Source organism: Triticum aestivum, chromosome 4B (genome assembly GCF_018294505.1).
Source record: "Triticum aestivum cultivar Chinese Spring chromosome 4B, IWGSC CS RefSeq v2.1, whole genome shotgun sequence".
In the NCBI taxonomy this organism is placed as follows: Eukaryota; Viridiplantae; Streptophyta; class Magnoliopsida; order Poales; family Poaceae; genus Triticum; species Triticum aestivum.
Window position 1 is genome coordinate 48,659,146 of NC_057804.1, and position 71,720 is coordinate 48,730,865.

The following is a 71,720-nucleotide window of genomic DNA, read 5'->3' on the forward strand; positions in this document are numbered from 1 at the left end:
GAATTGCTATTGAATAATATGTTGGCTATTAAAATAATTGGACACTTCGTGAGCCTACTCCTGAGCCAGTTCCTGAGCCAACTCCTAAACCAATTCCGAAGAAAAGGGGAGTTCTATTTGTCAATCCAGAAGATATGCAAGAGGCAAAGAAATCTATGAAAGAAAAAGGTATTATAGCTGAAGATGTTAAGAATTTACCTCCTGTTGAAGAAATGCATGGTCTTAATATACCACCTATTGAAGAAACACATGGTCTTGATAACCCGACACGGGTAGTAAAGGTAAATTCTCTCTATAGATATGATAAAGTTGAAATCCCCTCTACTAAGTTTCCTAGCCAATGTTTAGATGAATTTGATGACTTTATGGCTAGACAAGAAAATTTCAATGCTTATGTTGGTAGAGAATTAAAGAGTAATTCTTACATGATTGGATGCTTGAGTGATTGTATGGCTAAAGTTAAAGGTGAACTTAAACTCATTAGTAAATATGCCTCTATGGTTACCACTCAAGCAGAACAAGTACTTAAAGCTCAAAGTGATTTGTTCGATGAATTAAATAATAAACATGATTTTGTTGTTAGAGTGGCTACTAGAACTAGTAAAATGACTCAGGAACCTTTGTATCCTGAAGGCCACCCTAAGAGAATTGAGCAAGATTCTCAGAGAAATAATTTAGATGCACCTAGTCCTTCTAAAAAGAAGAAAAAGAAAAATGATAGGACTTTGCATGCTTCTAGTGAACCTATTGTAGAAACACCTGAGAATCCTAATGATATTTCTATTTCTGATGCTGAAACACAATCAGGTGATGAACATGAACCTAGTGATAATGTTAATGATAATGTTCATGTTGATGCTCAACCTAGCAATAATAATGATGTAGAGATTGAACATGTTGTTGATCTTGATAACCCACAATCAAAGAATCAACGTTATGATAAGAGAGACTTTGTTGCTAGGAAGCACCGTAAAGAAAGAGAACCATGGGTTCAAAAACCCATGCCTTTTCCTCCTAAGCCATCCAAGAAAAAGGATGATGAGGATTTTGAGCGCTTTGCTAAAATGATTACACCTATTTTCTTACGTATGCGCTTAAATGATATGCTTAAAGTAAATCCTTATGCTAAATATATGAAGGATATCATTACAAACAAAAGAAAGATACCAGAAGCTGAAATTTCCAACATGCTTGCTAATTACACTTTTAAAGGTGGAATACCAAAGAAACTTGGAGATCCGGGGGTACCAACTATACCATGCTCCATTAAAAGAAATTATGTTAAAACTGCTTTATGTGATCTTGGAGCCGGTGTTAGTGTTATGCCTCTCTCTTTATATCGTAGACTTGAATTGAATAAGTTGACACCTACTGAAATATCTTTGCAAATGGCTGATAAATCAACTGCTATACCTGTCGGTATTTGTTAGGATGTGCCTGTCGTGGTTGCAAACGTTACTATCTTCACGGACTTTGTAATTCTTGATATTCCCGAGGACGATAGTATGTCGATTATCCTTGGTAGACACTTTTTGAATACTGCAGGGGTTGTTATTGATTGCAATAAAGGCAATGTCACTTTTCATGTTAATGGTAATGAGCATACGGTGCACTTTCCGAGGAAACAACCTCAAGTTCACAGCATCAATTCTATTGGAAAAATTCCAACTATCATTATTGGAGGTTTTGAATTTCCTCTTCCTACTATCAAGAAGAAATATGATATTCTTATTATTGGGGATGTTCATATACCCGTTGAGGTATCCTAGTGTTATACGAAATTTCTCCGGTTCCATGTTATTCGGAATGAGTTTCTTAACAAGACCTGATCAACCTTGTTAGTGGATTCCTTTTTGATGAGCATGAGATGGATGAAACTAGAAGGCACAACCTTCTGTACCCTATTTTTACTTTCTGTTATTTAGATTAAATAAAGCAAAAATAGTATTTTCTATCTGTTTTCTCAATTATCCATGCGATAAAAATACCCCGAAAATAAAAGTTCTCCAAATGCCCTGCCAATTTAATATGATATTTTCTGGAATATTTGAGAATATTTGGCACTGAGAACACAGCAGGGGGAGCTAGCACCTGGCCACGAGGGTCCAGGGCACGCCCACCCCTACAGGGCGCGCCCCCTGCCTCGTGGGCCCACGGTGGCCCCCCTCCACTTATTTCCGCACCCACACACTTCTTCTTCCTCCCAAAAATCACCATCCAGCTCAAGCACGAGTTCTAGCTCACTTTGCTACCATTTTCGATCTCCTTGCTCAAAGCCCCATTCACAAAACTGCTTTGGAGGATTGTTCTTTGGTATGTGACTCCTCCAATGGTCCAATTAGTTTTTGTTCTAGTGCTTTATTCATTACAAATTTTTGCTGCCTAGGTGACCCTGTTCTTGAGCTTGCATGTCAAATTTATATGGTCCCAAGCAATTCTAATGCATGATATAGGCTCTAGGCACTTGTGGGAGTAGTTGCTATCAATCTTGTTAAGTTTGATTCACTTTTATTTCGAGTTACTAAAAATTTCAGAAATTTTTCAGAGGAAGAAATATGTCCAGGAAAATGTACCAAGGTGGTTCTTCAAGAAAGAAAGGACCCATGCTCGCAATGCGTGAGCAGGACGATGAACCACCGAGGGAAGCTGATATGCGGCCTTGTGAATGGTCGTCAGAGGAGTTTGTGGTTAAAGCGAGCATGAAGGATGAATTTGATGCGTATGTGCGTAATGCCGATCTTGAGGACTTCATGCAAGATAAGTGTCCTCAGTACTACTATTTGACTGATTCATTCGTGAGAAGGTTTAAATTTACATCTTCGCGTAATTCTCCAAGTGTCATGTTTGGTATTTATGATAAATCGTATACCATGGACCTAGAAGATTTCACTACTGCTTGTAAACTCCAGCAGTGGGGCAATGTTAATGAACCCCGTAAATCTGAATATAAAGACTTTCTTGCTAGTATCACTGTGGGAGAATCTAGAGAAATAGCACAAGCTACCATAGGGAGCATTCACTTTCCTGCTATACATTATTTTGCTCTCTTTATTGGTAGATGCATTAACGGTAAAGATGAAGCATGTCACATGTGTGTTCCTGATCTTTGTGTTCTCAAGAGTGTTGTGTTAGGTGATAAACAATACAACTTGGGGGCAATTGTTGCACGTAGGTTGCATAATAATGGTTTAGTTGGAGATTTGTTTAGAGGGATTTATGCGACCCGTGTGGCTAATTATCTTGGTATACCTGTACATGAAGATGATAGGGAGTTGCCTCTCGCTTATTTAGATTATAATGCCATGGTTAATCATCATTTTCTTGAGAGGAACGAACAGTTCCTCCAGTATTGACTAATCTTTGACAGACATCGCGCTGTCCATATTACTCTCCCTGCTCCTGATCTCTTTGACTATCAGGCAAAAGGAAGATATGTTATAACCAGGGAGGAGGCGCACGAGTATGAGAGGAGGACGGAGGCAGCTCGCCGCCAGGCTGCAGCTCAGGAGGCAATGGCTGCTGCATCTCAGTACGACCCCAGTTACAACTTCGGATATCAGCCAGGCTACCCATGGCCATAGACCAACTTAGTCCAAAAGCCTAAGCTTGGAGGAGTACGTATTTCTCACCGACATTACATTCATGTTCACATGCCCATTCTAGTTGTCGGTACTCATACTTTTTCATTGTACTATCCATGCTAGTTTAATTTCTTTTTCTAGTTTTCTTCTTGTGTGTCTGATAAACCTTAAGAAACCAAAAAAATTAGTTAGTTTACTTTCCATGCTGTAGTAGTAGTTATTAAAAGAAAACCCAAAAAGATTTCTTGTTCTTCTTTTGCTTGTTGGGAGCTTTCCCGTGTAAATAGTTTTATTTTATTTTCTTTCCTTTGGGGGTCGAGAGGAGAAGACCATAATGAAAATGTCTAAGTGGCTCTCATATGCATTATTGTTGATTTAACCAAGAGCCCATATTACCTTGTCTTCTCCCTTGAATTGAATGCTTGCAGATTCCAGCTTAGTCCAATGCACGTGCACTATTATTATTATCCACACCGTTCGGTCGTGCAAGTGAAAGGCAATAATGACGATATATGATGGACTGATTGAGATGAGAGAAGCTGGTATGAACTGGACCTCTCTTGTTTTTATAAATATGATTAGTTCATCATTCCTGATTTAACCTATTATGAATAAACATGTTTGCAATGACAATTAGAGATTATAGTTGCTTATGCCATGCTTAATTAGCTAGGAGCTTATAATGGTTTACCTTGTGTGCCAACATGCTATTAAAATGGTTGTGATGTGGTATGATAGGGTGGTATCCTCCTTTGAATGAATTGAGTGACTCGACTTGGCACATGTTCACGCCTGTAGTTGAAACAAATCAACATAGCCTTCACGATATTTATGTTCATGGTGGATTATATCCTACTCATGCTTGCACTCAGTGTTGATTAATTTTAATGCATGTTCATGACTGTTGTCGCTCTCTCAGTTGGTCGCTTCCCAGTCTCTTGCTAGCCTTCACCTGTACTAAGCGGTAATACTGCTTGTGCATCCAAACTCCATAAACCCCAAAGTTATTCCATATGAGTCCATCATACCTTCCTATATGCGGTATCTACCTGCCATTCCAAGTAAATTTGTATGTTCCAAACTCCAAACCTTCAAATGAAATCTGTTTTGTATGCTCGAGCAGCTCATGTATCAACTAGGGTTGTCTGCATCTTCCATGTTAGGCGGGTTATTCTCAAGAGGAGTGGACTTCGCTCCTCATTCACGAGAAAATGGCTGGTCTACGGGATGCCCAGTCCCATGCTTAAATCAAATCAAAATAATTATAAACAAAACTCCCCCATGATTGTTGTTAGTTGGAGGCACCCGTTGTTTCGGGCAAGCCATGGATTAATGCTTGTTGGTGGTCGGGGAGTATAAACTTTACCATTCTGTTTGGGAACCGCCTATAATGTGTGTAGCATGGAAGATATCGAGATCTCATCGTTGTTGTGTTGATAGTGAAAGTATACCGCTCAAAATGTTATTTATCTCTATTTCAAAATCGAGCTCTGGCACCTCTACAAATCCCTGCTTCCCTCTGCGAAGGGCCTATCTATTTACTTTTATGTTGATTCATCACCCTCTTATTAAAAAGCACCCCGCTGGAGAGCACCGCTGTCATTTGCATGCATTACTATTAGTTTATATTGGGTATGACTATGACTGGATCTCTTTTACCATGAATTACAATGTTTAGTCAGTCCTTGATCTTTAAAGGTGCTCTGCATTTACGTTTTGCAGTCTCAGAAAGGGCTAGCGAGATACCATGCATCTTGTTATATCATATTATGGTTGTTTTGAGAAAGTGTTGTCATCCGAGTTTTATTATTATTGCTCGCTAGTTGATTATGCCATTGATATGAGTAAACATGATACCTAAGTGTTATTGTGAATATGGTTAGTCATAATCTTTGATGAAAACTTGAATGTTGGCTTTACATATTTACAACAACAAGAGCAAACAGAGTTTGTAAAAGTTTTTCTTTATCACTTTCAGTTTATCAACTGAATTGCTTGAGGACAAGCAAGGTTTAAGCTTGGGGGAGTTGATACGTCTCCGTCGTATCTACTTTTCCAAACACTTTTGCCCTTGTTTTGGACTCTAACTTGCATGATTTGAATGAAACTAACTCGGACTGACGATGTTTTCAGCAGAACTGCCATGGTGTTATTTTTGTGCAGAAATAAAAGTTCTCGGAACGACCTGAAAATCCACGGAGCAACTTTTCAGAATTAATAAAAAATACTGGCGAAAGAATTAGCGTTAGGGGGCCCACACCCTGTCCACGAGGGTGGGGGCGCGCCCCCTGGCTCATGGGCCCCCTAGACGTCCACCGACCTCAAATCCAACTCCATATATTTGCTTTCACGGAGAAAAAAACTAGAGAGAAAGTTTTATTGTGTTTTACAATACGGAGCCGCCGCCAAGCCCTAGTCTCTCTCGGGAGTGCTGATCTGGAGTCCGTTCGGGGCTCTGGAGAGGGAGATTCATCGCCGTCGTCATCATCAACCATCCTCCATCACCAATTTCATGATACTCACCATCGTGTGTGAGTAATTCCATCGTAGGCTTGTTGGACGATGATGGGTTGGATGAGATTTACCATGTAATCAAGTTAGTTTTGTTAGGGTTTGATCCCTAGTATCCACTATGTTCTGAGATTGATGTTGCTATGACTTTGCTATGCTTGATGCTTGTCACTAGGGCCCAAGTGCCATAATTTCATATCTGAACCTATTATGTTTTCATGAATATATGTGAGTTCTTGATCCTATCTTGCAAGTCTATAGTCACCTATTATGTGTTATGATCCGACAACCCCGAAGTGACAATAATCGGGATACTTCTCGGTGATGACCGTAGTTTGAGGAGTTCATGTATTCACTATGTGTTAATGCTTTGGTCCAGTACTCTATTAAAAGGAGGCCTTAATATCCCTTAGTTTCCATTAGGACCCCGCTGCCACGGGAGGGTAGGACAAAAGATTTCATGCAAGTTCTTTTCCATAAGCACGTATGACTATATTCGGAATACATGCCTATATTACATTGATGAATTGGAGCTAGTTCTGTGTCACCCTATGTTATAACTATTACATGAGGAATCGCATCCGACATAATTATCCATCACTGATCCAATGCCTACGAGCTTTTCACATATTGCTCTTTGCTTATTTACTTTACCATTACTGCTGTTACAATTACTACAAAATTGCTACTATTACTTTTGCCGCTATTACCGTTACTTCCAAACTACTTTGCTACTAAATACTTTGCTGCAGATACTAAGTTATCTAGGTGTGGTTGAATTGACAACTCAACTGCTAATACTTGAGAATATTCTTTGGCTCCCCTTGTGTCGAATCAACCAATTTGGGTTGAATACTCGGTCGGCGTTCTGGGAACGGGGGTCCCCAGACTTGCCTGCCTGCGGCCTGCGGCGTGGCTCAAGGGGCGGCCCAGCACGACCCATCTTCATCAGCATGAGCTCAAGAACCTCGCGAGGGGCCAAGCCTCGTGGGGTGGACGACAGGGAGCTTCCTCAGGCACGGCCTCGTCAGGCTGGCTCGCGAGGAGGCCGAGAGATCAAGGCGGGGTACCTCACGAGGTGCCCATGATGCAAGCCATGACGACCAAGGGCGCCAGGCGGGCGCCAGCCCGCGCAGTGTCCTTCTTTCCTCTTTGGTGCAAAGGGAGCAAGCGCAGGCGAGAGCATCAAGCAAAGGCATCCGTTTCGGTGCAACAAGACCAAGACCGATGCAACGGCAGGAAAGAAGTCATTGTGGAGCCCAAGCCGGCGTCACCACCAGAGCCTTTGACAGGCGAGGACCAACTTTAGTCAGGATAAGTGTACTGGATGTTCCCCTTCAAAATGGCCAATTGTTGGCGCCCTTCCCGCTCAATATTTGGGAAGAGGCCCAGGGCCTTTGCCTATAAATAGGACTAGCCACCCACAAGGTAGAGCATCATCGCCATCCAATCGGAAATCAGTAGAAAGGGCGACTGAACTCCCCCTAGCAGTTCATCGCACCAGCCAAGAATAGACCCTCGCGAGGCTGTTCTTCCTTGTATTGTTCATCATCAGCCCAAGAGGCAATCCACCACACCACAAACTAGAGTAGGGTATTACACCACAATGGTGGCCCAAACTAGTATAAACCCTGTGTCTCTTGTGTTGTCCCTTTCATAGCTTAGATCCTAGCGAGGCGGTGAGGTGCAGGTAGGTAGAGGGCGAGATCTCCGTGCGCACCCCAGTGTTCGAACCTAGAGGGTTTGCCGGAACCCGAAATCCGACATTTGGCGCGCTAGGTAGGGATGCGCCGGAATTCGTCTTCCGCCGCCCTGTTCTTCACCGACCACCGCATCCATGTCAGACGCTCGTCGGGCCCGCGCCGAGCGTCGAGCCGCTCTCGCTTCCCGCGTCGCCCAGACGGCCCCCGTCGGCGGCCGCCCCCGCCGTTCCCCGTCGCCTGCCGTCAACGCTGCCACCGGCCCGGCGGGGAACGAGCAACAAGCATCATCCCGGCATCCGTCCGTGAGGCGAGACGGCTGCGCTGCTACTCCCTCACTCACCCCAGCTGGTTCTTCGTCCCGCACACTCCGCGCGCCCATGGAGGCTTGAGTTGCGCTCATCGCGGCAAACGAGCTTCTGCGCTACCGCCCAGTCGACGACGTCTACGAAGAGTGGCTCGACCGCGTCGCCGAGCTCGTCCGCGCCGCAGGGGGCTCCCCCGCACCGTCCATCTCGCTGCACCGCGCCCCACCCTGCGCGGGCAATGTAGCTCCGGGGGCGCCTCAGCTACCTCCCCCTCAAGAAGGCGCCCTGGCCCCAAGGCGCGTGGCCCCTAGGCGGAACCCACTCCGTCCGGCGCCAGCGCGGCAAGAGCAGAGTTGCAAGAGGTCCCTCGTCCCCAAGAAGCTGCCCGAGTGCTCCCTGCACCGGCCCGTCGCGACCACGCTCCTATTCCAGCACACTAAGACCCCGCGCTGCTCCCAGCTGCAGCGCATGGGGACCCACAAGACCAAGCTCTTCGTCACCAAAGGCCTCCCATGGCCACAGCAGGCTGCCGCACCTTCACCACTGAGCTGCGCAGCGTCGCATGGCCCGGCAAGTTCAAGCCAGACCTGCCTCCTCGCTACGACGGCATGGCCGACCCTGCGGAGTTCCTCCAGCTCTACGAGCTGGGCATCGAAGCCGCCAACGGAGACGAGAAGTTCATGGCGAACTGGTTTCCCATGGCACTCAAGGACGGGGCCCGCACCTGGCTCCTGAACTTGCCTCCTGGCACGATCTCCTCCTGGGACGAGATGCGCACCCGCTTCATCGCCACCTTCCAAGGTACTCGCGACCGGCCGCCTGCTGTGAGCGACATGCGCCGCATCAAGCAGCAACCAAGGGAGACCCTGCAGAAGTACATCCAGCACTTCAACAACGCACGCCTCAAGATTCCCAAGGTGACCGAGGAGGCCATCATCTCAGCCTTCTCCGACGGTGTGCGTGACGTCAAGATGAAGGAGGAGTTGGCGATGCATGAAGATCCATGCACTTCCTTGGATCTGTTCAACTTGGCGACCAAGTGCGCCAGGGCTGAGGAAGGGCGCCTTTCCCTCCTCGAGCTGCCAGCCGCAGACCCAGAAGAGAAGAAATCCAAGGCCAAGGATGTGAAGCGCAAGGGGGGTGCCGTGCTCGCGGCAGACCCAGACACCAAGAGGGGCAGAGATCAGCCCGAGTCTTTCAAGGGCAGCCGGTACTATGTGTACCACGACCTCCACCCCCACAACACCAATGAATGTCAAGAGCTCTGAGCCGTGCGAGAAGGGAGGATCGGCCGACGCCCTGACCGCAATGATCGAGGCTACGGCCGAGGAGGAGGAAGGAACACAGGACGCTGGGAAGATCGCGGCCCTCGCCAAGGGTGGCGCGACCGACCTCGCGAGGATCGCTGGCAGGATCAGCCTCGCGAGGGAGACTGGAGGGATCAGCCTCGCGAGGATCGTCCGCAAGGAAATGCAGGCCTCCCTCCACTGCCGCCGCAGCCAAGGAGAAACGAGGACCGTCATCAGGACGAGGGGGCTGGGGGCTTCCAGGAGCCGCGCGCGATCACCTGCATCCTGGGCGGAGCTCAAGCCCCAGCCTCTCAACGCATCTTCAAGCAGTTCGCCCGCGAAGTGAATGCAGTCCTCCCCAAGCTCGAAGCCACGCGCCCCCTCAGGTGGTCGGCGTGCGCCATCACGTTCGGCTCAACGGATCAGCTCAAATGCGCAGCCACAGCCAGAGTCCTCCCGATGCTTTGCTCCCCAATCATCAGCAATGTGCAAGTCACCAGGACCCTCATCGATGGCGGGGCAGGGCTCAACGTCCTGTCCGTAGAGACATTCAACAATCTCCAAGTGCCCTACAATCAGCTTCAGCCAACCAAGCCTTTCTCCGGAGTCACCGATGGCTCCACGGTTCCGATTGGGCAGGTCCGCCTCCCAGTCACCTTCGGGGCGCGCAACAACTACCGCACCGAGCTCATCAACTTCAGCGTCGCCCACATTCGCCTGCCATACAACACCATCCTCGGGTACCCAGCTCTCGCCAAGTTCATGGCCGTGACTCATCACGGCTACAACGTCCTCAAGATGCCAGGAAGCGGCGGAGTCATCATGGTGCCTTGTGAAGAAAGAGACGCAGTGTGCTCCCTGGAGCGAGCTTTTCAGGCCGCATCACTTGAAGACCCAGATCGCGGGAGCGGGAGGCTCCTGAGACCACTCCCAAGAAGAAGAAGACATCGCCAGGCCCGACCCCTCAGGAGGCAGGCCCCTCAGGGTCTGCGCCTGCTCAGGGGGCACCTCCTGTCGCATAGGAAGGCGCGCCCGGCGCCCTCCTCAAGCAAGGCTCGGGGGCTCCCTCCTGGAGGGTCACCGACCTTGCTAAGGTCACGAGGGAGGCGCTTGGGCACCACTTGGAGGCGTGTTTCAAAGCACATTTCCCTCAGGAAGGAGCAAGGCAAGGAGGGCCAAACACTCAGGAGTTCGTCAATCAGATCACACAGGAGTTGCAGGAGTCAAGAGTCATGAGTGGTAGCCGCCGCTTACCCGCCGCAGCTCCCCATCCAGCCGAGGATGGTGGGCTGCGTGTCTGCATCGACATCCCAGGGTTCAACGAAGCCGCCTCTCAGGAGCACTTCTGGCCCTCACGCGTGGGGAGCTGCGAAGGCCCACCCCACAGCTACGTTCGCATGCCCCGCGGCTTGCCGAACGCGGCCGCCACGTACCAGCGCCTCATGAGGAGCATCCTGGAGGCTCAGGAGGCCAGGCATTCCGCAGCCCAGGCGGAGATGGAGATGGTCCACGAGGAGCCACCAGCGCCTCCGGAACCTCCCGAGGCTCCTGGGCCTGGGGGCTCGTGAAGATCGGCTTCCGCAGCCCACGATGTCCGCTACTTCAACACCCCTTCGTCTTCAACGCTATTAGGTGACATCCTTCAAGTTTCGTTTCCAGCTGGGAGCGCCCCCAGGCTGCATTATTCCCAGGCCGCGTGGGTCCGTCCCTGCGGCATGTATCACCTTTTTACTTTATGTTCCTAGCTTACTTTGTTGGGGGTGCCCCTCAGGCTGCATCATCCCCAAGTCGCTCGGGTCAGACCCAGCGGCGTGTACCCCTCTTGCATTTTTTTCGGGCCATGCGTTCGACCCAGCATGCTTGTTATTTGATGCCTGTCCACGGCACCCCTTCTTCCTTCATGTCGGCCGCTTGCACGTTAAAGCGGGGGTACCTGAGCATCACGACTCATGGGCTCCTACTGGCTCTCCAGCCCTCACCCTCTGGCCTTGTCCACGGCATCGCGACCTGGCATACCAGCGACGGCTGAGACCCGCTCGAGGGCCGGGACCCGAGGACGTAGAGCATCGGCATCTAACCAAATTTGTAGGAACACATCACAAGTTAAGGCCCAGTGCCAGGCGCAACCCGCCTTGAGGTAGGGCCCCATGAGTCCCGCGCTGGCTCATGGGTGCCCAGATACACCTCGTCAGGCCCTACCGTGCCAGCCACGTGTCAGGGCGGGGTTGTACACGCCCCGGGGGCTCCTCTCGGAGGGGAGCCCCCTCCCATGCACTAGTGGAAGCACCATGCTCCGCGCTGGCTGACGACACTGCTGAGGAGCGGCTATGCCCGTACACATACGGAAGCGCTACGCTCCGCGCTGGTGATAAATAACTGAGGGTGGCCCCCAGCCGCATCAACCTCAGGGAGCCCAGAGCTTAGTGTTTGGCCTCATCACAACGCCTCCCCTCGGGAGTGCCGCGCAAGGGGGCTAGGCACGGGGGCTGCGCCTGGGTCACACCCAGACGCACGCCACCCAGCCAGGCCCCTCGGGCCTGGTTCGTCGCACGTCCCTCCCCGAGTGGAGCCAAGGTATGAAGGCCGTTTGAGCGTCAAGGGGGACTCCTAAGCATCACGACTCAGGAGCCTAACTGGTCACGTAGCCCCTCACTCCTTAGTTCCGAAAGGCTAACGGCGGTTGAGGTATGTGCGGGGCCGGGCTCTGTAGATGTAGAATGGTAGATTCACCCACACATCTCACCTCCCTACTTGCTGTTCGTGCGCCAAGGGGGACTCCTGAGCATCGCGACTCAGGAGCCTAACTTGTCACATAGCCCCTCACTCCTTGGTCCCGTCCTGGTTTCCGGTCGGGGCTAAAGGCGGCTGAGGTATGCGCGGGGCCGGGCTCTGCCGGCGTAGAACATAAGCAAGTAGGAAGGAAAAGCGCAAATCTCAAGGAATTCAAAAGCAAATATTACAGTCCATAACTGTTATTGCGACACCAAACACAAGTTTAAACGCCTCCCCGAGGCATGATGCATGTTGTAGGAGCTGAAAGCAGAACAGGAGCCACAACGGAGTCATTTGTTGGTGGCGGAGCTGCGCGAAGCAGGTTCGCCTTGTGAAGCCGCAGGACCGGCAGCGCCTCACTTCGGCTTGGTGCTGAAGGCCCGGAACTTCGCCAGCAGAGCCTCCACACGACCCCTCACGGCCTCAGCAGCGGCAGTGGCAAGCTCAGCGCTCGCTGGCTCCAGCAGGCTGTCGAGGTCGACATCGGGATCGCGAAGGTAGACGTGGGTAAGGACCCACGTCAGCACTGCACAAGACAGGACACGCGCCTCGGCCTCAGCCGTAGGGCCAAGGCCAAGGGTGACATCTTTAAGAGCACGGATCAGGAAGGGGAGCAGCTTGGCGGGGCCATCCTCGGCGCCGGCCAGCGGGCTTTCTAGGCCGCTGTTGTAGAGCGACCTCAGCAAGGTGCGAGCCTTCACCTCCATCTCCGTGAAGGCCTCACGGTCCTCGGTGAGGACCCGTGCCTTGCCGTCCAGCTCGACCTTCTTCGCCTCCAACTCCTGGTCCAGTGCGCCCAGGCGGTTACAGCGCTTGTTAAGCTTGGCGTCTTGGTCCTTGACGGCCGCCTCGCGAGCCATCATGTCTTCCTCCTTCTCTTGGCGAATGCGGGCCTCCTTGGGAAGCTGGTCCCGCAGGCCCTGCAGCTCGCTCTCCAGCGCCTTGCAGCGACCTCGGGCATCGGCCACCTCCCCCAGGGTGGTGTCGCGCGCAGCCTTCGCCCCAAGGACGGCCAGCTTCTCCTCGTCGCAAGACGTCGAGGCCTGAACCAGCGCCGCTCGAATCGAAGCGTCAGAGCGAATCCAGCCAGAAGCCAGCTCCAAGCGCCCGGCCACCAAGCGAGGGTCGGCGCCCAGAAGATCTTGCCGCAGCCGATCCAGTTCAGCAGTAGCACGATCCAGGACAGTGGGAGGAGTCGGAGAGACAGCAGTTGGTGGAGTAGGAGGAGAGGACGGCAGCGTAACCACAGTATCCTGAGGCGGGACCTGCTGCGCCCCAACAGTTGTGGCGGTGGCATCAGGCAAGGATACCTCAGGAGTCGCTTGGGCCATGGGGGCTGAGCTCGCCCCAGCCAGCTCCACCAGGCCTCGCGAGGACAACCGGGCAGGAGAGGCCCGTGCCTTGTAGTCACCTTCTTTCGCGAGCAGAGGCGCTGCCCCAGAGGGAACCTCAGGAGCTCCCTTCAGCTTCTTCGTCGCAGGCACCAGCCTAGCCAAGAGATACAGACATCAAGCCTCAGCGACAAAACAGGGAATAAAACAAGAATCAAGCACTTACTGTTCATCGCTCGCAAGCTCGAGCAACCTCCGGCCATACTTGAAGCCCGAGAGCCGACTACAGGGATCAGCCTCGAGAGGCCCGGGAGCAGGAGGCGCGTCTGCGGATCGCCTCGGAGCCGGGGCAGACCCGCGGGGGACCAGCCCAGTTCTGTCCTTCTTCGAGATCGGGGGCAAGCTCTCGCCGCCCCGCTCGTCGCCATCCTCGTCGTCGCTCGGCAAGAGGCGGAGAGCGCGGGACCTGCGCCGGGGAGGGGCGCTCTCGACTCCCCGTCGGTAGCCGCGGAGTCAGGCCCTTCTTCCAGCTCCTCTTCTTCCTCCTCTTCGCTGGAGTCGCCGGAGGACACGTTCACCGTCGCCAGGGCCACCGGGTCCTCGGGAACCTCCGTGGGCACGGGCCCGTCCCCATTGAAGACGGGCATGGAGTCCACCACCTGCTCCCAATCATCTCGAAGGAACAGGGGTACAGGGGCGCCCTCCAACCTCGCCACGTCTCCCCCAACCAAAGATTGGAGGACCGCGGCCAGATCTTCGTCGGCCAAGCCTGCGGGGCTCGGGTGGGGCCTCCATAGCGGAAGCGAGTACTGACAAAGCGGGGCCACCTGGTGCTCCAGGAACTCCCTCAGGAGCGACGCACCGGTCAGCTTCGCCACCGCCATGTTGTCCGGCCTCAGATCTGCGTCCATCTTCTCCAGCACCGGCTTTGCGCGAGGGTCCATGAGTTCCACGCGAGACCAATCATCGGAGCTTGTGGGGTGCTCTGTGGGCAGAATGAGCCGAGGATGGATGTTCCCAACATCTACCATGACCCACTTGCTCCTGAAGCCCTCAATCCTCTTCCCGGGCTTCGAGATGGCATTGGAGCTGCCATACGCAACAAAGCTCGCGCACATGGAGATGGGACCACGAGAGGTCCGGAGGGAGAAGTAGTGGCGCAGCAAGGCCACTGAGGGCTGCACCCCGACATGAGCCTCACAATAGTAGGCGAAGATTGCCAGGAGAAGAACAGAGTTGGGATGGAGGTACGGAGCTTGCAGTTTGTAATGGCGGAGGACAAAGAAGAAAAACTCAGAAAAGGGAGGCACCAGACCGGCAGCAATGGCACTTATGAAGAGTGGATAGAAGGTGCTCCCTTGGCCCTCGGGAAGGGCGGAGCCGACCTTGAACACCTCTGCCCCGTCGATGCCTTGCACCGCCGCCATCCGGCGCACCCGGGCAAGGCTCGTCTCCGACACGTTCGGCGAGTCCAAGGCGGGTGAGTACCAAGATCCAGCCGGGGTCTGGCGAGGCGCCATGTCTTGCTAGGGCACACGATCGAAGTAGATCTGAAGATTTCAGAGGCAGGAAGGAAGGGCGCAAGAAAGGGGATCTGTGCAATGACCAGAGGAAGCAAGGGAAGCAAAGCCTAGACAGATGCCACTCTTTTATCGATTCACGTAGTTGCTAAGGCACCCACGACCAACCAACCGCCACGCGGCGCCCGAGGCCACAGGTTGTTAGGGCCCGCGGCGCTTCGCACTTGCCCCTTCGCTTCTCTGCTCAGCCAAGTCCGGGCGCGCCTTGGGCTCGGGGGCTACTGTCGGCGTTCTGGGAACGGGGGTCCCCAGACTTGCCTGCCTACGGCCTGCGGCGTGGCTCAAGGGGCGGCCCAGCACGGCCCATCTTCATCAGCACGAGCTCAAGACCCTCGCGAGGGGCCAAGCCTCGCGGGGTGGACGACAGGGAGCTTCCTCAGGCACGGCCTCATCAGGCTGGCTCGCGAGGAGGCCGAGAGATCAAGGCGGGGTACCTCACGAGGTGCCCATGACGCAAGCCATGACGACCAAGGGCGCCAGGCGGGCGCCAGCCCGCGCAGTGTCCTTCTTTCCTCTTTGGTGCAAAGGGAGCAAGCGCAGGCAAGAGCATCAAGCAAAGGCATCCGTTTCGGTGCAACAAGACCAAGACCGACGCAATGGCAGGAAAGAAGTCATTGTGGAGCCCAAGCCGGCGTCACCACCAGAGCCTTTGACAGGCGAGGACCAACTTTAGTCAGGATAAGTGTACTGGATGTTCCCCTTCAAAATGGCCAATTGTTGGCGCCCTTGCCGCTCAATATTTGGGAAGAGGCCCAGGGCCTTTGCCTATAAATAGGACTAGCCACCCACAAGGTAGAGCATCATCGGCATCCAATCGGAAATCAGTAGAAAGGGCGACTGAACTCCCCCTAGCAGTTCATCGCACCAGCCAAGAACAGACCCTCGCGAGGCTGTTCTTCCTTGTATTGTTCATCATCAGCCCAAGAGGCAATCCATCACACCACAAACTAGAGTAGGGTATTACACCACAATGGTGGCCTGAACTAGTATAAACCCTGTGTCTCTTGTGTTGTTCCTTTCATAGCTTAGATCCTAGCGAGGCGGTGAGGTGCAGGTAGGTAGAGGGCGAGATCTCCGCGCGCACCCCAGTGTTCGAACCTAGAGGGTCTGCCGGAACCCGAAACCCGACATACTCTACCCTAGAAAACTGTTGCGATCCCCTATACTTGTGGGTTATCATGGCCCGCAGTGTGAAGCCGCCGAATATGAAGATCTGTCCGGGGAGAAAAGTTTCACCCTGGACTGCATTGTTGTAGACGATTGGAGGAGCCATCAAGCCTTATGGTGACGACACAGTGGATCTCTCAATGAAAGCGCCAATGTCGGTGTCAAAACCGGCGGATCTCGGGTAGGGGGTCCTGAACTGTGCGTCTAAGGCTAATGGTAACAGGAGGCGGGGGACACAATGTTTACCCAGGTTCAGGCCCTCTTGATGGAGGTAATACCTTACTTCTTGCTTGATGATATGAGTATTACAAGAGTTGATCTACCACGAGATTGTAGAGGCTAAACCCTAGAAGCTAGCCTATGATTATGATTGTTGTTGTCCTACGAACTAAACCCTCCGGTTTATATAGACACCGGAGGGGGCTATGGTTACACGGAGTCAGTTATAGAGAAAGGAATCTTCATATCTTAACCACCAAGCTTGCCTTCCACGCAAAGGAGAGTCCCATCCGGACACGGGACAAAGTCTTCTATCTTGTACCTTCATAGTCCAACAGTCCGGCATTCGCATATAGTCCGGCTGTCCGAGGACCCCTTAATCCAGGACTCCCTCAGCGGGCGGCTGTGGAGTGGGGAAGCGGAGGCGGTCGTGCACTGGCCCTCTACGCAATGGCGGTTCAGCTTGATTTCTAGCAGCCTTGGATCTAGGATTCAGCGGGCAATCATGGCCGTAATGGGCCGGGCGCTCACAGATGATGCAGCATAGAGGCTCTCTACAATCCTTTCTACGATGCAGCTTGCTAAGGCACTTGAAGCATTTGCCTCGGAAGCGACTTAAGAAGGCCGCACGGCCCTGCTCCGCATTGAAGCCGCCACGCCGGTCCAAAGAAGGCGCCTGACAGCGCACACCATTACCCAGCGGATCGCCTTGAGCTCGCTGGTTTTTCCGGGATTGGACCTCAGTCCAGCCACCGTCCAGCTCCGGAGGGGAAAGGTTGACGCCTAACTCTGGTGCCACAGATGGATTGAAGCCTCTACCTGCCTAAAGGAGGAACTGCACCCTGACCTACGGCCTGAGGGGATGGGGCGCTTCCGGATCCCTTGCCATGGAGTAGGATTCAGGGCGGAGATGCGGGATCTTGGGTGGCGGGGCATTGAAGTCGCAGCGGATCTGGCTCCCCAAATGGACTGCAGGTCGCGAAGGAGGGGACGCGGGGGCTAGAGCTATCGCTAGAGCTAGACCGAGGGGAGCACGGCGGACCCATGCTGGAGGGTGGGCCGGGCCTCGGCGGGGCGGGCGGCAGAGCGGGGGTGGCCGCTGCGGCCGGAGTGGCCAGCGGCACGGGGTGGGGGGAGGGGAGGCTTAGCTCAGCTCAGCTCTTCCTTCACAAGGTTCACCTAAATGTCCTACAAAAGTAAACATGCAGAGTATGCAGTGACTCGAATTAACTGTCCGGTACGTAACGGTGTCGCTCGAGCGGAACTGTCTGGCATAACGGTGCCAAATTTAAGCCTTACATAAGCTATTCTTTCCGATCCATATTAATTGACACTGATTTAATACAACTTTAGTAACAAAAAATAATCAGCAAGTGCAGGGCACATTTTTTTGCGGGGAAAACAGAGAGCTTTATTCATATGAAAGCATTCTTGGGACAATCAGCCAATAGGATGGTGACCAAAAAGCTAGGAGTCTCCTCAAGCCAGCTCTCGGTCACATTCAAAGTGCAAGCATGCTTTGCACAAAGATGCGCCGGGAGGTAAGTTGACCTGTTTACATGCTGAATAACAAACAAAGTAAAATTATTACATAGCTCTCCTATCTCTAACAATAAAGGAGCCACAATTGAACGAGAATTGTGGCGAGTGTTCCAGAGCGTCACCATCTCCAAGCAATCAACTTCCACTACCATGTGCGAGAATCCTCGAAGAGAAGCGAAACGAACTCCATCTCGTAGTGATAAACCCTCCATAATCAAGGGATCAGAGATGCCCATGTATGGCTTGCACCATGCTCCCAGGAGCGCCGAAGAGGATCGAGCCACCCCTCCCACACCGCCCTTGCCATCTGCTATGTTTAAGGCACAGTCCGTAGTGATCTTGACGACACCATCATCTGGTGGTCTCCAACCGAATCTAGGCAGGATCATCGCATCTCATCGTGGTAGATGAAGGAGGGCGATCGCTTCCTTGGTGGCCCTGATCGTTGTTGTAGGATCCCTCCCCTCCTCGCCATGCTTAATCTGGTTCTGGGAGTGCCATATAGACCACATTATCATGGTGATCTTGGCACGGTCATCATCTGTAAACCGAGGATCACATGTGATATCCCGCGCCCATGAATCTGGATGAAGACAAGGCAATTTGAGACCAAACCAAGCACACGCTTCTTCCCAGAAGTGTTTTGCATGTGAACAATGTATGAGTGCATGCTCCAGATTTTCGTCCATAGCCAGACAAACTTTGCATCGACGAATCTCTGCAATATGTCCATAGTTGAGAGTGGCCTCATCTGGGAGAATTCCACGTAGAACCCTCCACCATAACACTCTAACTTTCGGGATGACATTCAATTTCCATAGAGATTTCCACAACTGTGTATCATCCTCTGAGGTTTCGCCCCATGTCCAAATTTTAAAAATTTACACGTAAAGTCACATATGTATTTAATGACGGGTGAAGTGTGACTAATAAGTACTCTCTCCGCCCCATAATGTAATAGCATTGTTTACACTAGTACTTCCTCCGTCCCATAATATAAGAGCGTTTTTGACACTACACTATATTATGGGACGGAGGGAGTAGCAAACTTGCAAATTCACACTCTACCAACACCAACTTCACAATAAATTTAGTTGCCACTTGGTATGTAAGTTGACATCATGGATAACTCAAACTCTGACATTCACTACAGGAATCAGGCACTTTGCCATCAACCATGGCTGACGGCAAAGGCGTGGATGGCTGACGACAAAGACCTTTGCCATCGGCTAGCAGACGGCAACACATCCGGCTGAATAGGCTACGGCAAGGCCACTTTGCCGTCTACTGGCGGACGACAAAGATGAACTGACGGCAAAGAACCTGGACGGCACACGTGGAAGCTTAGGGCCGTTAAGGGGTTCACAGCGTGCTCTACCGTCTGCTGGCTGACAGCAATGATGCAAAGTTCTTTGTCGTCAGCCAGCGGGCGACAAAGAAACCATATAGGCCAGCCCAGTGCCCCAGGTTGTACAGGTACCTGCCATGTGGCAGCTTTGCTGTCAGCTCGCTGATGACAAAAGCACTTTGCCGTTTGCTAGCAGACGGCAAAGTGACTGTATAGCCCCTTTTTTCTTGAGTTCATTCAATTTGACAGAATTCCACACACACACACACACACATTTGAAAGTAATTTCAACAGGCATACCAACAATAACTTTCCAACAACATTAGAAACATACAAATTTCCAACAACATATCCAACATACAATGATTTCCAACAAGAAGTTTCCAACAACATATCCATATATACATACATATCAAAAACAAGTTTCCAACAACATATCCATATAGACATACATATCCAAAAGAAGTTTCCAACAAGTTTCCATAAACAAAAAGGAAGCATAAGGAGAAGAGGGTACTCCATCAATGCAAGCTTCCTCATCTAAAGCAAATCTGCAAATTGGGAAAGATGAAAGTTAGAAGAAGAAGAAAAAGAAGCAGAAGAAGAAGAAGAAGAAGAAGAAGAAGAAGAAGAAGAAGACTAGCTAGAAGAAAAGGAAGAAGAAGAAGAAGAAGAAGAAGAAGAAGAAGAAGAAGAAGAAGAAGAAGAAGAATTTAGCTTCTCTTTCTTTTTCTCATCTCCTCTTCTTTATCTTTTTCTTCTTCTAACTAAGGTAGGTAAAAATACCATTTTTAGCTAAGCTAGGTAAAAATGCTAAGTGTGTAGGTCATTTTAGAGATAAGCTAGGTAAATAGGTCATTTTGGAGCTAACCTAGGTACAATGGATCATATTGGAGCTAACCTAGGTAAACTTGGTCATTTTGGAGCTAACCTAGGTAAAATGGATCATATTGGAGCTTATGTAGGTAAAATTGATCATTTTGGAGCTAACCTAGCATTTTATGAGTTAACTAAGCATATTATGCCATTTTTGGCATAAGTAAGCTAAGTATAGGTCTTTCTTGAGCTAACCCAGGTAACTAAGCATATTAGAGCTAATTTACCATTTTGGAGCTAACTTAGGTCATTTTGGAGCTAACTTAGGTAAAATTGATCATTTTGGAGCTAATTAGGCTTATTATGTCATTTTCGAGGAAAATAAGCTAACTATATGACATATATGAGGTTACCAAGATTGTTATGCCATTTCAAACCTAAGTAAGCTAATTATGCCATATTTTACATAAGTAAGCTAAGTGTATGTAATTATTGAGCAAACCTAGGTAACTAAGCATATTAGAGATAAATTAGCATATTAGAGCTAACTTAGGTCATTACGGAGGAAACAAAACTAAGTCTAGATCATTTTGGAGATTTGACATACCTGACATACTTCACTCCTCTTTCTTCTCCTTCTCCTTCATCATCCTGATGCGCTTAGAGCGGCGAGGCAGTGGGATGTAGTCTTCTACCACAATTGGCATGGTCATGTCGCCCAGCTGTGGGATCGTGAGGTCATTGTCAGGCACCACCACCATCGCGAGGCCATCTTCAGGCACAACCATCGCTTGCCCATCGTCAGCCAACACCATACCTTGGCCATCGTCAGCCACCAGCATTGCGAGGTCATCGTCAGACAGATTAGGCTGCACCTACTCATCCCCACTCTGCTCCTCTTCTTCCCCACTCCATTCCGGATCATCCTCGCTGCTGCTTTTGCTGTAGCCAGAGTCGGTGCTGCTTTGGCTGTAGCCAGAGTCGCTGCTGCTGCTCCCATTGCCTGACCAAATGCAACAATGACCGTTAACAATTGATGCAAGACAAAGCCAAATGTAGAGGAAGAAAAGGCAGAATGTATTGGCATCGTCGTCGTCCTGGTAGCGCATGTGGCACATAGTCGTGTTGAACACCTTCACGGTGAGCATGGCATCACCGTCGTACCTGAAGAGAAGGAAGTACCCGTGCCGCAGGTCGTAGGCACGATAGAATTGCTCCCAGCCACGACACAGGTACATGTGGCCATACCTGATCACCAGCTGCATGTCCCAATGCGTGCGAAGCCCGCTGCCGGCCTGTCGCAGCTTCACATTCTTTGGCCGATGGCCGTCCAACATCTTCATGAAAGTGTCACGCAGCCTTTGCAGCGTGGGACAAGGAGTGATGTAGCAAACGATAGAGTTATCATAAAGAGATGGGTGAAGGGGATATATCTCCTTTTACATACCTGCCTCCTAGAGGAATTCTCAAGTATGATACCGAAGAACTCGAAAGCATCCAACTCGTACTCCGATGTGGTAGAGCGCAGCCTGCGGTGGCGGCCTCCCCCCATCTCTGATAAGCAGCAGAAGAGACCAATTAGTACCTTACAACATTATCATACAACATTACAGCAGCACAAGTTTTGAGCAGAAGATAATCAACTACACTTAATTAATTTGGTAGGTTAGTTGGCAATAGTTGGAATAGACCCAAGTTTTTAGACATGAAATAAAACTGAGAAAAAAAAAGCAACGCACTTGTGCTCAACAACATCAACAGAGCATAGTAATCTAAAACACAAAGCATATTTTAGGTGGCTCTAAGTTGACATACTAGAGCTGAGCACAAGATTTATTAGTAGCACTAGTCGTCACCCCGTGCCTTCGCACGGGCTAGACACAAAAATGTTGACTTTAGTTGAATTTCATATAATAAATATGTTAACTTCTTTCGGTCAGCAAACTAGGCAACTAGCAGTATAAAAACCTTCAACTAAAGAAAAGAAAGAAACTAGGAGTGTTGGTTGAGAGATCCCAGTACAAAAATGAGTTACCAAAATGAAAGGAAAGCAAAAACAGGTGCCCACTCTAATCTAGTATCTTACTGAACTGCTAACACACAATCACCTGAAAGTTTCAGTTTCGGTCAATCATCTCAACCAAGATGATTTGCTTTGAGATCATGAGAATAACCATGATATGAGGATCTAAGACTGGTGGAGATTGACTGTAATAATAAAGCATGGTTTCTTGTGCAGCTATAAGCATTAACTGCCAGCCATCTGATGGTCACGTTCACTCGGCAGGGAGCAGCAGCCACACATTACCTGAAGCTACAAGTACCATGAAAATAAGAACAACATATACACGACTACTGCCCGCTGTACTGTATTCACCCTCAAAGAGACCATAACTCTTAACAACTAAAAAAACATGACATGGAAATATACTCTGAAATTTTGAAACAAGTCCTAAACTACTCTGAAATTGTTAATTTTTGAACCTATATGACAGCCACCAGATCTTCTGTGTTTCTCGCACTTGTTACTACCGATGCGGATCTTCAACTACAATCAAGAGGGAGCATTCAATCTGAACAAAAAACAAAAACATTTTTCTGAATTTAATTCGCATCATGGGCAGACAGTACCACAGGCAAATCAAAACTAACTCGAACAATACATATGAATATAGCACAAAGATCATAACAGATTGTGAACCATACACTCCCAAAAGGCAGACATTTAATCTCACTTTCACAAGGATCAAAACCCTAGGCGGAGACAGTGACCAAATCAATGCATCAAAAGTGCAATTTGGGCACCGTGAAGAGTGGCACACTTACTTGAGGGCGAGGACCGGTCGAGGTCGATGTTGGGGTGGCACGAGGCAGAGGAGGGGGTCGTTGGGGCGGCGAGGGCGGCGCAACGACGGGGTTGGCGCGGGGCGGAGAGGGGGTCGCCGGGGTGGCGCGGGGCGGCGACACGGGGGCGGGGCGACCGGCGACGAGGGTGGCGCGGGGCATCGGCGGCTTGGGCTCGGGGAGGAGAAAGGGGACAAAGAGAGTGGTCGGGCGCGGGCGTGTTTGTTTTTTTAGTTAGGGCACGGGTCTTTGTCGTGTGCTAGCAGACGATAAAGAGCCTACCTAACGGGCACCAGTTTAAGCGCTTTCTTTGTCGTCTGCTAGCTGACGGCAAAGAAATTGTCCGTTAGGCGGTTCTCACTAGTGGGCCACCCTGCCTCTTTGCCGTCCGCTAGCTGACGGCAAAGCTTCTATGCCATCTGCTAGCTGACGACAAAGATCTGGCTGACAGCAAACGCGCTCTTTGCCGCCGGCTTTCTGTATACTGATGGCAACGACCTTCTTTGCCATCAACTAGCTGACGGCAAAGATCTGGCTGACGGCAAAGATCCTGATTCCCGTAGTGATTGGTAGAGAAGAATGCAGTCGTTGTATCGAGGATGAGAACATCACGATGATGTAAGGATTGCGACTTTTGAATGTTGCAAAAGGAAGTTTGAGTGTGCTTTTTGGTGGATATCATTTGGGGGATTCTCATAGAAAATCTATGTGCTTTTTGGTGGATATCATTTGGGGGATTCTCATAGAAAATCTATGTTTTTGTGTGAATTGTACTTGTTTCTCTATGTTTAACTAGGGGTGCAAATGTCTATTGTTTAGGGTAGCTGGTGACCCATTTTAATCCAACCAAACAAACTATTACATTTTTTTTACTTTTGAAATTTCAATTCATTTGGTTGAACAAAACAGGGCCCAAACACCACCTCCTGCACGTACAACTGAGCAAAAAAGCACTCGGTTAGATCAACAACAATAACAACAAAAGTTTGAGAACTGGTACACAATGTGGTGAATTGATGACTGCCGGATTACATGTTATATGTCCTGATCCGAGATATCAGAAAACCCTCAATTAATTTTACTCCACAACAGACGTGGTGAGCAATTTTCAAATCGTTCAGAAAAATTCTTAGAGCTATTTTTTTTCCGGTAAAAGTAAGCAAGGAACCCCTAAAACCAATATCCCTTCTCCTAATAGGCAGAGCTCCAAAATGAACTTGGCGACTCCCCGACACTCACTCCCATCGCCCGTCGCCTTCGCCCCTCCCTCCCGCCCGATTTCGTCGTCGCCATGGAGGACGACGACGAGTTTGGCGACCTCTACACGGATATCGTCCTTCCGACGTTCGAGCCCCCGAGGCCGCAGCGCGCCGCCTCAGCCCCGAACCCTAATTATGTGCCAGCTCCCGTGTCGATCGCGGCAGTGGCAGGCGACGAGGAAGACGACGAAGACAGACAGCGGGAACATTACAACTACATGCAAAAGTGCCTACCCTAGAATGCACTACAGAGACGCGTCTCAACCGACACCAATCGCCTCCGAAGATCAACAACTACATTGGACTTCACTTGTCGATGCACCGATCGCCCTTAATGCCAAAGGAGGAGACGACAAGCAAATGATGGGACTTGGTCAGTCCAGAGAAAGGCATCACCTTGGATTCCCAGCGATGGCGTACATGGCGCCTCTGAAGAACAATCTTGGGCAGTGGCAAGCATCGGACGAGCGTAACAAGGAACCTCCAAGCCAAGTCTCCAAACACAATGCTCCCAACGAAGGTACGACGTCGTGGATGCCGCCATCGTGTCAATCCCACACCGAGCCTAGGCTTTCACCCGGAGACATCTACCAAACAAACACGGGAGCAGGAAAGTGTCAACACGCCTCAGCAACACCTCCAAGGAGGGGACAACGACCACGGGTGCCGTCGCTGCCGGCACTGACAAATGGGCAGGACTTTCGTCTGTTTTTGCCGCACACCTCCCACCCTCGACGCCGGTCTGGGGCCATCGTCCTAGTTGCTCGCACCGCTGGTGCCGTAACACCACGTCGTTGTAGTCGTAGCATCACGGTCCACCAACACCCGCATGGCCAAGATCGCATTCCACCTCCCGCCCAAACGAGAGAAACACAGCATGGCACCTCCATCCCCACTGGACAGGGCTGCACACCTCGCACAGCAGCTGTCTCACTCTAGACAGCTGCCACTGCCACAACCCTTTGTCCCAGACCTGACCCCGATGGGCCCAAATCGAGCCCACACTTACCCCTCCTTCTGCATCGGCGCCTCTAGGAGGGCAGCCGTATGCCCACACCCGAGTTGACCGCTGGTCGCCGCACTCCGGGAGCTCCCGCCACTCTTGGTCAAACTCCACACAGCTGTCGTCACCATGGGAGCCGATCCGCACGGCCCTCCACTCTCGCACCGGCACAATATGTAGGCGTTGTTCCTCGACAGACTACTCCGCTCCTCCGCGAATCTCCGTCTCGCGCCATGGCCTGACCTCGCGCCGCTCGTGTGATGCCACCCCTTCGCGCAAAGGGGCGGGGGAGGGAGGGGGCGTCTGGGCTTGCTGACCTCGCCCGCCGCCTTTGACGGCCAGACCCCATCACCATCTGGGACGGGGGTCTCTGGCGTCTAGGGTTAGCTCTCTGGAACCGCCCACGCGTGCAGTCTGGGAGGGAGGGGAAAGTTTTTGCTCCTGTAAATATCAGTTTTGATAAAGCACGTTTAGATGTGCTCTAAGTATTGCACATGTAAATCCCATGTCATTAATTTACGCTAAGCTTCATGCAAGTATTTTTTTTAATTGATTGAGTCACTTAGATGTGTGATAAACTCAAATAATATATTGAAAACCGGACTAAAATTGACCCGACCACCCATAAGAAGACACGCCGCCGAGGCACAAATTTGCCCTATGGACGAAATCAAATCACAGAATGAACTGCCCGTGAAACTATTTCATGCGGCTGACCTTTTTGTGTGACGCCCGACACGAAGGCGCCACACTACACTGTGCAACGCCTCACAGATAGACGCTACACGCCTGGCCAGCGTTGCACCCCAGACTGCCTAAAAATTGCTAAGTCAATGTGCAGAGCCTAAGAGCTAGGCGCTGCACTGTATAGTGGGGCGCCTAGCTCTCAGGCGCTGCACTAGTGGTTGCACTATAAAATGAAGCAACCACTAGTGCAACGCCTAGAAGCTAGCGCTGCACACCGACTTAGTAATTTTCGGATCACACGGATGCAACAATGGCCAGGCGTGTAGCGCCTATCTGTGAGGCGTTGCACAGTGTAGTGTGACGCCTTCGTGTCGGGCGTCGCACAAAAAGGTCAGTCGCGTGAAATAGTTTCACGGGCAGTTCATTCTGTGATTTAATTTCATCCATAGATCAAATTTGTCAATTTTGCCAGCCGCCGCGAGAAGTAGAGATGAGCTTGCATCCGAGATAGCAAGAGAGAACCAAGTTTTCTGCCAAACCAGCCAACAAAAGCTGACATTTCTTTTCACCTGGCGAGCGCTGGTGGTTACGCGCTACAGATCGTTAGTCCATTTAGATGCATCACTCGATCGGATTTGGCGTTACGTCACTGACCGAACCAACCCAGATCACGTGGACAATATGCCAAATTCAAGCAGTGACTCGAGTCACGTAACGGTATCGCTCGAGTGGAACTGCCTGGCATAACGGTGCCAGAATTTAGACTGATGTAAGCTACTCCTTCCGATCCATATTAATTGACACTAATTTAATACAACTTTAGTAATAAAAAATACATCAGTAAAGATAGTGCATGGCACATGCGGGCGAGCTTTCGCCCTATGTCCAAATTCTAAAAATTTACACGTATAGCCTACATATGTACTTAATGACTAGTGAAGCATGACTAATAAGTGACAAACTTTCAAACTTGCAAATTCAAACTCCACTCAAAACCAACTTCACAAAAATCTTTATTTGCCACTCGGTATGTAAGTTGACGTCATGGCGAACTCGAACTCCGACATCGATAGAGAAGAACGCAACTGTGCTACCAATGATGATAACACCACGATGGTGTAAGGATTGCGACTTGAGTACGCCCAGCCGACGACCGCCCGCCTCCGCCGCCGGCGATTTTGTGCCCGGTAATGCCACCGCCGCCCGTCCGTCCAGCCGTGCCACCCTAGCCGTCGCCGACCCGTCGATTTTAGTCCGCCCCGCCAATGACCGTGCGGCCGATTCAGAGGTTCGCCGGACCTCTGGCGGCTGTAGCAGCTCACGGGCGCCTTCCCTGGTAGCCGTTGTCTGCCGCCGAAGCTAGTAGGCCAGCCACACGACCATTTCAATCCACCGAGCCGGTGGTTTCTCGGTCGTTGCCGCCGTTGTTGCGACGCCGCGAGCAGAGTCCTCCGGCAGCCACGCGGGCGTCCAAAGGTTATTGAAGCAGCCATCGCCCACTCCATACCCTTTGTGCTGCCCATCAACGCCCCGACCCGCCACCGGCCGGTTTCTTCCTCGCACGCGACGTGTTTGATAAAATTATTTATTAGAGTAGGAGGTTTACATTACCAAATATATCATTTATTGGAGTTGCACTTTTACATCATCAATATGCATCATCTGTTGGAGTTGCCCTTTTTTAAAAGATGTAAAATGCACTTTTTGGAGATGTAACCTGTTTTACATGTCCAAAATTTACATCATCTATTGAAGATGTTGTTACATCTTCTCCAGGTGTTGTATTTTACATCTTCTGGAGACAGATATGTAACAAAATCACATCTACGTCATCTGTTGAAGATGGTTTTGAGTCTCAAAGATGAAAAAGTAAGCTATTTTTACATCTACATCATCTATTAAAGATACTCTTAATATATATACTTCGTCCATTTCTAAATGCAAGTCTTTGTAGATATTCCTATAAAAGACTACATACGGAGCAAAATGAGTGAATTTACACTCTAAAATGCATCTATGTATATCCGTATGTGTACAAAGGAGGAAGTACTAATCAGACTAAAATCGTGGCAACTGTCCACTCAGAGCGACACTGGCCGACGTGACCACCCACGAGAAGACGCAGACGCCGCCGAGAAGTGGACATGAGCTTGCATCCGAGATAGCAAAGAGAGAACGAAGTTTTCTGCCAAACCAGCCCACAAAAGCTGACCTTTCTTTTCACCTGGTGAGCGCTGGTGGTTCCGCGCTACAGATCGTTTCTTCCCTCCTTTTTGACGAGGGGACGCGCTACAGATCGTTGGTCCATTTAGATGCATCATCGTCACTTGATGAGCTTTGGCGTTACGTCACTGGCCGAGCAAAAACCCTGTCCACTGCGTAACCGTGTCGCTCGAGTGGAACTGCGTGGCATAACGGTGCCAAAATTAAGACCGACGTAAGCTACTTCTTCCTATCCATATTAATTGACGCTGATTTAATACAACTTTAGTAACAGAAAATACATCAATAAAGATAGTGCATGGCGCATGCGGGCGAGCTTTCACCCTACGTCCAAAATTTAAAAATTTACACGTAAAATTTACATATGTACTTAATGACGGGTGAAGTGTGAAAGCACCCCTCTGTTTCAAAATAAGTGTCTACTTTCTACTAAAGTTAGTATAAAATCGAGACACTTATTTTGAGACAGAGGGACTAGCAAGCTTTCAAACTTACAAATTCACACTCTACCCACCATCAAGTTCACAAATATCTTTATTTGCCACTCGGTATGTATGTTGACGTCACGGCGTACTTGAACTCCGACATTGATAGAGAAGAATGCAACTGTGCTATCGAGGATAACAACACCGTGATCGTGTAAGGATTGCGACTTGAGTGTTGCAAAAGGAAGTTTGAGTGTGTTTTTATGATGGATATCATTTGGCGGCGTCTCATATAATATACTATATTTTTATTGCCTTAGTTGTACATCCTTTTCTCTATGCTTAACGAGGGGTGCAAATGTGTATTGTTTAGGGTAGCCGGTGGCCCTATCTAGTCCAACCAAATGAACCGCATTTTTTTTAATTTATTTGGTTGAACAAAATATGGCTAGGCGTCAAATCTTGAACGTACAACTAAGCAAAATCGAGTGTGGTTAGATCATCAACAACAACAACAAGTTAAAAACCCGTACACAATGTGGTGAACTCGTGACCAGTGGATGTACATGTTACATATCCTGATCCGAGATATCAGAATATCTCTGAGTTAATTTTACCTGGTGAGCAATCTTGGAATCAATCGGAAAATAAAATAAAATCTCACAGTTAATATTTTTCCAGTAAAAAAGTAAGCAAGGAACCCCTAAAACCGAGAGCTCTTCTCCTAATAGGCAGAGCTCCAAAACGAACTTGCGACTCTCCCCCCGACCCTCACCCCCATCGCCCGCCGCCTTCGGCCTCCCCCGCCCGATCTCGCCGTCGCCATGGAGGACGACGACGAGTTCGGCGACCTCTACACGGACATCGTCCTCCCGACGGCCGAGCCCCCCAGGCCGCCGCCGCCCGCCGAAACCCCGCCGCGCGCAGCCCCGGCCCCAAACCCTAATTCCGCGCCAGCTCCCGCGTCGGCCGCGGCAGCGGCGGGCGCCGAGGAAGACGACGACGACGACTGGCTGCTCGGAGGGGGCGAACCCCTCGCCGGGGTCGACCCCACCACCGACTGGGTCGACGAGGACGACGATGGCGGCGCGGCCCCCGCCGTGAAGCGCGAGGTTGATGCGAAGCCGCCGCCCCCCGCCGCGGAGGATCCCGATCCGCTCATGGGGGTCGGCGCGGACGACCCCGGGGCGGCCATCCCGGGGCTCTCGTCCTCGGCGGCGGCCGGTGGTGCGGCCGGGAGCGAGGACTGGGATAGCGACAGCGAGGACGACCTCCAGATCGTGCTCAACGAGACGGACGGACGCCGGCGGCTCGGGGAGGACGAAGGCGACGACGAGGACGGGGAAGACCTCCTCATCGTCGCCGATGGGCTTCACATCCCCGGCATGGAGGAGCAGGAGTGGGTGGAGGACGGGACAGCGGCTGGGCCCGAGGGAGAGAGAAAAGAGGGCGGTGAGCCTGGGAAGACGGGCCCCATGCCTGGCGGGAGGATCGGGTACAGTGGCGGCGGCCCGGGGTTCAACCCGCAGCACCATTCCATGTTCAAGGTCAGTTATTCGGGCCAAGAAGCCGTTCGATGCGCTCGGCCCACCCCCAAAGAGGGAGACGGCGTAAACCCGGGTTGCAACTCGCTATGCTTTAGGTTGTACTGTGTAAATTCCTGATAAAGTTTAGTTTCTTCCTTAGATTCTTTTGCATTCCTGCTTACTGTCCGACAATGTATACTGTAAATGCAATTTATATAACATATAAAGGGAACAAAGGAAAATACAATGATTTTGCATTTACTTTTTCATGCTTCCGTATAGCAACTTCAAGAGCCTTCTGAATGTTTAATCCCCGTGGTGGAGTTATAATTCTTTGTTTAGTTTGTGAAGTAGTTAACAAGATGGCGGCATCGATACAGATTGGTCACTGAATTTCAAGTCAGTAACTTCATTTCAGATGCTGGTGTGATGTAGATGAAGTCAGCCATTTCGAGGGACATGCCGGTTATTTCATGATACGAGATACTGGCAAGGTTGGCAGGTGCTCGAAGCTGGCAATATCACTGTTGTCCAGTAAGAGATAAGGCACACATTAGTTGACCCAGCTCCAAGAGCGGGCACTATGATGTACATAAGTTTGCTTGTCAAGCCCAATCTTCAGGCTGTGTCCAAAATATCTCGTTGTTCTAGCTACACGCACTCAAGTTACAGTATTCGTTGGCTGTACGCGCTCAAGTCACATTCTCCCTGACTGTAGGTCTGATAGTTCTAGCTATTTCTCTGTGCTAAACTCGACTACAGAACTCTGGGGAAATTGGCAAACAGCTGCTGACAGGCGTTTTCCTGTTCCTTGCCGCGAACACAAATATTGACTCTACCTCTAGCAGGAGAGAGTTTAACAATCCTGCACTGGGACTCTTAGGACTAATGGTCATTTGACTGTGGTTGGACCCTGTATGATCAAAGAAGGCCTGAATGATTTAGGTGCAGTTGTAACTGTTCAATCCTAAATGTATCGGCACATTTTGTCAGTGTGGAATTTTGTTCTATTGATGTCTGCCTGGATATAACTAGCTGCTCAGAGCTCTAGCATAGTCAAATTACGTACTACTATTAACCTGGGGATGTGAGATCAGATCTCTTGCAAGTTAATGATAAATTCTATGCATCAGTGCATGTGCTATTATCTTTAATATAATAATTGCTTATCAAGCAATACCTGTAGTGGGATCAAATATGTTCTTCTGCTACATGACACTTTCCTAAACCATTTTCAAAGTATGGCAACACTGGACAGCATGGGGATCCCAATTGAATATTAAATCAAGCGCAGTTCAAGTTCATTTCACGAACTACATGGTCTTTTGCATATATATTCATCATCTGTTCTCATGGCTTGACTGTTGGCAAAGGGATGATGTTAAGTACTTGGAAAGTTGTTGGTTGGGAAATGAGTGTTCCCGTTCACCTTTTTTACTTGTTAAACCCTCTCTTTGATTATTTTGATAATCTTTGTTCTCCCTCCTGCAGTATGTACGACCTGGTGCTCCAACCGGTGGGGCTCCTGGTGCTCCTGGCCAATTCCGTCCACCTGGACCCCAGGGACCTTTTTCTGGTCGAGGAAGAGGAGACTGGCGGCCTGGTGCTGGTAGGGGCATGAATAAAGGTTTTCATTCAGGCTATGGAATGACTCCATGGGGTGGTGCTGGTCGTGGTTTCGGTGGCGGACTAGATTTCACACTTCCTCCTCACAAGTAAGTTAACTGGTAGACATGATAAGACCCGTAGGTCATTTTATGCTTCGCTCGCTGCAAACTCTGTTTATCTGTTGCAGTTGTGAGCGTGCATTAGGGTTATTATTGTTACATGCTCTGGCAAATGCCAATTTTGCATGCACTTAAAAGGAATTTAACTCAACACTTTGAATATATCTACCATTCTCAACTCAAGCGCGCAGAGTCAAGCCATATACTAATATTTGTTACTCTTTTTTTTGGATGAGGGGGGGTGGGGATTGAATTCTAGGTTGGAATCAAGGAATTATTTGTGTGCTTCCCGTTGTTATTTCAGTTATATCTGGACAACTATTCTATTTTATGCTCATTACATGCCTTCTCCTAAACACAATTTATTCGTCTCAGGATAATTTTTGATATTGACATTGACACCACATTTGAGGAAAAGCCATGGAAATACTCTGGTGCTGAAATTTCAGACTTCTTCAACTTTGGGCTTGATGAGGAGAAATGGAAAGACTACTGCAAGCAACTGGTCAGTCCTTGTTTAACATTTGGTAGCAATATAGTTTTTTCCCCTTCTCTATTGTCCTTCTGTAAACTACTGATATATTTTTCACCAGGATCAATCACGATTGGAGTCCACAATGCAATCTAGAATACGGGTGTACGAGAGTGGGCGCTCAGAACAGGTTCCTTCTAACCTCATTTGCTGAAACATTGATCCAATGAGCTATGTACTTTTGTGCCTGTTAACAGTATTTAATTGGTTTTATTCAGGACTACGATCCAGATTTGCCACCGGAGCTAGCTGCTGCGGCTGGCCATCACGACATATCTGCTGATAATCGGAATAAAGTAGATAATGGACATGCAGATTTCAGTGCCCAAGGGAGAGTTCCTACAAGCAACCGACCTGCAGTGGTAACCCCACGACGTCTCTGTGTACACGTATTTGGTTCACATTTTTTAGTCTTTCATATTCTCTCCGTTTTTATGTACAAAGGCCACTACCAAAAATACAGTTTGCATCTATACAAGTCCACTATCTCTTCCTGAGAAGAATTGCTTAGATTTTTGCCTAGTATGATGGTGCTTATTTATGCAAATGTTGCATGCAGCTATAGAGAAAGCGGCACCACATGCAACATGTTTAATTAGCCCGGAACACGAGAGGTTTTCCACACAATTAATCGCACCATTTATTAGTTGGCTTTGTTTTCTTGGTATCTGAAAAATGTGATAAAGGCCTTGTATTCAAAAACGGAGGGAGTATCTTGTTTAGCTATCCTTGTTTACTTATGTACTCTCACATTCTGTTGTACACTTGTACATGTGCTACAATACAGTTTTTGACATACAACCATGTGCATCTTTTCAGTAATCATGTGACATTTGGTTACCATTCTGTAGTTTTGAGTTATCTTTATTTTAAACTACTACTTAGAAATTAGTTCCTCATTGGAAGTTAAAAACTGTGCTGGTCATCATGCAAAACTATCAGAAATTGTAGGTGTGTTTTTGTTCTTTTATTTGTTTGGTGTTACCGTTCACTGTTCAGTCAAACTACTAAGAGTATCTTTTTTCCCTCTCCAGATGATGGGCAGACCTATACAAGTTGAAACTGGTTATGGAGAACGTTTTCCGTCTGCTGATACACGTTCGCGAATGCGTGATTCGGATTCTGTTATAGAGGTAAGTTGTCATCCTGCTTTGGCATATGTTTAAATTGTCTCACTAGGAGCTCTTCAATTCTAAGCATTGTCTCTGGTTTCAGATTGTATGTGAGGCTCCGGCAGATGATCCAATAGTTGCTGATAGTTCAGTGGATCAGTCTGAGAAGGATTCTCAAGGAGGTAAAAAAAGCAACGGTGTTGAGGAGAGCGAGGTGTATACACCAGAGAAGACGAATAATTCTTCTTATAATTCCACCTTGGGAAAGGCAGAACATACCAGAAGGTTGCCTGTCTCATCTGAAGGTGATATGCTCACATCAGATGTTCACGGCCGTTCCCCGCCGAACTACAAAATAAGGGGCTCTCCTTCTCGTGGAGTAAGGTATGCAGTATCTACAAACCAAACTTGTTAATCCTAGCTAAATTATTTGTGCTGCAGTTGGCATTACGGTTGATTTTGATAATCTCGTTTTCTCAGAACTAATTTTCTGCATCAGATTATAGATAAATTCAGCACATAGCAGTTCAACAACAGCAAACTGAGTTTTAGTCTGTATTGGTGTGATTACATGAATGTTACTTCTGGATTAGAGTGAGCCAGTTGCGGTGGTCTTTTTAGCCTTTAAGTAGCAGTCCTGTTCGAAAGATCATAGTGAATTACAGTGAGTCTAGTTTATTGAAGGCCAGGCCATTGCACATTCCACCTTCACTAGACCAGATGATAGCCAAGATGTTCTCACTGAAGGAGCCAAGTTTAGTTTATATGAATCCAGTTTTTTGAAGTCCAAGGCCGTTGCACATTCCATCTTAACTAGACCAGATCATGGCCAAGGTGCTCTCACTTAAGGAGCCAAGTGGCCAGCAATTCATGCCACAGTGATACCCCTTCTACCACTATTCACATGCACGGTTACACGTAACTGATGGATTGTCATTCACATGCACGGTTACATTAACTGATGGATTGCCATTCCATGATGTGGTAGTCTGTATTGTGTTTCAATATCGAAGCCGTCCAGTATTTCATTAGTCTCTTGCCCAATTGCAAGGTTAATGCCAGGATGTTGGATTCTGGAGATCATTGGATGATGTCATTGTTCTAATTTCTCTAGCATATGCTTCCCATATTCCTTGTATTTTTTAGTTTTACGTCCTTCAGCATTTTGTTTTTGTCGAAGTTTTATCTCTGATGCTTGCCCTCAAATTGTTATTTAAAAGGTTGAAAGGACGCTCTCAGGGTGTAAACCCTAGCCGAGAAGCTGAAAGCTCCAATGAAGTACCTCGCAAAACAACATCCTCCAAGAGACGCCGTGATACCCCGAGAGATAGCAAACCTGTTGATGACTCGGAAACTAAGGATGGCTTAAAAGGGTCACCTACTGTTGCTGATGAAACGACAGACAAGCTGAGCACAGAAGATCAATTTGCTGATAATGATGATAGGCTTGCTTTGGTTGATAGTGCTGAAGCAGATGCTGATGATGCTATCTCAGAACCTCACATGGCTAGTGATACGAATGAGGGTGATCACGAGGATCATTCTAGTAAAAGGCAGAAGATCATTTCTAAGGTTGAGCAGCCCCCTAGACACAATAATAGTAGTGATCAAGTCGATTTGAAGACACTGAATAGTGAAAACAGTAGAGGAGTGAGGTCTGGTAGCAGCAAAGATCATCAGAAACGCCTTGAATCTGGTGAAGAAGTTCTGCAGGATAGGCGATCCAGACGTGTAAATGATGCGAGAAGGCATCATGATGGAGAAGAACGTGATCCCCGTCGAAAGGATGTGTCTGCTCGAGACATCAAACCTGAAATAGAAAGGACACATCTGGCTTCTAGAGGTAGGGATGATATCCACCATCCTTATGGGAACAGAGATCAGGACGTACGCGGTAAAAGTTTTGATAGGGTAAGAGAAACTGAAATTTTGCAGAGGAGAGAAGACAGCATGCACAACAGAAGAGGCAAGGAGGAAGATTTGAGACTCAACTACAATGCTGAAGTTGGTGCAAGACAGAGAAATAAGTTGAGACCTATTGATAGGAATGACAGGGATGAAGATCCTCATCCAAGGAAATTGCTGGATGATGGTGACTGGAGGGGCTCTAGACAAAGAGAGCGTGGTGATATGGTTTTGAATAGTCGTGAAAGTTTAGATGATTCTCATATCAAGAGAAAGAAAGATGAAGAGAACACCAGGAGAATGAAACCCGAGAATGAAGATGCAGTGCACGGTTATAGAGGAAGGGATGATCCAAACAGAAGGAAGAGAGAACGGGATGATGGAATTGATCAGAAAAGAAGAGACGATGGTGTTAGGATGCGGGAGAAGGCTGATGATCGTAGTTTTGTGAAGAATAAAGAGGACAACTTGCGACAGAGAGAGAAGGACGACAAGCAGAGGCCTAAGCATGAAAGCACACTGCTCCTTCAGAGAGAAGAAGGCAGAGGAACTGGTCGGGGTGGACGGGTTATGGATGAAAAAATTGTCAGTGGTGGTAGGAAGAAGGATGAATCAAGATCTGCATTGTTGAGCAAAGAAACCCAAGAGCGCAGCAAACAGAATGAGCCTGGGAGGAGAGGTCAAGGTGCAGAAGAAAACAACACGCAGAATAAAGGGCGAGCTGATGTGCGTCCACGTGATGACAATCCCAATAACAATGAAAGGAACTCCAGACAAGATAAAATAAACAAGACCCATGACAATAATCGTGTATCTAGCAGTTCTGATGCTCGCCAGGCTAATAGGGATAAGCCCAGGGAGAGCACAAGAAAGGGCAGAGGCTCTGTGCCAAATGAGCAAGATCTTCACAGATCTAGCAAGAGAAGACGGGAAGACCATGAAAGCCATCGTAGTGGGAAGGTATGAAATTCTTGTTGAAAGTAACTTTCAAAAGACATAGGCATTAGAAATTCAGGCAATTGACTAATCACCAGGTGGTGATGTGTGTTTGAGACATCTGACTTGAAACAGATTAGTGTTGTGTTTTTAAAGCTTTGCAGATCTTATACCTCTTTTGTTACAAAAGATATTGCAATATAGATGAATCATGAATTTATGATAGGATGTATTCTTAATATGCACATAGGTGTACTTTATTGTTAAAAGAAGAGCTTTTACTTAAATACTGCATGGTTCTTATTCCAAGTAAAGTTGTGTTGCATAATTGGTGACAACCATTTACCTCTATGTCTTCTGGGTTAGTCAGTGAATTTGTTTTCATAATTCTTTGATGATTGTTTTATTTTTCTGCCAAAGCCTAATCGTAATATGATATTCAAGTGCCGTTTTTCTTTTGTAACTGACAAGTTGAGTATGGTCAGATTCGTTGCTGTGTTTTTATGTTACGGTTTGAGTGCCCACATAATTCGCCGCAATGGTTCCAAATAAACCACACTATTACTTAAACCAAATTAAGTCACAATTAAGTATGGTGCATATTCTTTCCTATACATAATCAGCCTATCCTTATTACTGTGATGTAATATGCTCAACAACGATGCGGCATCAAGGAACACGATTGAATTCCCTGTTGCAGTGTTAAAAAATATACGTAATCAGCCTGTTAACAGAGGCATCAAAATGATCAACTAGCATGGTTAGTTAGTTAGTTAGGTACACGCCCAAAGGAAGTGATGAATTGGTCCGAGGAAAATTGGAACATATGGTGTTTGTCATTGCCAAGAAGAATATCAGAGGTTGAGGTTGAGTAAGTGACCTCACAGCAGAATTGTGTGGCTCTGCAGTTGAAGAGTAGGTCGACATGAGGGTTAACTAGTGTTTGCTACTACAATTAGAATAGCAAAACAACTAGTATATAGTTAGATACAGGATAGAATTTCCTCTTGGGGACGTCAAGGCAGATTGTCACATGGCGAAGTTACAAGCCAAAACACAATACAGCAAAACAGTTGACTGATGCGTGTTTTTGCATTTTCTGCACCTTGCATGCATTTTCCTGAGAAATTCTCATTAAGCATTCAACTATTATACCCCGCAAACAAAAGATCCTTGATTATATTATACATAAACACCAGTTTGATTCAATTGTACACTGCGGTGATATTCACCATTCGTGGTGGTGACCATCAAGTATGGCAGTGGTTGAAGGAGTGAAGCAGTGTTGGTCACTGGACAAGATAGACGATCATCACCTAGTCTATAGTGGGCAGTCATAGACTGTTGTGGAGTGGCTACTAGGGGTGCACATGGTCTATTGCTTGGCCTAAGGCTGTTGTAGGTGAGCTGGGGGATACTAACTACCAAGAGCTATTGCTCGAGTGTTACGTTGCCTTGATCAACAAAAATTGTGGGGATGGCAGATATCAACGAAGGGGGCCAGTTGCTGCATAGAAATAGGGTGGTTATCTTGTGCACAAGTGTGACCGGATGAGTGTATAAAATATCTTGAGCTTGGGAGTAAGACCAGAACCATGTAGATGTGGAAGGGAGTTTCTAGACAGCCTTGCCCTTGCACAATGCTGTCTAGAAATAAACAATACTACTACTGAATAATCAGTTGCCAATCCACAATCTCTACCCTCTCCCGGTACATGTGGTGCATTGAAGACATCTATACTTTTGGTAAAATGTAGCCTTTTCTCTTCTGCATACTAGGCAAATTATAAAACATGTGGGCTGGTTCCTTTCCCCATCCGCCACTGTAAAGGATGTACCTGTTTATTGCTTGTGAGTTGTGAGGCATTTAGATCTTTCTTGTCTGGGCAGAAAATTTGCATGCGCATTGAGTGTTATAATAAGGCACTAGAAACTTTAACATAAAATTCAACTGGTGTCGGCGTTCTTAATGATTTTGGATCACTTCATGATTTGCTTGGATAATTATCAGACGTATTTATGCACACTGGAATTCTTTATAGAACATTCTTCTGGTCGGCTGGTGGCACACTAGTGGCTCTGGTTTCTGAGTGCACCTCTGGTTTTTAATGCATGCTGTCCCATGTTTAAGAATTAGCTAGATTTCATTCATGGGGTGAATTGATTTATGTGTTTACTCATCTGCAACATTTTGGTCTCTGTTGAATAACAAAAGTATAGTTCTCTTGCAAAAGAAAACTTGCTGCTAGTTGAAAAATGAAGAGCACGGCACCGGTATATGAATAAACATATGATTTTTTTGTGGAAATTTACTGCTTGGTGGGCTTATGTTTTTAGATTTTGTTTTAACTCTTTGGAATATTCACCCTCCTCAACCCAAATGCAAACAAAACTTTGTATAGGTTGAGGTGAAAGGAGGGAGGGAGCAAGAAAATGGTAGGGATCATGCTACATCATCCAAAACGAGCAAGAATCCTCAACGACATGATTCATTTGTGAAACAAGGGGAAGAAGAAGCCATGTCAGACGATGAGAACACCGATGATTCAAGAAGGGGTCGGTCTAAGCTGGAGCGATGGACAAGCCACAAAGAGATTGACTATAGTACTATTGATAATGAGACCACACATGCATTTCCTTCCATCAAAGCTGATGTTCAACCCCCCACTGCTGATGCGTCAGGTAAATCTGATGTTCCTGCTATAGTTGTCAGTTCGGACATGAAGAACAGTGGTGATAATGGGCAAGCCTCTGAGATGACGGCTGAAGAGCGTGACCGACATCTAGACACGGTTGAGAGGCTCAAGAGAAGAAGCGAACGTTTCAAACTTCCCATGCCTGGCGAGAAGGAGGTACCCCAGAACAAAAAGGTTGATGCTGAAGTGCAGACTCCCCAGAATGAATCGCCTGCTGCTGACGTTGAAGTGAAGCCTGAGCGGCCAGCTCGCAAGAGGAGATGGGCTGGGAGTTGATTGGAAGTCAGAAACATATATCCTCATCTGAAGTGGTGGCACAGCTCATGGAGAAGCTGGAAACGTATCCTCATCTGAGGAAGTCGCGGCACAGCTGAGCTCGCGCAATGCTTTTCTCTGTTACAACTGAAAGTTGAACTGATGTATGATCTGTACTGTATAACTTAGATCTGTAACTGTAACCATACATACATGTTCATTTGTGGCTGGGGACCTGGATACTTTTTTTTTCTTTTCCGATTCTTCCCCTTAATTCCGGGGATCGGGAATGTGTGGCACTGGTGCCACCAGACTCCGGGTAGCCATGTGTTCTTTGTGGGAAACCTTGGAGGTTTCCAGCTTCACCTGCTAAGGAGCCACAAGGCACTTTTGAAGCTGGCGTGGGGATGCTGCAAGGCGCCTTGTTATGAGCTGCCATTGGCACACTGGATTTTGCATCACTCTTCTACTGGTGTTACTTGAGAGCTTTTGTTTGTGGGCCAAGAAGAGCTGGGGATCTCTGGAGTGCTTCGAGTTATGACAAGTGCTGTGTGTGTTTGATATTATTATGTGTATGTACATTATGATAATATCTTGGACTGGTGTGCATAGGATGCAACAAGATAGATTCTATAGTACAAGTGCATGTTGCAGTGAATGTCGTGGACAATGCATGCGATAATATCCTATACCTGTAGACAGTGGTAGGCAAAAAAAGGTTATATGCTTGTTTAGCTTATTTTTTTCTAGCGATGTACATGTAACTAGTCATCAGGAATTTTGCCTATGGAAAAACTGTCGCCTGATTGAATTTTGGTTGGCACTTGAAGTTGCATATCTGTTGGGAGGTGCTAGTAATACAGTGAAATTGCTCCCCTATTGCGAGCTGATCTCAACAACACGGCCAGCCATTGACCATTGCAGCATAGTAGAAAGCAAGAGTTGCGTCAGGCTCGCGCCGAACCACCTGAGCCGTCAGGCTGGAGCTGGACCAGCGGCCGCGAATGAGCGGCACATCCTCGTGGACCAACTGGTGGTCGGCGATGCTGACCTCCCACGCCTCACCCACCACAAATAATTTTGCTCCCTTCATTTTTCTACTTCTTCCGCCGTATCAACACTGCCCTCACCTCAGTTATCAGTTAAAAAGTAAATAAAAAATAAACTTTGTCCTCACCAGCTAGAAAAAAAAAACTCCCTCACCAACCGGACGATGGTGTGACGAGATTCCCCCGCCACCGGGGTGCGTGCCGCCGTAGGAACGGCACCCTCGCCCGTTCGCTGGCCGTTGAACCCGAGCTCGTCGCAAAACGGGGTGCGGCCGAGCTGCGTGCGCGCCCCGTGCCCCGCCCGCTCCTCCCACGGGTTCGCGCCGCGAGCCCACCGGATCCCGCTCATACCACGAGCCACCCGGCCGGACCTCCAAACACAGCCCACTGGTTTCCCCCGAGAAACCCCGGGCGGCACGCGCCCGCATGCCGACGTGGCGGGCCTGCCCTATCCGTTTCCAACAGCCACGTCACGCCCATCCCTCTCTCGAACGAACGAACTCCCAAAGCCCGCATTCCCCCATAAATACCCCGCGGAAGCCCAGAAGCAAGCAAAGATACATCCCAATCCAACCCAACCCAATCCAATCTGATCCAATCCAAGATCGTCGTGCTCCTTCTGAAAAGTGTCGATCGAAGCGGATCATACACCTAGCTAAGCGATGGCCCCGAGCGCGTCGATGCTGTTTCTGAGCTACCACCAGCTCCACCACGGCCCCGCCGACGCGCCGCACGTCGACAAGGATGGCGCCGGCGGCTTCCGGTTCGGCCTTGGCAATGTCTTCTTCTCCCTCGGCGTCCTGGCGCCGAAGCGGCGGGATGCGGCGGTGCACGACGGGAAGCAGAGGGCGCGTCAGGCCGGCGGCGAGGAGGAGGAGGAGCCCGCGACGCTGGCGAGCAAGTTCGATGAGGCCGTGCGGCTCAGCTGCTGGTCCTCCTGAAGCTTATCTTAATGAATTTCCGCGTGCTCCTGTAGCTTCTGCCTCTTCGGCCGTGCAAGCATGTGCCGTACCGATCGTTGACAATGGCAGGATATGCGTAGATAAAATGTGGATGTGCATATGAATTTCCTTTCTTTCTTTCTGTGTGAAATCCTGGGTACTACTGTTTTCTGAATTATCCCGATCTTAAGATATGCTGCATGAGCTCCATGCCGACGTGTCCTCACGGTCATAGCTTCTCAACTTGAAGCGCCTTTCAAAGGGACAATTTTCAGATTCTACCCGGAATCCCCTAATGAACCTCAAAAGAAAACAACATACGGCTGAATTACCCTGCTCCCACACACCATCCTCAACTCTAAGTGGGTCTATGAACTTGCAAAGTTTGTCCTTTGAATGGCGAATTTGCGTACTTTTCTTCACGCTCATCGACATGATCTTTGCCATGGACCGGCATTGTCGAGAGATCAGTACTAGCACATTCGAAAAAACAAAAGAGATCAGTACAAGTACGTTACGATGTTATCCCTTGACATTTTTTAGCACATGCTATCCCTTGACATGATTTACAGCCTTTTTTTCGAGGACATGGTTTACATGTGGCTGGCGAGACCAGTGCTGAATCCGGCGGACAGCAGAGGATTCGGCCCACAGCTCTAACTGGGCCTCCAGCAGAATTCTGCCCCAAACTTTACTTAACCCTCCTGCCCCAACCGCGCCATAGGAAAAAAAAAGAACTCGACACCCCCAACCTCTGCCCCTGCTGCTTCCCCCGGCGTTCGCCGCCCCTTCCGATCAGCCGGCAAGTGCATCGCCAAGTCCCAAGTGCATCCATCCATGCATGCATCATCACGGGAAGGCACCAAGGCACCAGAAACACCGCCGGCTTCGTTCCATCGGTGCACGCCACCAAGCGTCTTCGATCAATCAGCGTACACCTCATCCTCAACTTCACGCGCGCGCCGATCCATCGACGAGCCAGCCGCAGGATACTTCGAGCAAACCCTAGCAGCTGTTCGAGCACGACGCCTCCACAGTACCAGGCACGGGAGGGCGAACTCCCATACGCATCTACACCGACTGCTGAAACTACACCACCGTCTCCATCGAGCCGTCTGCTGCAACTGCATCAACTGCATCGACATCTACACCACCGATCGACACCTCTGCATCGACCCTGTGCCACTTCATCGAGCTGTATGACTACGCCGGGCTACGAGCCAACATACTTCTTCAGCACGGCACGACATGAATACCCTGTCGCCACGAGGGACGCTTCCAAGCGACACATCATCGTCCGCACGCCGCTGCAACGCCGACACTCCATCACCAAGGTCTTCATCAACGTGGTCTTCACCAATATCATGGTCGACACACCACCGCCGCCTTGTCCACAATATGAAGAACTAGCGTTCTCTGACAGATTTTTCTGCAAGACGCAACCTTGACGAAGGCAATGACCGCGTCATCCACGACGGCACGACTGCAGCGACACGGCGTCATCATAGTGACGACCACTATATGGTCACACGGTCCTGGCGAAACCGATGTGGGCTCAATGGGTTTCCTCCGGTCCTGGCAAAATCGATGGACTCATTGCCGACGGCACCCTCTGACATTTGCAAGGTGCATCGTCCACGACTGCAGCTCCGTCATCTATAACATAGCGCATTTTTTTGCGCTTCCAGCTTTGTGCGGCTTCATCATCCACGACGACTACATCATCGACCACTACTACCTCGACCACGGCTACATCACCATGACCGGATATCTCGACATCGATATACAGGGCTGCGTCTACAACAACACATCGGCAACAACTCCAGTCACCAGCATCCGCGTCGTTACCAGCGTCCACGCCACTCCCGCTGTGACTGCGGGAGGGAATAGAGGAGAGACAAGGGAGGCACCAGAAGGGGACGCAGTCACCGCCCTAGGTGCCGACCCATCAGAGACGCAATTGACGATGGCGCAGCGGAGAAGACTACAGATGCGCAAGACTTCACGTTCAGTCGCAATCGTTCGCTTCACTCCCGCTACGACTGAGGGGGAATGTTAGAGATAATATTTGAGAGTTAGAGATAAATATGTATTTAGAGATAAAATATGTTTACACAACCTTGCCTTGTACTCCAAGCCTATCCCTCTCTCATGTACTCTATATATACCCTACACAAGGGTCACATCAATACAACAAATATTGTAGGTTCTATATTTTCCACAAATATATCTACATCTTTTACCTTTACTTTTCCTTCTCCCTTGTTCTTCTTCTTCTCGCTCTTCGTTTGCAGGGCGGCAAACCTCGAGGCCCTAGGGGCGGTCAGGCCGACCTAGGGCAGCCCATATCCGCCTCTTGCCCTGACGGGGTCCCTCCGGGGCGTGTGGGGTTTCAGATGTGTACAAAAGCGCCCGCCGGATTGTCTTCCGTACCGCGCTTCCGGCGGGTCTCCTTCGACGTGAGCTACGGTGCATCACCCCCGGCGTCGAGGGTACATGGTGATGTGTTCGTGTGCGAACATACTTTTTGGAGACTCCGCTGGGGACGCAGCTTTGAACGGTCTCCAGTCCGTTCTTGCTACGAAGAGATCGTCATCTAGCGTTTGCAATCTACAAAGGTAGTATGAATACCCAATTCACTTATGTAGATGCAAATAAAGCATATGTTGTTGCTAGATCGTCTAATGAGTATAATGTATCGGCTAGCCCTAGCTTTATCAATCATGCATCTAATTATGTGCAAGAGCCGATGCAACAAAATCTCCATGCTTCTACCTCATATAATTTTAGCAACATGCAACATATGTATTCCAACTCCCATGCATCGGCAACCTCACAAATCCATAGGCTGATGAACAACATGATGAGTTTGGTTAATCAAGTTGAAACACCCCATGTAGGAAATTTCAATGGCATGCAACATAGTGTTTCATCTTTTTATTCATCGACAAATAACTTGCAGTATGTTAATCCAAACATGCCGATGGATAGGGGAATTGGCCAAGCCACTACAAGTTATTCGGCCAATTACCCTCAAACATCATATGCTACACCTCATGCTACTAATTTTTTGGCACCATACGCAATTGTTGATATCCATAATTCGGTCTGCACCTTCACGATCATGGCCGAATAAGTGAAACTTCTGCAGGAGCACAAATGCCTTCACCTACTACCGTGGAATATCATGTCTATGACGCCCCCGATTCAATCGTACACTAATCATGCACGCAAATGTGTACGATTAAGATCAGGGACCCACGGGAAGATATCACAACACAACTCTAAAAGTAAAGTAAGTCATACAAGCATCATAATACAAACCAGGGGCCTCGAGGGCTCGAATACAAGTGCTCGATCATAGACGAGTTAGCGGAAGCAACAATATCTGAGTACAGACATAAGTTAAACAAGTTTTCCTTAAGAAGGCTAGCACAAACTGGGGGTACAGATCAAAACAGGCGCAGGCCTCCTGCCTGGGAACCTCCTAAACTACTCATGGTCGTCGTCAGCGGCCTGCACATAGTAGTAGGCACCTCCAGTGTAGTAGGAGTCGTCATCGACGGTGGCGTCTGGCTCCTGGACTCCAACGTTTGGTTGCAGCATCCGAGAAGAAGAGGAAAACGGGGAAAAAGAGGGAGCAAAGCAACCGTGAGTACTCATCCAAAGTACTCGCAAGCAAGGAGCTACACTACATATGCATGGGTATATGTGTAAAGAGGCCATATCAGTGGACTGAATTGCAGAATGCCAAAATAAGAGGGTGATAGCTAGTCCTATCGAAGACTACGCTTCTGGCAGCTTCCGTCTTGCAGCATGTAGAAGAGAGTAGATTGAAGTCCTCCAAGTAGCATCGCATAGCATAATCCTACCCGGCGATCCTTCCCTCTTGCCCTGTGGGAAAGCGATCACCGGGTTATCTCTGGAACTTGCCTGGGTGTGTTTTATTAAGTATCCAGTTCTAGTTGTCACAAGGTCAAGGTACAACTCCAAGTCGTCATGTTACTGAAGATCACGGCTATTCGAATAGATTAACTTCCCTGCAGGGGTGCACCACATTTCCCAACACGCTTGATCCCCTTTGGCCGGACACACTTTCCTGGGTCATGCCCGGCCTCAGAAGATCAACACGTCGCAGCCCCACCTAGGCACAACAGAAAGGTTAGCACGCCGGTCTAACTCCTATGGCGCAGGGGTCTGAGCCCATCGACCATTGCACACATGCACGTTGCGAGGGTAGCCGGAAGCAGACCTAGCCCCCTTAATACAAGCGCAGGCTTATAGTCCAATCCGGCGTGCGCCGCTCAGTCGCTGACGTCAAGAAGGCTTCGACTGATACCACGACGTCGAGTGCCCATAACTGTTCCCGCGTAGTTGGTTAGTGCGTATAGGCTAGTGGCCAGACTTAGATCAAACATCAAGATCTCGTTAAGCGTGTTATTATGAAGTAACCGCGAACGCCGACCAGGGCCAGGCCCACCTCTCTCCTAGGTGGCCTCAACCAGCCCTGTCGCTCCGCCACAAAGATCCACACAGAGGGCCGTCGAGAAAGTATGTCCTTTCAGCCCCCAATTCGTGAATCAACCGCGGGTACTCAATGAGCCGACCCGACTTTAGTCACCATATGTATAGTATGTATGTATGTATAGTATATACCCATGATCACCTCCTGAGTGATCACAGCCCAATAGTATAGCAAGGCAGACTGACAAGAATGTAGGGCCACTGATGATAAACTAGCATCCTATACTAAGCATTTAGGATTGCGGGTAAGGTATCAACAACAGTAGCAACAATGGCAGGCTATGCATCCGAATAGGATTAATGGAAAGAAGTAACATGCTATACTACTCTAATGTAAGCAATACAAATGAGAATAGGCGATATCTGGTGATCAGGGGGGGGGGCTTGCATGGTTGCTCTGGCAAGAAGGAGGGGTCGTCAACTCCGTAGTCGAACGGGGCAGCAACAGCGTCGATCTCGTACTCTACCGGAGAGAAGAGGGAGAAGAAACAATGAATACAATGCAAACATAAGTATGATGATGTATGACATGACAAGTAACGGCGCTAGGTGTGCCCTAACGCGGTAGTAGGTGATACCGGCGAAAGGGGAAACATCCGGGAAAGTATCCCCGAAGTTTTGCGTTTTCGGACAGATGATCCGGAGGGGAAAAGTTGTGTGTTCGCTATGCTAGGGATGTGTGGCAGACGAACGAGCTACGTATTCAGATTCATCTCGTCGTTCTGAGCAACTTTCATGTAGAAAACATTTTCATCTGAGCTACGGTTTATTTCCTATGTTTGTCTAAAGTTTTAAATCATTTTCAGAATTTATCTATATATTTAATTCTAACATTATCGAGAACAGTGTTTGCTAATGTCAGCATGATGCAATGCTGAGATCATCAGTCAATAGTGTGGTTGACTAGGTCAAATCTGACCTGTGGGTCCCGTGGGACCCACGTGTCATTGTCAGGGGCACTAACAAGGGGTTTAGAATAACTAAATGGATTAATTAGCGGGTGGGGCCGAGTAGTCAGTGACAGATTAAGTTTTTAATTAACTAATTTAATTAGCTTAAAGGTGGGGGCCACTGGTCAACTGCTGGGACTAGCCCAGTCAGCAAGTTGACCATGGTCAACTGGGCCAGCCGGGCGCGTGGGGCCACCAGACAGTGACCCTGCTGGACCCCAGCGGTAGGCCACGTTGGCGCCCGGCGCCAGAGTTGCTCCGGTGACTCAAAACGCGTCGCCGGAACGCGTCGGGTTTCATCTACAGTGGGTAGTTTTGCGCGTGCTTGGGCGCGTTCGAACGAGCAGCGAGTGCCGCGTCCAGTGGTGGTGGTGGCTTCATCGGAATTGGACGGAAAAGTGGCCGGTGATGAGCTACGGCGACAGCGCGATCGGGTCCTCAAGGGGAACTATGCTAGGAGGCACGGGTGTCGATGTCAAAACCGACGGATCTCAGGTAGGGGGTCCCGAACTGTGCGTCTAAGGCTAATGGTAACAGGAGGCGGGGGACACGATGTTTACCCAGGTTCGGGCCCTCTCGATGGAGGTAATACCCTACTTCCTGCTTGGTTGATCTTGATGATATGAGTATTACAAGAGTTGATCTACCACGAGATCGAAGAGGCTAAACCCTAGAAGCTAGCTTATGATTATGATTGTTCCTGTCTTACGGACTAAACCCTCCGGTTTATATAGACACCGAAGGGGGCTAGGGTTACACAAAGTCGGTTATAGAGAAGGAGATCTACATATCCGAATCGCCAAGCTTGCCTTCCATGCCAAGGAGAGTCCCATCCGGACACGGGACAAAGTCTTCAATCTTGTATCTTCATAGTCCAACAGTCCGGCCAAAGTATATAGTCCGGCTGTCCGAGGACCCCCTAATCCAGGACTCCCTCAGTAGCCCCTGAACCAGGCTTCAATGACGATGAGTCCGGCGTGCAGATTGTCTCCGGCATTGCAAGGCGGGTTCCTTCTCTGAATACTCCATAGAAGATCTTGAATACGAGGATCGTGTCCGGCTCTGCAAAATAATTTCCACATACCACCGTAGAGCGTATAATTTTTTCACGAATCGAATCTGCTGACAATTTTTCATCACATGACATCACACTGTGGCCCGGTCATTATTCCAGCCGTTTTTCTCAACCAGCTGCTACACATATTGCGAGGCAGTTTTGTTGGCACGTCTTGTCGAAGCAGAGATCGTGTCCCCTTATCACGGGATTCTCATCAATACGGGTACAGGTAACCCAACTGTGCCATCAATCGTGGCGCTTGGGGAACAGGCGAGTTTTACCAGGCAAGTGGGGAGGCGCACAATTTCTACCGCCTCTATAAAGAGATAAGGACTCTTCTTTTTCACTCATGCCTTCTTCTCCATGTGCTTATCCATTCCCTTTCGCTCGAGCCCTAGCGCCCAAGCGTTCGTCTTCTCCACCAAAAAAGGTCTTCCGAAAATGTCTGGATCTAGAGCAGGAGGCAAATGGATGGCCTCTACCATCTGGGAGAAGGATATCAAAAAGCTTCGGGAGGCCGGGTACCTGGCCAAGAAAATCGGCCACCATCTTCCGACGGCAGGACAGATTGTCCCCACTCCGAAACCCCATGAGAGGGTTGTATTCCTCCCTCATTTTGTCCGTGGGTTAGGGTTTCCCCTTCACCCATTTGTTCGCGGCATCATGTATTATTATGGGATCAATTTTCATGATCTATCCCCTAATTCCTTCCTCAACATCTCGACATTTATCGTCGTGTGCGAGGCCTTTCTCCGCATCTCGCCACACTTCGGCTTATGGCTGAAGATTTTCAATGTGAAGCCCAAGGTAGTGAACGGTGAGCACGCCGAGTTCGGAGGCGCCATGGTGAGCAAGATGACTGTCGGAGTAATGGGCCACAGGTAGGCTGACCCGAGCCCCAGAACCTTTCAAGACATCGGGGCAGGCCGCGCCCCTCAAAGCCGAGTCTCAGATGACGACTCCCAGATGGGCCGAGTCTCAGATGACGACTCCCAGATGGGCCGAGTCTCAGATGACGACTCCCAGATGGGCCGAGTCTCGGATGACGACTCCCAGATGAGCCGAGTCTCAGATGACGACTCCCAGATGGGCCGACTCATGGTCGGCGACTTCCGGAGGAGCCGGCTATGGAAAGTCGGCCCACGACTCTACACTCATTGCAATAGACGGGGCGGGTACGACCACGACGTGGCCATCACCTCCTGCTTGCGAGGAGCCGGCATGGCTACAGTGCGCCATACCGCCGGAGATCTCCGGCGTGGCCCGACACTGTAGCCATGCCAGACCCGACCTCAGCCACAGTGCGCGGTGCACTGTGGCCACGATGGCCTGCCTATACGGCTCGGAGACGGCGGACCCGCCAGTCAGTGAGAGCATAGAAGACGGCGGATACGCCCCGAAGGCGGCCCCGTGGGAGTCGGCCCCCCGGAGTCGGCCAGCCTCTCCCACGGGTCCCACGCGCCATTAACCAGACAAGATGGGGAGTAACGACAGTGATCGCCCGATAGACGGCAGCACTGTTGCCACGACCCAATGTCCAAGCCTGCGTCACCAGAATCACGGCTACAGTGCCGGACTCGCCGGCGGGGCCCGCGAGTCGGCGGGCCCTATCAGTCGCCGGAGAAGACGGCGGTCTGTGAGACAGACGGCTGGGACCCGCGCCCAGCCGGATTACCATTGTACCCCCGGGGGGTAGGCCTATATAAACCCCCCGGGGCACCCATGCAAAGGGTTGGCATCCATTAGCCTTAGACCAGATCATATAGGAAGAAGAAGGCTAGCCTTGCCTCCTTCCACCTCCAGAATACAACTCTAGGAGCAACCTTGTAGTCACTACGCCTTAGTGATCATGCGGAGACCCCGCAGAGCAGCAGTAGGGGTGTTATCTCCCCGGAGAGCCCCGAAGCTGGGTAAGATTCGCCGGCGTGAATGCCTTCGCCTAATCCCGTTTCCTGGCACCGGCGACGTTCTACTCGCTCCCACCATGATAAGCCATCCTTTGGCATATGTCGCACCCAACCCCCGACATTTGGCGCCCACCGTGAGGAGAGGTGCACCGTCGTCCGGAGACCTGTTTTGGACGGGAACCCTTTTCCTACCCCGCGAGCGTAGCCAGCCCAGCACGCCCGATGGCGCTTGCCCTGACATGCTGCAAAGCGTCGACAACGCCTGCGCGGCGAGCTGCCTCGCTGACCTTCTCGGCGAGGTTAGCATCTCCGACGAGCCTGCATCCAATGCGGGCACGGGCGGCCCCGAAAACCTCCTCGCGGGCCTCCTCGACCATATCCACGTCGCCGGCGAGCCTGCCGTGGACTTGGAGTCCGTAGGCTCCACGGACCCGATGCTGGTCGACTCCTACGGCGCGTCGCTCGACACGTTCCCCTCCAACGTGGTGATCTACGACGAGCCATTCCCTCACGAGGCGAGCGGCGGAAGCTCCATCACGGAAGTGCTCGTCATCAGTCATGGCGAGCACTCCGGTGAAGGAGCTCATGACCCGCTCGACGCGGCTCTGCGAGACCTGACGGCGCCCATCCTGGAGGACGCTGACGCCGAGACGCTGGAGGTACGCCGCCTTCAGCTTGTCGAAGGCGCGAAGAAGCTGGCAACCATGAGACGCTTGTCGGAGGCCTACCAGCGTGAGATGGATCGCGCTGTGGGCGGCTCGCCAGCGCCGACTGGGCCTAGCCGCCTAGGCACGGTCCGACAACGCGGCACGACCGTCGCCAACCTGTTCGGGGCCGATCGCCCCGTATATGCCACGCCTGCGGGGAACATCCGTGCCGCCCAGGCGGCAGCAGACGAGCTAGACAACTTCGAAGGCGAAGAGTGCCGCCTAATGACCGAGCGAGTCCAGCGACTCCTCAAAGCGGCTGCCGCACAGAACGAAGCCGGCTGCCGCACGAAGGCGCCCCAACGACAAAATGACGACTTACCTCCCCGCCGAGATCAAGGCGCGACATCTCGGACGCCAACTGGCGGAGTCCGCGGAAGAAAAGAGAAGGATCCGGTTGTCAGCCACAGTCGGACTCGCATCACCATCGAGCGCGACCAAGACGGCCGCCCAAGAGCAGTGGAGCGGCAGGGCGACTACCTGCCTCCCCCACCACGATGGGAAAGACGAGTCTCCCCACCGCCTATCGAGCATCCGACTCTCGGCGACCACCTCGGCCGTCGAGAGGGAGTCGGAGAGAATGACGCTCGCCACCGGATCGACCGACTCCACCGATCCCTGGCGCTGGAAGAAGAAGACAAGCTGGGTCCACCCTGCTTTGGGCCCCGCATCCGAGATGAGCCCTTCCCCAAAGGGTTCACGCTCCCCCGAGACACGCCCAAATACACCGGCTCCGTGAAGCCGGAAGATTGGCTAGTTGACTACTCCACAGCCGTCAACATAGCAAACGGCAACAAGCGTGTTGCCGTGAAGTACGTTCCGCTGATGCTCCAGGGCACGGCCCGGACATGGTTGAACAGTTTGAAGCCCCCGCAGCATCAACAGCTGGGTCGACTTCACCGAAGCTTTCATCCGCAACTTCACCAACACGTACAAGCGGCCTCCCAGGCCACGACAACTCTCCTTGTGCGTGCAAGGCCAAGACGAGTCGACACGCGACTACCTCACGCGATGGGGCGAGCTTCGGAACTCCTGCGAGGGCGTGCACGAGGTGCAGGCTATCGAGTACTTCATTGCCGGGTGCAGAGAAGGCACCCTCCTCAAGCATAGGCTCCTCTGCGACGAGCCCGAGACCCTCGACGAGTTGCTGGTCATTGCAGACAAATATGCCACAGCCGACTCCTCCATGAAGACAGAGATTCAAGTTAGTGCGACTGGCAAAGTGGCCCCTCAAGCTCCCAGAACTCCGGCTGGAGATACCAGTCGGCGACAACAGCAGAATGATCACAAGCGCAAGGCCCCGCAGCTAACTTCCAGCAGTCGGCAGGTCGCGATAGTCGAAGACCAACAGCCTGAGGGGCAGCCTCCGGCGAAGCGGCAGAAAGGCGGCAAGTCCAACTGGTTGCCGGCCTTCTCTTACGAGCAGACTCTGGATGGTCCCTGCAAGTTTCACAGCGGCGTGAAGCCATCAAACCATACCACCCGGAAATGCCACTGGCTCACCAGAATCGCCAAGGGAGATGGCCTCCTTCCTCCACCGCCTGCTGGACCGCCGCCTCCATAGCCGCCCAGCAGCTGGCGGCCAGGCCAGTCGGCACCATACAAGATGAATACCCCGAAGAACATGGAGCTTATGTAGTGTTCACCAGTATGGCTGATGATCGACACAACAGACGGTTGCAGCAACAAGAAGTAAACACAATAGCATCAGATACTCCGGAGTTTATGCATTGGTCCGAGAAGCCTATCAGTTGGAGCAGAGCAGATCACCCAGAGGTGATGCCGAATCCAGGCTCCTACGCCTTGGTTCTGAGTGCTACCTTGGCCACTGATAGGCGGGCCGCTCGCTTCTTGCGAGTGTTGATAGACGGAGGCAGCAACATCAACATCCTGTACAAGGATACCATGGAGAAATTAGGAATCAAGCAGAAACATCTTCAAAGCAGCCGAACTGTTTTCCATGGCATTGTGCCTGGTGTTTCCTGCTCCCCAATCAGCAAGGTCCAGATAGACGTCCTCTTCGGAGACAAAGATCATTTTTGCCGAGAGCCAGTCTGGTTTGAAGTGGTGGACCTTGAAAGCCCATACCAAGCGTTTCTTGGTCGACCTACTTTAGCCAAGTTCATGGCGTCCCCCCACTACGCCTACCTCAAGATGAAGATGCCGAGTTCAAAGGGGATTCTGACCGTGGCTGGCGACTATAGGAAGTCGTCCACCTGCGTGGTCGAGAGCAGTCGGCTTGCCGAGTCCCTGGTGATCGCAGCTGAAAGGCGGCTCCTTGACTGGGTTGTGGCGATGGCCGACAAGCAGCCAGAGATGTCGCCCGACCCCAAGGAGTCGGAAGCTGAGGGTTCGTTCAAGCCGGCTAAAGAAACAAAGATGATACCTTTGGACCCGGAGCACCCGGAGAGGCACGCTGTCATAGGTGCAAACCTAGACAGCAAATAGGAAGGCGAGCTCGTCAATTTCCTCCGTGAGAATCGAGACATCTTTGCATGGTCCCCTAAAGACATGCCGGGTGTACCGACGGAATTCGCCGAGCACAAGTTACACGTCCGATCTGATGTGAAGCCCGTCAGGCAGCCCTTGCGCCGCCTGTCAGAAGAGAAAAGAAGAGTTGTTGGAGAAGAGATAGCCCGACTCCTAGCGGCCAGCTTCATTATGGAGGTGTTCTTTCCAGAATGGATGGCGAACCCGGTCCTAGTGTTGAAGAAGAACAAGCAGTGGCGGATGTGTATCGACTACACAAGCCTCAACAAAGCTTGCCCCAAAGATCCATTTGCTCTGCCAAGAATTGACCAGGTGATAGACTCCACAGCCGGATGCGAGCTGTTGAGCTTCTTAGATGCATATTCAGGATATCACCAGATCAAGTTGAACCCGGCAGACAGACTGAAGACTGCTTTCATCACGCCGTTTGGAGCCTTCTGCTACTTTACTATGATGTTCGGCTTAAGGAATGCCGGCGCCACCTTTCAGCGTTGCATGCAAAAATGTATCCTCAAGCAACTCGGCAGAAATGCCCACGTCTACGTGGATGATGTGGTAGTGAAGACAGAAAAGCGGGGAACATTGTTGGAAGATCTCCAAGAAACCTTTGAGAATCTACGCCGATTCCAGATCAAGCTCAATCCAGAGAAATGCGTCTTCGGAGTACCAGCCGGCCAGCTCCTTGGCTTCCTGGTCTCTGAACGCGGCATAGAGTGCAACCCTGTAAAGATCAAATCCATCGAGAGGATGGCAGTCCCCCGCCGACTGTTAGATGTGCAGAAGTTCACCAGCTGCTTGGCGTCCATCAGCCGATTCATCAGTCGGCTGGGCGAGAAGGCTCTCCCTTTGTACCAACTAATGAAGAAGACCACCTTCTTTGAGTGGAACCACAAGGCGGATGAAGCATTTCTCGAGTTGAAGAAGATGTTGACTACTCCCCCTGTGCTGGCGGCTCCGACTCCCAAAGAGCCTATGCTCCTATACATTGCCGCCACCAGCCGGGTAGTCAGCACAGTTATCATAGTCGAACGCAAGGAGGAAGGCAAGGCGCTCCCTGTCCAGAGACCGGTATATTACCTGAGGGAGGTACTGTCGACCTCCAAGCAGAACTACCCCCCACTACCAGAAGATGTGCTACGGCGTGCATTTTGCTGCCAAGAAGCTGAAGCCTTACTTTCAAGAACATCCAATCACTATGTTTTGCACCGCTCCACTGGCCGAGATCATCGGAAGCCGTGATGCTTCAGGCCGAGTAGCCAAGTGGGCCATAGACCTGGCTCCCTACACCATCTACTACCAGCCCCGCACCGCCGTCAAGTCACAAGCACTGGCCGACTTCCTTGTCGACTGGGCCGAGACCCAGTACCTGCCGCCAGCACCTGACTCCACCCATTAGCGAATGCATTTTGATGGCTCCAAGATGCGCACCGGCCTGGGAGCCGGCGTCGTCCTCACCTCCCCCAAAGGCGACAAGCTCAAGTACGCACTGCAGATCCACTTCGCCGCCTCCAACAACGTTGCCGAATACGAGGCGCTTGTTCACGGGCTCCGGCTTGCCAAAGAACTCGTCATCCGCCGGATCCTGTGCTACGACGACTACGATTTGGTGGTCCAGCAGTCATCTGGCGATTGGGATGCCAAAGACGCAAACATGGCGAGCTACCGCTTCCTGGTGCAGCAACTCAGCGGATATTTCGAGGGGTGTGAATTCCTTCACATTCCAAGAAATGACAATGACCAAGCGGACGCCCTGGCACGAGTCGGCTCCACCCGTCAAGCAATACCATCCTGCGTCGCCCTTCAGCGCCTCCTCAAGCCGTCTATCAAGCCTTCGCCAAAATCAGACTCCATGTTTGTGCCAGCTCCCCCCGAAGAAGTCGGATCCGACTCAAGAGCACCAGCAGACGACACAAGAATCCCCACAGACGGCTCCAAAAATACCGCAGTCAAAGCCGGCCCGGGGACTTCAGAACCCGGCCCGGGGACTGCGACAGTCAGCCTGAAGACTTCAGAACCCGGCCCGGGGACTGCGACAGTCAACCTGAAGACTCCAGAACTCAGCCGGGGGACTTCATCGACGTAGCAAGCGGCCGCGGATCCCAGCCCGCCGCCTCCCAGCCCAGCCACCCTTGTCCAAGTCGCAATAGTGGCAATCGAAGAAATAGCAGCACCCTCGTGGGCCCAGCCCATCCTCAAGTTCCTAGTAAACAGAGCGCTGCCAGCTGATGAAATCCTGGCTCGGCAAGTGCAATGCCGAGCAGCAGCTTATACCATAGTCAACAGAGAGCTGGTCAGGCGCAGTGTCACTGGTGTCTACCAACACTGTGTCGAGGCAGAACAAGGCCAAGCAATTCTCAGAGACATCCATGAAGGCGAGTGTGGCCACCATGCGACTTCAAGGGCACTCATCGCCAAAGCCTTCCAACACGGCTTCTTCTGGCCGACTGCCCTGGAAGAGGCCAAGGAATTAGTCCAAAACTGCAAAGGGTGCCAGATGTTCCGTTCCAAGCCGCTCCAGCCGGCTTCGGCGCTCAAGACCATTCCCATCGCCTGGCCCTTTGCGGTTTGGGGCCTGGACATGGTGGGACCATTCAAGACGGCACGAGGCGGCCTAACTCACCTACTTGTCGCAGTGGACAAGTTCACCAAGTGGATAGAAGCAAAACCCATCAAGAAATTGAATGGTCCGACTGCAGTAACCTTCATCGCCGACATTATGACTCGGTACGGCATACCACATAGCATCATCACCGACAATGGCACAAATTTTGCCAAAGGAGTCTTGGCCCATTTCTGCGCAACACAAGGCATCCGATTGGACTTAGCGTCCGTCGCCCATCCATAGTCAAACGGCCAGGTAGAGCGAGCAAACGGCCTCATCCTATCCGGCATCAAGCCCCGCCTGGTTGAACCACTGGAGCGCTCGGCCGGCTGTTGGCTTGAGGAGCTGCCAGCCGTCCTCTGGAGCCTGCGCACGACTCCAAACAAGTCAACCGGCTTCACGCCTTTCTTCCTCGTCTACGGTGTTAAAGCCGTCATCCCAACGGACATAGAAGTCGACTCCCCGCGAGTCACCATGTACACCGAGGAGGAAGCAGAAGAAGCACGTCAAGATGGCGTCGATCTGCTGGAAGAGGGCCGACTGTTGGCACTTAGTCGGTCCGGCATCTACCAGCAGAGCCTGCGCCGATACTACAACAGGAAGGTCAAGCCAAGATCTTTCCAAGAGGGCGACCTTGTGCTCCGACTGATCCAGCGGACAGCCGGCCAGCACAAGCTGTCGGCACCTTGGGAAGGCCCCTTTATTGTCAGCAAGGTGTTGGGCAATGACTCCTACTACCTGATCGATGCTTAGAAGCCCCGAGCTCGCAAGAGAGACGACTCCGGCAAAGAGTCGGAACGACCATGGAATGCAAACCTCGTTGATTCAGTATGTATCACGCTACCCCTTTGTAATAAAGTACCGAGACTTCGGCCCCCCCGAGACGAGCTCGGGGACTGCCCCTTTTGATTATCTGTATGATAAGAATTATGCCTTCAAGTATGCTACTTCTTGCTATGCCGCTTGGCGCCAGGTCCGACTAGTCGGCCCGGGGACTCGCCGTCTGGCGCTATGAAATGTTTCCTGAAGTCGGACAAGTAGTGTGCGGCGCCTAAGCCGTCTCCTGCCAGAAGCCGCAGCTCGCAGAGCGACTGTTTGGTAGGCAGGAGTAAGGATGAATGGGCGTCCACACGAAAAATGGCTAAGGACCCAAAACATCAACGTAGCCTAAGCCGGTTTCCAGCCCCCCTTTTTATAAGCCGACTCACGAATATCCGGCTTACTACTTTCTATCCAACTTGTTAAATAAACTCCAAAGAAAGGCAAGTACTTGCTTTCCCCAAAGTAGCCAGGCATTTGGCCCAGCGGCAGTCCGTAGAGCGGTTTGCCGGCTGACAAAGCGGCAACTAGGGGAAGGCGGCAAAGGAAAAAGCCAAAGGAGCAATGAGCAAGGAAAGATAGAACTTGGATTAATATTTACATAAGCATAGGCCCATTGGCTGAATCTTCAGACAGAAGTTTAAAATACACCCGAGGGTGGAATTGTGCAAATTAACAAGTTCATCAAGACTTTCTAGAACAGATAAATAAAGCCAGAAGGCAGCCTAAGGAGCAGCAGATGGATTCGGAGGGTCGGAGGGACGGCGGTGTCAGGCGCCGGGGGAGTCGGCTGGACAGTCTCGGCTTGATCGCCGCCAGCGGCAGTCGGCCCGGTCGAACGCGGCTCAGTGCTAGAGGTTCGGTCGAGCTGAGGCTGGTCGCCCGCTCCGTCCTCTGGCACCTCCGTCTCGCCTTCGTCCTCCACCTCGCCTTCTTCCTCGGTGCTGGAGTCAATCACCTCCGCCGAGTCCTCGCCATATTCCGGGTTCATCCCGAACCACTCTGGCGGCACTTCCTCGCCGCCTTCAGCCCGCTCAGGGACGAAGACACTGGTGTCCGTGTACTCGGCGATGGCCGCCGCACGCTCAACAAGGGCGCCCTCCACAGCCTCCAGCTCGGCCTGGGCCTCTGACCGAAACGCGGCCAGACGGTCCAGGTCCAGTCCCGGATACCACGCCTTGACGAACTCCAAGGCCCGGCGCACTCCAGCCCGGGCCGAGGAACCCTTCTAGGCCTCAAGACGGTCGGCTGCGACCTCCAGCCAGTCGGCAGTTCGGCTGGCGGTGCGCAGAGCCGGCATGTCTGGCCACAGGGCGGCAACCGCCTGGGCGCCAGCACGCTGAAGCCGGCGCATCCGCCGATGGGCCAGACGAAGACGGGACTCAATGCTCAGAAGCTGCTCATCGACGGTCAAGGGAGCGTTGGCGGCAATCACCTCACCGTTTGCCCTTCGTACCTCACGATCATCCTCGATGGCCAGAGGGACTGCCTGCGAGTGGCCAGGGAAGAAGTCTGCCAAGGCAAAAAAGAAGCAAGTCGAACAATCAGAAGTCAGCCTGACACATAGTCGGAAATTCAAAGAAAGAAAGCTCACCATCGACGATATCCTCAATCTCGTGGAAGCCGGAGGTCAGCATCGCCTCCTTGTCGGTCCAGGAGGAGCGCTCGCTCTCGAACTTGGCCAGAAGAGCGGCCTCCTTCTTCTCGGCCTCGTCCTGCGTCTTCTTGAGCAGCTCCTTCTGCTCGGCCAGCTGCGCAGTAAGCAGATCACACTCCGCAGCAAGTTTGCTGCACTCCTCCCCTTGACGCGCAAGGCGGTGTTAACTTCACCTAGCTTCCCCTAAAGAGTAGCGTTGGCCCCTGAAGAACGAAAGAAAGAGACAAATAAGTCGTCAGTAAAGAAGGTCGCCGGGAAGATCCGGCCCGACTGCTCAGCAGTCGGCCCGAATCTCGGGGACTACAGCCCGTGGGTGCGCCAGCACGCCCCCGCAAAGAAAGAAGAACAAGAAAGGAAACGTCGAAGTCGTCAGCGAATAAGATCGCCGGGAAGATCCGGCCTGACTGCTCAGTAGTCGGCCTGATTCTCAGGGACTACAGCCCGCGGGTGCGCCAGCGCGCCCCCGCGAAGAAGAGGGAAAAAACTTACTCCGGCTTTCCGTCAAGTCAGCAGTCCGCTTGCTCAACTCCTCAACATTGCGGTTGAAGGCAGTGGCGCGGAGGTTGTGATACTCCTGCAAACAAAGATTTCAGACAAAATAAGTACTTGGAACTCGCCAGAGGGAGTTCCGAGCCGCCCGCTCAGCAGCCGGCCCGGAACTCGGGGACTACACCCAGTGGGTGCGCTGGCGCGCCCCCATAGAGAAAAACAATAATCGAAAATAAGAAGGAAACATACTCGGACGGCCGTCCCCGCGCTGCCAGATGCGCCCTGGTGCATGTTTGAAGGGCGTCGCCTTCAGCGCGTAGCTTCACCTGAACGTCCAGAAGTGCTTGATTTAGCGGCCGAGTGCCGCCTCCGCGCAACCACCCGATGGGCGCGGCGCTTGTTGCCTCGGCGTCTAGGGTTGCCGAGCTAGCGGCGCCGGTCTCCCGAGGTCGCGGCGCCGAGGTCGCCCTCTCAAGACGGCGGCGCACCGGCAAGGCGACTTGGAGAAGCAGCCTCGCCTCGGACTCGTCCGCGGTCGGCGGCTCCGGCGGACCTGCCGGCTGTTTGCCGTGCGGTCTCCCAGACGGCGGTGGAGGCGGCAGTGGCGGCACGAGAGTGTCCGACATGGAGGCCTGGCCGCTCTCCTTCTCCACGACGGGGTTCTCGGTGCCGGCCTCTCCGGTCTGCCCCGTGAACTCTAGAGGCGGCGGTGCAGAGGACAGTGGGGGGACGAGCATCGCCGATCGGCGACGCGCGGCCTCCTCGGCTCGCTGTCTCGCCGCAAGGGCGGCTTCGGCATCCTCCAGCTTCTTCTGGGCGGAGGCGGCCGCCTTCTCGGCCTCCGCCTTCTCCAGACGGTCGGCCTCCTCCTCGTCGCGCTTCTCCCGCGCGTTTCGCTCCGTCACCTCTCGGAGGTCGGCGACGGGGTCGACCCGCCGAGTATTGGCGGACGTCTCTGCCGACCCCATGACGGAGGGGACGGCGACTCTCTCAAGGGAAAGGGGGGCCCTGAAGAAGAATGGAAGGAGTATAAAAGAAGACTCGGACAAGATTCACCGAAGGAAAATAAAAAAGCGTAAAAAACTTACGCAGAGACTAGCGGCGGCCTTCTCACTTCCCTACGGAAGCGGTTGGCCCTCGCGGCCGCCTCCTCCCGCTTGGTCGCGGCGGCCGCCCCGTTGAGCTTCTTCGGCTTGCCACCAAATGAACTCGGCCCAGGCTGGCGCCTCTTTAAGCCGCCTTGGCCGGCGGAGGAACCGGCGCCCGATGAGCCGACCCTCGGCTGGTGGCGCGGGGCGACTTCCCCTTCGGCGTCGTCATCAGGCCAGTCGGCGAAGGTGGCCGAGGGCCTGAAGCTGCCTACCGCTCCTCCTCCCCCGCCTTCGTCGTCGGCTTCCATCGCCGCCGCCCCAGGTCGTCAACATCACTCTCCGCTCGGTCGGGGACAAACTCGCGGGGCTGTCTCGTGGCGCCGGCTGAAGGCTACATGAGGGGGTTCTAGCTCAGAAGAAACCAACGAGAATCAGAAACCGGATTCGGCCGCAAAGAAGACAAAACAATAAGGAGATGCTACTTACCACTGGTGGGGGGTTGTCGCGCGAGTACGGCTCCTTGCCGAACTGCCAGTCCTCCCTGAACTCGCAGTTCGCGATATGGTTCACCATGTTTGCCACCTCCACGCGGGGCATCTCCTTGGTGCTCATCTGACTTGGGTCTCGGAGGCCGCTCATCTGACAGATCAGGTGAGGCCGGCCTTGGAGCGGAAGAACTCGACGCGCCACGAAGGCGGCCAGCAAGTCGGTCCCAACGAGGCCCTCCGACTGTGTCAAGACTCGGAGTCGCGCTACGGCGGCGGCTCCGGCGGGAGTCAGTGTCTTGACTCGATGAGACCAGCTGGGGAGCCTCCCAGCTGGGGGGCCGGCTGCGTAAGCCGGCAGATTAACCCAGTCACCGTCGGAGGCGAGGTTCTTCACGTAGAAGTATGAGCGCTGCCACATCCTCACCGACTTGATCAGCGAGATGGAAGGAAAGGGGTTGTCAGCCGTCGAGCGCCGCATCGCGATGTAGGCACCGCACTAAGCCGGCACGCCGGCGACATGCGTGCCGAGCTTAGAAGAGAAGAATTCTCCCCACAGCTCGATGGTGGGGAGAACGCCGAGGTAACCTTCGCACAGAGTGGCGAAAGCGGAGAGCAGCACCACCATATTCGGGGTGAGGTGGTGTGGTTGGATGCCGTGAAACTCCAAGAAGGAGCGGAAGAAGCCGCTCGCTGACAGCCCCAGGCCACGCATGAGGTGCGAGCGGAAGATGACCCGCTCGCCCTCCTCCGGCGCCGGCGATATCTCCCCCGCCGGCCCGCGCGATCGCACGAGGTGTGCGCCGGGGAGGTGGCGCGTCTTGCAGAGGAATTCAATGAGTTCGTCGTCGACCTCCGAGCTGTCCCACGCGCCGGATCGCATGGCCGGAGCCGCGGCGACGGAGGAGGAGCTCATCGCTAGCTGGTGCGGTGTGGTTCTGCTCGCCGGCGGCAAGAAGGAGAGAGGAAGCAAGAGGAAGCGGGGGTCGGGGGAGATGGGCGCGCGTGCTATGCCGCTCCACTCTCCCCTACTTATAGCCTTGGAGGCTGAGAAGCCGAGGGGGTGGGCGTGGGATTAACTGCGCCCAGAGCCCCACGCCGCCCCATGATTTACCCCACGAAGTTACTGCACGCAGTAACGGCGTGAGAAGCCTAACCGTTCGCGCGGCCGCAGCGGATCCGTTCGCGTGCCGAGGCGCGATAGTGGCGGGCCCCGCCTAACATCCCGTCCCGTCGCGCGCGTGGGCCGGTAGACTATCCCTGCCGCGTGGTGCCACGCGATAGGGCCGCGGTGGGCGGCAATAGGGAAGCGTATCAGGCACGCCGCCTAGTCTCCCGCCACGACTTTCGAGCTCTCCACAGAGCAGGACGGCACTCTACGCATCCGACTCCGGATAGTCGGCCCAGAGGAAGACAGTGGACGAAGCCCAGATTCCACCACCGGAAGAATGAAACTGTTGGGCCCCCCCAGCGAGTCACTCTCGGAGCCTCACCAGCTTCGGGGACTATTGTCGGAGTAATGGGCCACGGGTAGGCTGACATGAGCCCCAGAACCTTTTAAGACATCGGGGCAGGCCGCGCCCCTCAAAGCCGAGTCTCAGATGACGACTCCCAGATGGGCCGAGTCTCAGATGACGACTCCCAGATGAGCCGAGCCTCGGATGACGACTCCCAGATGAGCCGAGTCTCAGATGACGACTCCCAGATGGGCCGACTCATGGCCGGCGACTTCCGGAGGAGCCGGCTATGGAAAGTCGGCCCATGACTCTACACTCATTGCAATAGACGGGGCGGGTACGACCACGGCGTGGCCGTCACCTCCTGCTTGCGAGGAGCCGGCATGGCTACCGTGTGCCGTACCGCCGGAGATCTCCGGTGTGGCCCGACACTGTAGCAATGCCAGACCTGACCTCAGCCACAGTGCGCGGCGCACTGTGGCCACGATGGCCTGCCTATACGGCTCGGAGACGGCGGACCCGCCAGTCAGTGAGAGCATAGAAGACGGCGGATACGCCCTGAAGGTGGCCCCGTGGGAGTCGGCTCCCCGGAGTCGGCCAGCCTCTCCCACGGGTCCCACGCGCCATTAACCAGACAAGATGGGGAGTAACGACAGTGATCGCCCGATAGACGGCGGCACTATTGCCACGACCCAATGTCCAAGCCTGCATCACCAGAAGCACGGCTACAGTGCCGGACTCGCCCGCGGGGCCCGCGAGTCGGCGGGCCCTATCAGTCGGCGAAGAAGACGGCGGTCTGTGAGACAGACGGCTGGGACCCGCGCCCAGCCGGATTACCATTGTACCCCCGGGGGTAGGCCTATATAAACCCCCCGGGGCACCCATGCAAAGGGTTGGCATCCATTAGCCTTAGACCAGATCATATAGGAAGAAGAAGGCTAGCCTTGCCTCCTTCCACCTCCAGAATACAGCTCTAGGAGCAACCTTGTAGTCACTATGCCTTAGTGATCATGCGGAGACCCCGCAGAGCAGCAGTAGGGGTGTTATCTCCCCGGAGAGCCCCGAAGCTGGGTAAGATTCGCCGGCGTGCATGCCTTCGCCTAATCCCGTTTCCTGGCACCGGCGACATTCTACTCGCTCCCACCATGATAAGCCATCCTTTGGCATATGTCGCACCCAACCCCCGACAATGACCAAGGTTACATGGCCAACATGCACTTTCAATGATTTCGTCAAGGAGAGTGGTTTTACATCAGTGAGCCGCGCGGCAAAAAGTGGGATGCTGCTCTCGAATTCCGATCCGGAGCCCCCCTGCGGCTTACGTCCTGGCGCAAGAAGGGCCTGAACTGGTCTTCGTCCGATGAACTGTCGGTACTCCAGACACGCATCAAGGATATGGAAGACAAGAACATCAAGCTTGTCAATGTAGTCCAGGTGATGTTAGTTCGCCGGATTCTTCCTTGTCAGCACCGGTGTCGGTGTCAAAACCGGCGGATCTCGGGTAGGGGGTCCCGAACTGCGCGTCTAGGAAGATGGTAACAGGAGACAAGGGACACGATGTTTTACCCAGGTTCGGGCCCTCTTGATGGAGGTAAAACCCTACGTCCTGCTTGATTAATATTGATGATGTGTGTTACAAGAGTAGATCTACCACGAGATCAAGGAGGCTAAACCCTAGAAGCTAGCCTATGGTATGATTGTTGTTCCTCCTACGGCTTAAAGCCATCCGGTTTATATAGACACCGGAGAGGGCTAGGGTTACACAGAGTCAGTTACAATGGTAGGAGATCTATATATCCGTATCGCCAAGCTTGCCTTCCACGCCAAGGAAAGTCCCATCCGGACATGGGACGAAGTCTTCAATCTTGTATCTTCATAGTCTTGGAGTCCGGCCGATGATGGTAGTTCGGCTATCCGGACACCCCCTAGTCCAGTACTCCCTTAGTAGCCCCTGAACCAGGCTTCAATGACGACGAGTCCGGCGCGCATATTGTCTTCGGCATTGCAAGGCGGGTTCCTCCTCCAAATAATTTATAGAAGATTGTGAACACCTGGATAGTGTCCGGCTCTGCAAAATAAATTCCACGTACCACCGTAGAGAGAATAATATTTACACAAGCTCGATCTGCTGATGCATTTGGTGGCGTGACATCACACCACTGCCAAGCCTTTACTTGAATCGTTTTTATTGTACCACCTCAGCGCGTTTAGCGAAGCGGTTTCCTTGGCATGTCTTGTCGAAGCAGAGATCGTGTTCCCCTTATTCCGGGATTCTCATAAATACGGACGTGGGTAACCCAACCGCGCCCGTTGCCACGCCCCTCCATCGATGGCGGGTTCCAAACGGTCACGGGGACGGCTCTTGGTATTCTTCCTCTTTATAATGAGACCAAGGCCCGTTCTTTTTCTTCAATCCTCAATCGAATCCGCCCCTCGCCCCGAGTTCCAACACCCAGGGCTCCAGATTTGGGTACCTTCGACCTTTGACAATGTCCTGCTCCAACCTACGAGGCCGGTGGATGCCCTCTTCCGTCACGGAAGAAGACGTACTAAAGCTGAGAGACGCCAGGTACTTGACCTACGAGATTTCGCATAGGTTGCCTGCCCGAGGGCAAGTTATTCCTACTCCCGAGCCCGGCGAGAGCGTCGTGTTCGTGTCTCACCTCCGTCGGGGTTTAGGCTTCCCGATGGATCCCTTCGTGAGGGGGCTCATGTTTTACTATGGGCTGGAATTCCATGACTTGGCTCCGGAGTCCATCCTCCACATCTCATCATTCATTGTCGTCTGCGAAGCCTTCCTCCGCACTACCCCTCACTTCGGCTTGTGGCTCAAGACCTTCAACGTGGAGCCGAAGATGATTGAGGGGCGTCAGGCAGAGTGCGGCGGGGCGGTTATAAGCAAGAGGGCTGACGCTCCATGGCCCGAGGGCTCTTTTCAAGAGGAGCTCGGCTTGTGGCAACAGGAGTGGTTCTATATCACCGCTCCCATGGGCAGCAGGCAGAAGCCGCCGCCCGTCTTCCGCTCGGGCCCTCCACAACGGCTGGCGTCATGGGTCAACAAGGGGCTTAACTGGGGGCCGTCCAAAGACGTACCCCTATTGTAGGACCGGATTCGAGGCCTCCAAGAAAGGAGATCAATCTGGTCGTAGTGGCACAGGTTATGCTGATCCGACGCCTTCTGCCCTGCAAACGTCGCCCCCTCCGCCTGTGGGAATTTAATCCAGAGGGGCCACGAGCTCTCCAACACTTCATGGGTTTGACACCCGTGGAGATGTACAAACTGTTCTTCGGATCGCAAGAGATGCGTCCGGATTTGACCGAGGACGCTGGCCTAAGCTGCAATTGCCCGGATACTCAAGTAAGTAGCCCTGTGTTCGGACATATTGTCCATTTATTTATCATAGGTTTGCCTTTTAACCAGCTATCCCTTGGACAGGAGTGGATAGCGCAAGCAAAACTGATACGGTGCCCGGCCCCCCTCCCTGAGACCACGCCGGATCCCGTGTTTGTCAAAATGTTGGAGATTGCACCTTCGGAGGAGAGCGAAGGGGGGCACAGGGAAACTACCACCTCTGCCAAGGAGGCCTTCAATAAGGGGGGAATCAAGAATCCCTCCTTCCAGGGGGAGAAGAGGACCGCTTCCGAAGACCCGGAGGCCAAGGCCTCAAAGCGGGGAAGGAAATCTGCGCCGGAAGGTCCTGCGCCGGGAAGAGCCCCGGCCGCACAGTCTCCCCATAGGAATCAGCCCTCCAGCGAGCCGTAAGTAAAAAGGGGGGAATTTAGTAATAGGGAACGCCCCTATACTATTCCCAAAGGTAACCGAAGTTTTCACCTTGTAGTTCGGATCTCAGCCCATCTCAGCAGAGCTCATCTTCGGGGGACCTTCGTCCGGAGATGATGGAGAGCGAGACGCCTCCATCTGCCGCCCCGTCGGGCGGGGCGGATGACCCTGAGGTGTCGTCATGGAGGGTCTCCCCGAGTCTAGCGGGGCCGGAAGGTCCGGCACCCATTGGAGTACGGCCGGTGGAGCTGCAGGACTTGCTCAAGAGGGCGTCTATCTCAGAAGATCACCGCACATTAATGAGTACGGTGATTGAAAGGATCTCATCCGCTGAGAGCGGGTTGTATGAGGCCGTCAGAAGCTTGCTTGCGGGGTTTGAGGTATGCAAAAAATGACATGCCTTTTGACAGTTTTGCACATGAAGTGCGCCCTGTATAGATAGTAGCCCCTGAGACTTGGTATGCTGTCGAAAGCGATAGCGTGCCAAGGATCATAATCTCAGTTATAGAATGTCTCCTTTCCTATGCAGGTGGCGGAACGTTCGGTGGCCAGCCGGACTAATGGAGTTGCCGAACTGAAGAGGCAACTCGATGTTGCGGATGCGGACATCGCGCTGGTCAATAAACGACTTAACGAGTCGCACGGTAGGTGGTTGCTCCACGGTTGCCTAGTAAGGGAGCTGATGCCCGTTCCTTACAATTTGTATGCTTGATGCAGATGGTGCCGCTGCTGTGGAAAACCTTCGAGCGGAGCTTGCTCGAGCCAAGGAGCAAGCCAAGATAAGTGATGCTGCTGCCTCGAAGGCAGCAGAAGAGCTAAAAGCTGAAAAGGCTGCTCACTGCCGAAGAAGGGAAGAGTTAGCCGGAATGGCCTTGAAATTAAAAGATGCTACCGACCGTTGTGAGGTTCTTGAAGGAGAACGCTGAGTGGAGCAAGAGGGCCTGAAGAAGGCCACCGCCGAAGCCAAGGATGCCCGGAGTGAGATGCGGGCTATGAAGGAGGAACTTCGTCAGGCCGGAGACATTGTGGCTGGAAAGCCCTTTCTTCTGTGTAGGAAGTTCACGGATCCGAAGTATGCTCAGCTGGGCCAGTTGTGTGGTGTGGAGGATCCTTATCTGGATTTGGCGGCGAGTGCGGCGGACGCAGTTGTGCACTTCCGAAGCCAGAAGGATCACGAAATGGAAGAGCTTTACTGGTCTCAATTCCATAGTCCGGAGCGTCCACTTCCGTTGACTGATCGGCTGGCTGAGTGGGCTGAGCTGAATAGATTGTCCGGACTTGCCATGACGGATGTGGTCGCTCATCTGTGGCTGGAAAGGCCCAAGCCGAAGAGTTATTTTGGCTTGTTACAGCAATTCCTTGAGGCGGTGCCGCATATCAAGGCGATGAAGCGGTCGACATGCATAGAAGGTGCACGGATGGCTCTCGCCCGTGTGAAGACATACTGGGCGGACATGGATGCCACCGCTGTTGCATCCCGGGGTTCGGATAAGAGCCGATTACCCGCCGAGCACTATTTTGAGGAAGTCCTGCAGGGCGCTCGTTTAATAGAGTCGCAGTGCTCGAAAGATGTCATGTTCAAATGACGTGTATGATTTGTGAGATCATGTTTATAATGCAATAGCTTTTTATACTTGTGCGTTCAAGTATTGAACTATCTCCTGTGCGGCCGTATATGTATGAATAACCTGAAAGTTGCAGTCTTTGGCTTCAGCCCCCACGCACATGGTGCGGGGGTGTTTGCAAAAAAGAAAAGCGCTTTTTCACACTTAATCCAACGTCTTGGTCCTTTGAAGGAGGTGATAGCATAGCAAATTAGGCAACCGGACTATAATGCTTTATCACTTTCACTTAGCCATAGGAGCTCGATGGTGGGGCTACTATATAGCCCCTAGAGGCACCGCGCTCTCTGAACTCGGGGCGCGTATGTGCCTGACGGGGAAGCGGTCCTTCGTCAAAGCGGAGGAATTCTAAACATTCCAATAGTCGATCGAGTGGTTGACCAGTCTCTCGCTATATCATGACAGTCAGTTTTCGGCTTTCTCTACTGAGGTGCTCGCCTGGCCGAACCGGAGCACAATCGCAGTAGTTCTCCTAGTGCCGTGTTAGCCGATGGAGCGGAACGTAAGGCAGCAAAACACAGGAGCCGGGCAAACCCAACATTTGACCCAAGACATGATTCGGAGCTGATGCATATAAGGCCTAACTCGAGACGCCGAACACTCCCTGAGGTGTTCGTTCTTTATGATACCGGGCAGAAAAATGCCCTAAGCCCCTAGTGTCCAGGTACAGGCGGGAACTTCTGACGCGGCCGATGCCAAAACGCCAGCCTCCTCCTCGGTTATGGTAGAAAACTGGGGGATGTGTATCAACAAGAGACAGTAAGAAAGGTTTACGCAGGGTCTTAATCTGAAAATAATCCTTGCAACGGGTCCCTGCTGCACGTCTGCGCCTGTGTCTCCGTTGTGCTGTATCCTGGACGGGTGTAGCACATGCTTCATCTGTAAAAGAGAAGGACTTAGTTTGGAAGAAATATCGTGCAAAGGATGTATTGAAAATAAAGTATAATTTGGAAGATGAATGAAGTTGAGCTTTATTGGCTCTCATCGTTTATACGCGCAGCCCCTTGTAAAGGGGCATGCGGCTGGGAAGCCCCTTGTTTATTTGCGCCGGACTCGTCTAACCGTGTCCGAGGTCTGAATGACCTGTTTTTAGGGGTTTTGACCTGCAAGGTCAGATTAGTGTGTGGCTGTCAAAGCAGTCTTGCGTTCTCCGTGGTCGAGGAACACTTGGAGTTACTCTTTAATGAGATTACGCCACGTGGACCGGGCGTTTTAAGCGTAAGAGACGCGTAATGTTTTATTGCGTTAAAGCGGGCGAAAGCTTCGCGTCCCAATAGTGCTTTAGGGCCATTGTTAGATGGGGCGATATGGAGAGTGAGCTTTTCGCGGCGGAGGTTGTCAGATGAACCGAACACAACCTCTAGTGGTACAGAGCCTGTACAATTGGCTTAAAGGCCTGGCGTCACTCCTTTAAAGGAAGTGCTGCTACAGCGAATTTTGGTAGGGTCTATCCCCATTCTGCGGATGGTGTCCTGGCATGGCAGGTGCCGCACTATGTTTTCGCGTTATCACATGAAGCGAGTTCACTGTTTTGACTTCTATTGGGAAAGTCTTCTGTTTTCCGGCGTGCTGCTTGTGGGGTTCGTCATCGTCTTCGCTTGGTGTGTCGAGCCCTTTGCGTTCGGCGTTAACTCGGCCGGACTGCTTGAAAACCCAACAATCTCTGTGGATATGGTTTGCAGGCCTCCCGGAGGTACTATGTATTTGGCATAGCCTATCCAGAATTTTGTTTAGGTTGGATAGCTCGTCACGGTTGTCCTTGAGGGGCAGTGCTTTATTATTCGGCCGAGAGCTTTTGAATCCGGCGTTGACCGCCGTGCTATTTGGGCCATTTTCCTTATTCCGTCGCTGATCTTTTCTGCGTCGTGATTTCCCATTTCCATCCCTGACTTCGGATGTACTCGGGTCGCTGGTGCTGCATCTAGCCAGCCAGCTGTCTTCCCCTGTGCAAAAGCGGGTCATGAGGCTTGTTAGTGCGGCCATTGTTCTTGGTTTTTCCTGGCCGAGGTGTCTGGCGAGCCATTCGTCTCGGACGATGTGCTTGAAGGTTGCTAAGGCTTCAGCGTCCGGACAGTCGACTATTTGGTTCTTTTTGGTGAGGAACCTGTTCCAGAATTTGCATGCCGACTCTCCGGGTTGTTGAGTTATGTGACTTAAATCGTCTGCATCCGGAGGGCGGACATAAGTCCCCTGAAAATTTGCTCGAAACGCATCCCGAGCTCTTTCCAACTTCCAATGGTATTTTCTGGGAGGCTTTTGAGCCAATGCCGAGCTGGCCCTTTGAGCTTGAGGGGTAGGTATTTTATGGCGTGGAGATCGTCTCCTCTGGCCATATGTATGTGTAGGATGTAATCTTAAATCCAGACTCCGGGGTCTGTTGTTCCGTCATATGCCTCTATGTTTACGGGTTTGAATCCCGCTGGAAATTCATGATCCAGTACCTCATCGGTGAAACATAGTGGGTGTGCGGCGCCCCTGTATTTGGGTGTGCCGTTGTCTTCAAACGCTCGGCGGGCTGTGTTGCTTCCTGGAGTCTTCTTTTTTGGTGTATCCACCATACATACGTTGTGAGTTGGGGTGGCTTTCCAGTGCCCGATAGGCGCTGGTTCTTGGTTGTCTCCGGCATCGTCGTCCATACCATCGATGTCTGCGGAGTCGAAGTCTAGCATGTCGGTTAGATCGTTGACAGTGGCTACTAAGTTGGTGGTGGGTGGGCATTGAATTTCTTTGTCGTCCGCATCCCAACCGTCCTGACCGCAGTCCGGCCAGGGCTCTCCTGATAACGAGAGATACTTTAGCGAACTCAAGATGTCGCCAAAAGGTGAGTGTTGAAAGATGTCCGCGGCGGTGAACTCCATGATCGGCGCCCAACCGGATTCGATTGGAGGGGGCGCGGGAGGCTCCAGCGAGGAGTCCGGCACCTCGGAGTCACAGGCTTCATGAGGGACAAGGTTAGTGTTCAGCTCTATCGCCGTAGAGGTTGCAGCCCCCGAGGCGGTGTCTAGCCATCCGTCCTCGATCTGCGCAGCCAGCTCCAAATTGAAGATCGGAGCAGACTCGAGTGCGGCCTCCAGGGTATTGTCCGGCTGCAGAGCTAAATCATGCCCATCGTGACAGTGCGGCACGCTTGGCTGTGGCTCGGATCCATCGAAGATCAAGTCCCCGTGGATGTTAGCCGTGAAGTTCAAACTTCCAAACCTGACCTGACGGCCAGGGGCGTAGCTTTCGATCTGCTCCAGATGGCCAAGCGAATTGGCCCACAGTGCAAAGCCGCCGAATACAAAGATCTGTCTGGGGAGGAAGGTCTCACCCTGGACTGCGTCGTTGATGATGATCGAAGAAGACATCGAGCCTATTGGTGACGACACAGAGGATCTCTCAATGAAAGCACCAATGTCGGTGTCAAAACCAGTGGATCTCGGGCAGGGGGTCCCGAACTGCGCATCTAGGCGGATGGTAACAGGAGACAAGGGACACGATGTTTTACCCAGGTTCGGGCCCTCTTGATGGAGGTAAAACCCTACGTCCTGCTTGATTAATATTGATGATGTGTGTTACAAGAGTAGATCTACCACGAGATCAAGGAGGCTAAACCCTAGAAGCTAGCCTATGGTATGATTGTTGTTCGTCCTACAGACTAAAGCCATCCGGTTTATATAGGCACCGGAGAGGGGTAGGGTTACACAGAGTCGGTTACAATGGTAGGAGATCTACATATCCGTATCGCCAAGCTTGCCTTCCACGCCAAGGAAAGTCCCATCCGGACACGAGACGAAGTCTTCAATCTTGTATCTTCATAGTCTTGGAGTCCGGCCGATGATGGTAGTTCGGCTATCCGGACACCCCCTAGTCCAGGACTCCCTCAACCGGGCTTGCAATTTATGGGAATACGACCCGGCCAAGCACCAGACCCTATGGGAGCTCTATGGTTCCTCGCATGAGGACATCTGGAAGGTGCTTTTTAAGGCCAACAAGTCGTGGCCGGACTCCGCCGAGGACGGTGGGTACAAACTGTCCCGCCCTGCAAGTTCGGTAAGTCACCGATATGTCTGGCAATTCATATGTTTCACTCGCCTATCCCGAGGAAGATGCTTAATGTTTTTTCCACAATTCTCCTAGGGCTAGACGAAGAAGGCGGGACAGATCTACTGTCTGGACCCACTTCCGGAAGAACCGGTCGGCCCACTTCTGACGGAGATGCTGGTCCCGGCGCCTTACAAGGCACCGAAGAAGAAGGCCGAGAAAGAGGCCAAGGAGACCCGAGGCAGCCTTCGTTGCCGTGGCGCTTCAGACACAAAATCCGAAGACGCCAATGCCCATTCTTCCTCCGAAGAGGACGAGGAGGAGGAAGAAGATGAATCCCCCGCGGGGGGAAGAAAGAAAAGGACGGCCTCCTCATCCTTGGAGGCCGAATCACCTAAGAGGGGAAAGACCCCCCTTCCAAAGGCGTCTACCACCGCTGCCGATAGTAGCCCGGAGTGGGATCCCAGGGTCCAGCCCCTAGTGAACTCATGAGTATACAAAGCCTGAACTCGCTTATGCGTCCAGGCTCATTGTGGCATAATACTTCAATCTGAGCCTTACTTTTTGCAGTCCGGCAAGGTCCCGCACTGAACAATCCTCGTCGGAGGATTCGCCTGGTTCGGACGCTATAGAGAGCGAGACACCCTCGAAGGCCCCTTCCCCCAAACATGTGAATGACGCCGAGGTGTCGTCCCAGAAGGACCTAGACCAAGGAGGGGGGAAGATCGTAAAGGCGGCGGCACAAGGCCAAGCTTCAGGGGTCGGACATATGGGA

The 71,720-nt window shown here is 51.7% G+C and overlaps 2 protein-coding genes across 2 annotated transcripts; both read left to right on the forward strand.

Annotated features, from left to right (window-relative positions):
* Window positions 1-29,328: 29,328 nt before the first annotated feature.
* On the forward strand, window positions 29,329-40,105 carry LOC123090929 (FIP1[V]-like protein). The gene is made up of 9 exons (XM_044512284.1): window positions 29,329-30,152; window positions 31,623-31,846; window positions 32,234-32,363; window positions 32,452-32,520; window positions 32,609-32,752; window positions 33,425-33,523; window positions 33,606-33,886; window positions 34,723-36,367; window positions 38,746-40,105. The coding sequence occupies exons 1-9, from the start codon at window positions 29,430-29,432 to the stop codon at window positions 39,313-39,315; spliced, it is 3,885 nt and encodes a 1,294-aa protein (XP_044368219.1). The 5' UTR covers window positions 29,329-29,429; the 3' UTR covers window positions 39,316-40,105.
* A 775-nt stretch (window positions 40,106-40,880) lies between these two features.
* Window positions 40,881-41,459, forward strand: LOC123090930 (uncharacterized). Its single transcript, XM_044512285.1, has one exon. The coding sequence runs from the start codon at window positions 41,006-41,008 to the stop codon at window positions 41,282-41,284; it is 279 nt and encodes a 92-aa protein (XP_044368220.1). The 5' UTR covers window positions 40,881-41,005; the 3' UTR covers window positions 41,285-41,459.
* Window positions 41,460-71,720: the final 30,261 nt, after the last annotated feature.

Bases quoted from the DNA above. Each gene is read 5' to 3' on its own strand.
- LOC123090929 (XM_044512284.1), top strand. From the start codon at position 29,430: ATGGAGGACGACGACGAGTTCGGCGACCTCTACACGGACATCGTCCTC. The intron at 33,524-33,605 runs GTAAGTTGTCAT...CTCTGGTTTCAG, and splicing joins ATTCGGATTCTGTTATAGAG to ATTGTATGTGAGGCTCCGGC. The intron at 36,368-38,745 runs GTATGAAATTCT...AACTTTGTATAG, and splicing joins AAAGCCATCGTAGTGGGAAG to GTTGAGGTGAAAGGAGGGAG.
- LOC123090930 (XM_044512285.1), top strand. From the start codon at position 41,006: ATGGCCCCGAGCGCGTCGATGCTGTTTCTGAGCTACCACCAGCTCCAC.